The 72,089-nt window shown below is 33.6% G+C and overlaps 5 protein-coding genes and 1 long non-coding RNA gene across 14 annotated transcripts in view; 3 read left to right on the top strand and 3 right to left on the bottom strand.

Moving 5' to 3' along the window:
• LOC140183318 (uncharacterized) overlaps positions 1-2,978 on the bottom strand; it is a 3,443-nt gene extending 465 nt beyond the window's left edge. The window contains exons 1-3 of the mRNA XM_072231588.1: positions 1,500-2,978; positions 1,236-1,395; positions 1-371 (exon numbers count right to left, since the gene is read on the bottom strand). The exon at positions 1-371 is cut by the window's left edge and continues 465 nt beyond it. Of these exons, the coding sequence (XP_072087689.1) occupies positions 1-371; positions 1,236-1,395; positions 1,500-2,978 (2,010 nt within the window). The remainder of the gene's footprint in view (positions 372-1,235; positions 1,396-1,499) is intronic.
• A 16,435-nt stretch (positions 2,979-19,413) lies between these two features.
• LOC112789775 (lanC-like protein GCL2) lies at positions 19,414-22,107 on the top strand. The gene is made up of 6 exons (XM_025831816.2): positions 19,414-19,745; positions 19,840-20,018; positions 20,122-20,233; positions 20,743-20,859; positions 20,973-21,293; positions 21,671-22,107. Exons 1-6 carry the CDS (start codon positions 19,566-19,568, stop codon positions 22,007-22,009), a joined length of 1,248 nt encoding a protein of 415 aa, XP_025687601.1. The 5' UTR covers positions 19,414-19,565; the 3' UTR covers positions 22,010-22,107.
• A 1,772-nt stretch (positions 22,108-23,879) lies between these two features.
• Positions 23,880-31,245, top strand: LOC112789774 (amine oxidase [copper-containing] gamma 1-like). Its single transcript, XM_072232521.1, has 7 exons — positions 23,880-24,518; positions 26,162-26,581; positions 27,027-27,560; positions 28,498-28,815; positions 29,469-29,582; positions 29,656-30,203; positions 30,939-31,245. Exons 2-6 carry the CDS (start codon positions 26,195-26,197, stop codon positions 29,857-29,859), a joined length of 1,557 nt encoding a protein of 518 aa, XP_072088622.1. The 5' UTR covers positions 23,880-24,518; positions 26,162-26,194; the 3' UTR covers positions 29,860-30,203; positions 30,939-31,245.
• Positions 31,246-42,272: 11,027 nt separating this feature from the next.
• On the bottom strand, positions 42,273-44,767 carry LOC112789772 (epoxide hydrolase 2). The gene is made up of 5 exons (XM_025831815.3): positions 44,440-44,767; positions 44,145-44,359; positions 43,308-43,481; positions 42,995-43,230; positions 42,273-42,658 (listed from the first exon to the last, which is right to left on the bottom strand). Exons 1-5 carry the CDS (start codon positions 44,711-44,713, stop codon positions 42,409-42,411), a joined length of 1,149 nt encoding a protein of 382 aa, XP_025687600.2. The 5' UTR covers positions 44,714-44,767; the 3' UTR covers positions 42,273-42,408.
• Positions 44,768-49,822: 5,055 nt separating this feature from the next.
• On the bottom strand, positions 49,823-52,272 carry LOC112789771 (epoxide hydrolase 2). Its single transcript, XM_025831814.3, has 5 exons — positions 52,114-52,272; positions 51,825-52,039; positions 51,473-51,643; positions 51,132-51,367; positions 49,823-50,243 (listed from the first exon to the last, which is right to left on the bottom strand). Exons 1-5 carry the CDS (start codon positions 52,181-52,183, stop codon positions 49,994-49,996), a joined length of 942 nt encoding a protein of 313 aa, XP_025687599.1. The 5' UTR covers positions 52,184-52,272; the 3' UTR covers positions 49,823-49,993.
• Positions 52,273-53,395: 1,123 nt separating this feature from the next.
• Positions 53,396-67,998, top strand: LOC112789770 (uncharacterized). Of its 9 annotated transcripts, none has more exons than XR_011879600.1 (8): positions 53,396-54,353; positions 55,237-55,422; positions 56,206-56,285; positions 56,388-56,458; positions 56,631-56,743; positions 57,173-57,344; positions 59,656-62,946; positions 65,852-67,998. It is a non-coding gene; the product is annotated as an uncharacterized lncRNA (long non-coding RNA). The 9 variants fall into 9 exon arrangements; XR_011879594.1 differs by having other exon boundaries at positions 53,398-54,353; positions 59,656-61,299; positions 62,775-67,998; XR_011879597.1 differs by having other exon boundaries at positions 53,400-54,353; positions 59,656-65,759.
• Positions 67,999-72,089: the final 4,091 nt, after the last annotated feature.

Here is a 72,089-nt window from a genome sequence, read left to right as displayed (position 1 = left end):
TTGGGCCGCATTGATTGGATCTCTATGTGATGAAATATGGAAACAATGAAAATCTTTAAGATAAGAGGGTGTTTTTCTTTCTCGTTCAGACCTTCTCAAAACTGGTGCAGCAGATTGTGACTCAATATGAATGGATGAATGTTCCAATGGTGCCAATGCAGATGCTGATTCTAAGGTGGTGGGTGATGCAGAATCTATTATATCATGAAGAGATGCCATAGGTGATGTAGAAGTGGCAGATAAATCAGGTGTAGTGTGTATGGTGTGAGGTGCAATTATGCCATGAGTATGCTCATATGAAGAAGTATGTGCAGAGTTATTATAAAAGAATGCAAAAGGGTCAAAGTTGGATGATTCAATTGAAGGCTGATCTATAGAAAAATCAGTGCTTGGTATTTGTTTGAATGGAAAATAGTGTTCATAAAATTCAGTGTTTCTTGATATAAAAATTTCTTTGGATTTTAAATCAAACAAAATGGACCCTTTTGTTCCTGATTGATAACCAAGAAAAACACATTTTCTAGCTCTAGGATCTAATTTTCTTCTATTAGTCCTCAAAGTGGTAGCAAAAACAAGACAACCAAACACCTTGAGATGAGTCAAATCTGGTTTATTCTTGAAAAGTGCCTCATAAGGCGTTTGATGATTCAAGAAGGTGCTTGGTAGTCTATTTATTAAATGTACTGAATGTTGCATAGCATAGTGCCAAAAACATTTTGGCACATTAGAATGAAACAAAAGTGCTCTTGCAATATTCAGTATATGTTGATGCTTCCTCTCAACAATTTCATTTTGTTGAGGAGTTTCAACACAAGATGTTTGATGTAATATTCCTTTTGAGTTATAGAAGGAGTTCATTTTAAATTCCATCCCATTATCTGTTCTAATTTGTTTCACAACTTTATGAAATTGAGTTTGCACCATTTGAACAAAATTTTCTACTAACACTCTAGTTTCGGATTTTAGTTTCATGCAATAAATCCAAGTAAACCTCGTTTTATCTTCTACAATTGTAAGAAAATATTTATGGCCAACAGTAGATAAAAGTGAGAGTGGTCCCCAAATATCTATATGTAACAAATCAAAAATATATTCTGATTGTGTATTACTAATGGGAAAAGACAATTTCTTTTGTCTAGCCAAGTGGCAAGAATCACAAACATGAGATGATGAAATGCATTCAATAAATGGAAATGTATTTTTCATGATTGACATTCTTTTGGATGGTAAATGACCTAGTCTAGCATGCCATAGAGTTCTTAAATCTTGCTGCACTGTGACATTTACAGAATGTGTGTTAACTTCTGGTGTAGTTAGTTTCCAAGGTTGAGCATCCATCACATAAAGATCACCAATGACTTTAGCTTGTCCAATCATCTTCAATGATGGGAGTACCTGTATCTCACAAAAAAATCAGTAAATTTTAATTCACAATGTAATGACTTTGTGAGTTTAAACACTGAAATCAAATTATATTTAAAATGAGGTATGAATAAAACATTGGTAAGAATCAAATATTTAGAGAGTTGCACAGTGCCACAAATGTTTGTTGTAGTGGTAGAACCATCAGGTAGATTTACCAAAACTGGTCGCATATAATGAAAAGTTTTGAAAGACTCTTGAATATAGGATGCATGATCAGTAGCTCCACTGTCAAGTATCCAAGAAGTTTTAGTAAAATTTGATGATACACTCAAGCAATGCCTACCTTTTGGTTGAGTAAGGGTGGCCGAAGAAGTAATGTGGTTTACACTATTTGAAGTTGGCATGCGTGGCTGTTGAAGGAGTGCTAGTAAGGTTTCCTTCTGATCTGGAGTTAACACAAGTACTGTATCATCGCTCTTTTTATCCTGGTTAGAATCAGCAATCTCAGCACTAAAATTCTCAACTATCTCGTCAGTGCTAAGTTGATTGGCTACTCGCTGCTTTTGGTGAGTAGGAAAGCCGTTTTTCTTATAGCATGTCTCTGCTAAATGACCAATTCGATTACAGTAGCTACAAAACTTTGAAGTGTAGCCTCGACTATAAGATTTTTGATTTCCTCCTCTGCCTGAATTTCGTCCACGGCCTCTACCTCTTCCAGAAAATGAACCGCCTCCAGTTGAGGTTTGCACCTCTAAAGAGTTAGTCACTATGTTGCTATTTGACGGGTCACAATTCAATTCTTGCTCTTGTTGGGTTAACATAAATAGTACTGTGTTGATTTCAGGTAACGGCTTCATTAGCATGATTTGTGATTTAACATTTGAATATTGCTCATTCAATCCTTTTAAGAATTTGACAACATATTCCTCAGAAGCATAGTCTCGAACAATTCGTAATCCACATGAACATCCATTAACACAAGCAACACAACTAGGAATAGCACGTAAATTTTCTAATTCTTCCCAAATAGCTTTTAACATAGCAAAGTAAGAGGTAACAGTAATATCACCTTGTTTGAGTGCATAAAATTCTTCTTTTAACGCACCAACTCGAAAGACATCTCCCTGTGAGTAACGACGTTTTAAATCATTCCACAAGTCTGGAGCTGAGCTAATCCACATCACGCTCTTAGCGATTTCAGGGCTGAGAGAGAGGTTGATCCAAGAGAGGAGAAAATTGTTACACCTATCCCATGCTTCAAAATTAGGATCACCTTCACCTGGTTTTAGAATGAATCCATCGAGGAATTTCACCTTGTTCTTCGATCTGAGTGCTCTCCACATATCGTGCGACCACTGATAATAATTTTGAGGTGTCAATTTAAGTGGAATTAGAGCCAAACCAGGACTTTCTCCTGGATGAAGAAAATAAGGGCTAATCGGATCAGAAATTGCAGAAGAGGAACTAGATCTGCCAAGATGTGCCTGGAACTGAGAGAATTGACGCATGAAAGCGGTGAAATTCTCAAAATCTGCAGCGGAATTTGATGAAGGGCTTGCATTCGGATTAGCTAAATTATCTGCCATAGTTGGATCTTCTCGCTCTGATACCATGTAAAATGATACCAAGCTTAAAATTCAAGTGAATTACAAAAATAATTACAAGAAAAGAAGAAGGTTGGTGATGTACTCTCAGGTCATTGAAATTTAAAGTAATGAAAGAAGAATTGAAAAGAAGTGAAAAGAGAGAATAATTGATTAAAAGAACCACCACAGAGTACTAAGTACCAATTACAATATATATAGCAAAAGGGAAAATAAATTACTAACTAATAGTGCTATAATTATGTCTAACAAACTAACCAACTTGACAGCTATACAAAAAACAAACTCTATTATGTTACAGAAGGGATCAACTCCGCTATTCCCTTCCAGTAATGTTTATCAGCTTCTTTGTGAAACTTCGCTTGGTTTGCCAAGTATATCTGCACATATTGACATTCATTCTCTTCAATTTGGATATATTCTTTAAAAAACATGAGAAATGACACAAAATGAATAATGTTCCACAAAAAGGCAGAAGGGAACTTCACTATTTCTTCTACCTTCTCCGTTTCTTTGTTGGTAGCTTTGCTTGCCTCACAATTAACCTTTCTTTTTTCATAGAAAGCTTGAATATATTCTTCAGCTTCCTTGATAATTTGATTCAGTAACTCCTTTTTTTTTTTCATTTTCCCCAAGATGAATGGCATTTTCACTACAGCAGTGGAAGTCAAGAATAAAAATTGCACTTAGAGGAGTACACAATTATATTAACTTTTGGTTTATAACAAGAGAGAACTATACTTATTTCACTACTCAGATTTCATTATTTCATACACTTAAACAGGCCCCATAATTGTGATTGTAGGAATTTAGAACTCACAGATTTAATGAAGGGACAATAAGAAACAGCTAGCTTACAACCTACAATTAAAATCTTTATATCACAAGCTTTTGGTAGAAAAAAAATCCAAACAAACACAAGATCACTGATTCTACAATAATAATAATTAATTTATCTAATTTTCCATGTACGCCTTTTAGTAAGAATTTCTGTACATGGTGAAGAGAAAATAATAACAATCCAACAAGAATGATAGTTAAAAGTGAAAGAAACCATTCGGAATCAGTATTGCTTGTTTGTGGTCCATAGAACAGTTCAATTACCTCAACTCTTTCAAAATTAATAAGGAAAAAAAATATAAGACCATATTCAATGCATAAACCATATCCGCTCACTTTCCACGAAATCTTTAAAGATCATAGAGAGAGAGAGAGAGAGAGAGAGAGAGAGAGAGAGAGAGAGAGAGAGAGAGAGAGAGAGAGAGAGAGAGAGAGAGAGAGAGAGAGAGAGAGAGAGAGAGGGTTAGTCCCAATAGTAACTAATTTGATCAGCATTTTCAATTCCCAAGAACTACATTGAATATTTTTCATGTTGAGGTTTTGTCCAGGGACAATGTAGAAAACAAGAATGAAAGAAAGCAAGAAAGTGAATGAGATGGATAGTAGAAAATGAATCTAACCGTCGCCATTGGCGTCTGGCGAAACCTTGTTGTTCTTGTTGGTGCTGGGCGTCGTGATCAAAGAATGATTCGCATATCTGAGAAGGTTGGAGTTGATACACTGCATTGTTCTCCTTCAACGCCATATTTTCTGAGAAGTGCTTCCCTTTTTTACTTCTATCTGTTTATGGGTGTTTTCTGCTTCGTTCTGTGTCCTGGTCTTCGAGTTAAGCCCAAAGTGGTCTGACGCTGGCGTCGTGCCCCAAAATCGTGATTCTAATTGTAGCAATGGCAAAGGTGCACTAAGCCACTAAGTCCTGATTCATTTCTCATTAGCAGTATTGATGTTGCTTGATGACCAGTTAGACCATTAATGAATTGTGATGTTTAAACGAAGATTTTATAATTATTTTTATGTGAATTTTTTGTTTTGAATGATGAATTATAAAATTAAATTTTGATATTTTATAAAAGTGTTAATTTTATTTAAAATATAGTGCGAATAAGTTATAATTTAAATAATGTAGTTTTTTTTATATTCATCTAAAAAGTCATTAGTTCTAATTTTTTTATTTTTGATAAAAAAAAGCTAAATAAATAAATTATATTTTTATATAAAACATCTTTATAAAAAAAATATTTTTGACATCTTTATTTAAATAATTCGCCTAGTAAAATAAGATAAACGAATATATCATGTATACTAATATTATTTGATTATGTGTTAATTTGTGTTACATGGTACAATATTATTTGTCTATATATTATTTATTATGTCATTATTATATATATTAAATTTGTCCTTAACTTTATATTAAATATTTGGGTGAATATCTATATCAATTTTTAAAATTTTTTTGAAGGATTTTGAGATTTTTAATAAAAAAATATCTTTTTTGTCTTTTGATATTTAATTTTATGAGACTCATTAGTCTTTCTATCAATGATTTCTCTTTAAAACATAATTATATAACACTAATATATTTTTTATTTAATTTTTATAAGTAAAAATAATTTAAAATCTACTAATATTTTTTAATTTTACATAGTAAATTTAACTAATATATTTGAAAACGGTAACAAAAAAATAAAAAATAAATGACCTTGACAATTATTTTTAAAAAATAACGAGACTCCCAATAAAAAATTTATCAATATTAATTGATTCTTAATGGATAAATCAACAGTTTGATATGCCATGTAGGCTTATTCCATTAATACAGAGAGAAAATGTAGATAAAAAGACTAATTAGTCTCATAGAAGTAAATATCAGGGACCAAAAAAATTTTTTTGAGGACCTCCTTATCTTTCGAGGTAATTGTTAGGAGTTGTTTAGGGTTTTTTTTAAATAATTCATTTTAACCTTTAAAATTGAATGTTATAACACCCTACTACACAGAACTTTACGCCTAGGACGTAAATCAGAGGTGGTGAGGCGCTACGACTTCTAAAAGTAAAAATACATATATAATATAATTGAAGAAAATTGCAGCTAGGAGCTTTGAAAGAGAAGTTATCACTCACGAAAGATAAGTATAGATGGGTAAGTAAGATCGAAAGGAAAGTTAAAAACATATATAAATGGATCAGAATTCCAAAATACAGCTAACAAGCTCCGAACTCGACCTGTGAAGTTAAACCCAGCCAGAGTATACTTACATATATGAATATATAACCCAGAATACATTCTAAAATACAATGTGAATGTACCTGTTTTTCCAAGTCAACCTCTAAGAGGGACAACACACAATATATACAAGATGGGGAGTTCTATTTACATATACATACATAAAAAAAATACAACCCTAAACCCCAAACAGATTCTTCACTCCATGAGTCTCCAGAATGCTCAACGAGGTGCCTCTCGACTTGCATCTGAAAACACAATACATGTATGGAATGAGAATCGGAGGTTCTCAATATGGTAAAGATGCCAACATACATAATGTATAAGGTCCCAAAAAAAGTCAGAGGCATTCTTAAAACTCCGACACTTAAATTTAAACTTAAAGAAGTAAACTAAACTAAAAATTAGGAAGGTAGTCTAAAGTATTCAAACTTTACTCTACATTCCACTCTCCACCTGCTCCAACCCTCTAAACACCAGTAAAACTATCCTTAGCGTCACCTCCACCAACATGAAGAATTTCTCAGTTGCAAACACATACAATTTAGACGAAGAAAACACAAATAGAGGTAGTAGTTACAGTAAATAGAACAAGTAACAATTAATTATAGTTAAACAATTAGTCAAGTCAAAACAAAGCATACTCAAACAAATTAAATATGGCAAATTCTATGATGTAGATGGTATGAAATATCTACACCTATAGATTTTACGTGTACTGTGCTATTATGTGACACTTGCTCGATGGCAAGTCTCACAGATTCAGCAGTTGCAATAAGTACACTGACAGAAGCAGAGATTTTGACTTTTTTTTGGAAAATTGATTTTATGGGCTACATGATTTTTTTTGTGGCAGCAGACTTTAACAGTTGAAGGTATGATATTATGGGTTTGTTAAGGAAAATAAAATGGAAATTTTTTTTCAAACCTAAAAAATGAAAATGTTTTTGGGTTGTTATAGATCCAATGGAGGACACGACTTTCGGTGGAAGAACACTAGTAAAGAGGGAATGTGTTAACTTTAATAACAATAAAAATACTAATAATGAGAAAGTCTAAGGGTCGTCATTTTTATTAAAATGTGACCAACACTTAACCATTAAAAGAAAAATGAGTAATTTTACACAATCGGATGAAATCTTACACCATTAAAAATACTAGTAATAGCTAATTGATGACTACAAATCACAGAACTTACTAGCTCCTAGCACTCCTCTACTAATAATAACGGGATTTTTTATTTAAATAAATATTTTATTTACTGAAACAAATAATTTTAAAAATTATTACGAAAATACGTCATCTCTCTTATTTCGTTTAATATCTCGTTTATAGTATAAATATAAAATATATTTTTTAAAAATAATAAAAAATATTAATAATTTAAATTAGATTAAACTTTTAAAAATGGAACACTACTAATACGTTTACTTCTCCCAACTGTGAAATAAGTAAAAGCACATAACTAGATGCCCACTATTAATACGATTACCTTTTTTCTAATTACCCACTATTAACACTATTGCTTCTTCCACTACTTCCATTCATTAACGTTTTTTTATTAGGATGTACACTAAATCAATTCAAATAATACTTCAACTTTTTAATTGAGATATAATTTATTTATTAATATTTTTTATTATTTTTTTAAAAAATATTTTTATATTTACAAATACATATATCCCGTTTACATCGTTTACAGTGTAAACGAGATATATAAAAATTAAAAAAAAAACACATATTTCGTTAGTGTAAATGAGATACATTAAAAATAAATGAAATAATAGTAGATGTCATATTTTGGTAATAATTTTTAAAATTATTTATTTCAATAAATAAAATATTTATTTAATTTATTTAAATAAAAATCCTGTTATTATTAGTATTTTCATTGTTATTAAAGTTGACACATTCCCTCTTTACTACTATTCCTCCACTAAAAGTCGTGTCCTCCATTGGATCTATAACATCCCAAAAATATTTTCACTTTTTTTTTGGTTTGGAAAAAGATTTTCATTTTGTTTTCCTTAACAAACCCATAATATCATACCTTCAACCGTTAAGGCCTGCTACCACAAAAAAAAAAGAAAAACTATATAGCCCATAAAACCAATTTTCCAGAAAAAGATTACTGTAATAACATTATTATGCTAACCTCATTAAAGCTAAAATCATTCTCGTGGTAGACCATCAAATTCAAAATCTTTGTTTCTGTCAATGTACTTGTTGCAACTATTGAATCTGTCAGACTTGTCATCGAGCAAGTGTCACATAATTGCATAGTACACATAAAATCTATAGGTGTAGATATTTCATACCATCTACATCATAAAATTTGCCATCAAATAAATGCACATGATGCATGTCTGTTCTATGGCCAATGAGTCTCATCTGTCGGTTATAAAGCCAAATCCGACATGTTCGGTAGCTAACCTTGGATAGAACACTAAACATGGAGCAAGTAGGATCAATCCGCAATCCTTGCATCTTACCCGCGTACCCAGAGTAGGGGACAACCTCACTTTTGCCTCTTACCCAGACGGTGTTACAGTTTTCGACCTGGAGCAAGCGGCGACAGAACTCAACCCTTGTCTCTTATCCGAAGTCTTAAACTCTTATCCGGAGCAAGTGGATAACACCATTGTATCTTGCCCGGAGTCACATATATCTCATAATCATTCAATTCATTCAAATATCATACGTTAATATCATTCTTCATTATCCTTGACTCAAGTTCAAACATCATCAGTCCATCTCTCATTAAATTGCAATCCATCATTATCATAATCATATTTATCAATCACTTCTTATTTAACATCACCAACCCTTCATTAGTTCAGTTAACACTTTACAAAATTCTTCCAAATATCTCCTCAATTTATTTAACAGATTCATCCTCATTCTAAGGCTTAAAGGCTCACTAACGAACCTTAAACAAGTGTAAAGGAGGTTTGAAAAGTTAGAGATTTGGTTAAATATTCAAAAATATCATATTTGACCAAAACAGAAGTTCCTCGTACACATGCCATGTTTTACGTATGCGGGCGTGTAAATTTGCCTATCTTGCATATGCGACTCTCATCCGCGTACGCGAGCGCCTTAGACAGAGAAGCCTTCCCGCGTAGCGTGGTACTGCCCGCGTACGCGAGCTTGTAAATTTTTCCATTTCGCATATGCACGCACACGCCCGCGTACGCGGGATGTTGGTGTGGTATTTTACAACCCACAAACTAACCGGCAAGTGCACCGGGTCGTACCAAGTAATACCTTACGTGAGTAAGGGTTGATCCCATGAGGATTGATGGATTAAGCAATAATAGCGTTTGATAGGATTAGTTAGACAAGCAGAAAAGAGTGTTTCGGTATTCAAAAAGCATTAAACAGTAAATTAAGAATTTCAGAAAGCAAGCAACGATGAGTTGGGAATAAAATATGGAGAAAACAGTTAAGACTTCAGAGTTATCTATTTTTCCGGATTTACTCTTCTTACTAACTAATTTAATCATGTATGATTTAATTCATTGCAAACTATATGTGAGTAGACCCTAATTCCTTAGACCTTCCTAGTCTCTTCTAAAATTCATTAACTGCCAATTCCTTGGTCAATTAATTCCAGTTAGAGGGTGATGATCAATTTCTAGTTTATATGCCAAAAGTATCCTAATTATCCAAAAATAAGGGGATTATATGTCACATATCCCGTTAAATACAAACAATTAGAAATTCAGTATAATATGTTTTCAAGCTGTTGTTCAAGTAAAGAGTTTTTCCAAGTTTTACAAGAACTCAATTAGAACATGAGTCATACTTCCGTTCTACCCAAATTCATAAAATAAAGAACGAAAACAATTATTGAAATATAAATAAAAACATGAATTAAATTAGAAAGAGCAAATGAATCAATCCATACAAATAGACAGAACTCCTAACCTTAACAGTGGAGGTTTACTTGCTCATGATTGAGAGATGTAAATTTGTATAGAATTCCCTAATGAAATCCCCTTAATGGAACCTCTCCAATAGAAGAGAGATCTCTCCTTTTTATAACTAATCCTAATTAATTTAAAATCTAATATCTAAAATTAAGATAATATCTTTTCCTATTTTCAAATTCAAATTTGAATTTAAATTAGAATTAATTAACTACTCCGCATCTTGTAACGTGGGGACCACATGGCTTCACTAGATCCACGCCTAACTTGGGTGCTAAAATGGGGCCCAAAAATCACCCCCAACGTTTTCTGCGTTTTCTGCACGTGGCGCGTGTCACGCGTACGCGTCAGTCACGCATACGCGTCAATGGTCTCTTCTGCGAGTCACGCCGACGCGTTGGTCACACGTATGCATCGCTGTGCAATTCTTCAAATCACGCGTACGCGTCAGTCACGCGCACGCGTCGCCGTGGAAAACTCCAATTCACGCGCACGCGTCAGGCACACGTGCGCGTCGCTCCTCGCAGCCATCTCCTTTGATTCTTGTGCTGCAGAAACTCCATCAAATCTAGTTGAATGCTACCTAAATTAAATAAAATTGCACAAAACTCAAAATAGCATCCATAGTGGCTAAAATATAATTAATTCTTAATTAAACTCAACAAATTAGATGCAAATTCACTGGGAAAAGATAGAAAAGATGCTCACGCATCACAACACCAAACTTAAACTGTTGCTTGTCCTTAAGCAACCAAAACTATTATAAGCTTTGGATGTGAATTTGCATGAGAATGAGAGTTCGATTAAGCCCATGTCTCTTCTTATAGTGGGGTTTACAACTGCAATCCTGAATAGTTTTGGCATTTCACTTTATCCTTTGAAGTTCAGAATGATTGGCATCCATAGGAACTCAGAATTCAGATAGTGTTATTGATTCTCCTAGTTTAGTATGTTGATTCTTGAACACAGCTACTTTATGAATCTTGGCCGTGACCTTAAGCATTTTGTTTTTCAGTATTACCACCGGGTACATAAATGCCACAGACACATAACTGGGTGAACCTTTTCAGATTGTGACTCAGCTTTGCTAGAGTCCCCAGTTAGAGGTGCCCAGAGTTTTTTAGCACACTCTTTTTTACTTTTGATCACGAATTTAACCGCTCAGTCTCAAGCTTTTCACTTGACACCTTCACGCCACATGCACATGATTAGGGACAGCTTGATTTAGCCGCTTAGGCCAGGATTTTATTCCTTTGGGCCCTCCTATCCATTGGTGCTCAAAGCCTTGGATCCTTGTTACCCTTTACCTTTTAGTTTAAAGGGTTATTAGCTTTTTCTGCTTGTTTTTTCTTTTTTTTTTTTAATTTTTTTCGCAAGCTTTGTGTTTTTCACTACTTTTTCTTGCTTCAATAATCAATTTTATGATTTTTCAGATTATCAATAACATTTCTCTTCTTTCATCATTCTTTCAAGAGCCAAAAATTTTAACATTCATAAACTTCACTATAAAAAATATGCACTGTTCATGTCATGTATTCAGAGTTATAGAAAATACTACCACATTTAAGTAAATAAGACTACTCTTAAATTTAACTCAATTTCTCATGCAATACATCACTTCTGTATTTTTTTATTTGAATTCAAGCTTAGTGATTAACACATGAGACATCTTTTCATAATTAAAGCATTTAAGAGAAAACCAAACTAGACCTAGGATTCTCACTAATAAAGGATCATGCAACAGACAAAGCAAAATAGCAGAAAATCGGAACATAACATAGAAAAAGAGGGGAGGAATAAAAAATGAAAGGAACTCAACCACCCTAGTTATCCTAGTGGTCGTTTTATTCTTCAGGTTGTGCTCCTTCGTGAAGATGATTCGCCTCCCTTTTGGTGCTATAGGAATAAACAGAAAAGCTTTAAGCGAAGCGTCACCACCAAACTTAAATGTTTGCTTGTCCTCAAGTAAAGAAAATCTGAAAACAAAAACAAATGATAAGATGAAAGAAGAATAAAAGGATAAAGGAATAAGAGAGAATTAGGATTGGGAGAGAGAGAAAGAAAATTAAATCTGGGCGGTGAACTAGTGTAATTGTGCAGCGCAGGCGACGCGTACGCGTGGGTTGCAAATTTTCTTCAGGACGCGTAAGCGTCATGCATGCGTACGCGTGCCCTGGGTTTTGTGTGATTCGTGTGAAACCAGCCGCGCACACGCACAACTCTCTGTTCGCGTGGTTAGGGAACCAATATTGGCATACGATGTGTTTGCGTCATGCACGCGCACGCGTGGATGGCCGTTTGGTCAAATGACGCGCACGCGTCAGGGACGCGTACGCGTGTTCAATTTTGTGCGTCTAGCACACTTCCAACCCCAAGCTAGCATAAGTCTCTGCCCAAACACATATTTATGCCGTTTTTCTAGGTCATGTATTCACGTCAGTGACGCGCACGTGTGGAGTGCCAAAATCACCAGTGACGTGCACGAGTGGGGTACGCGTTCGCGTGGGCTTGTTTGTGCGAAAGGCATTATTCCTGCGCCATTCCCGCGCAACTCTCTGTTAAATTTTATTTTTCATGCACATGTATATGATGCGTACGCGTCAGCGATGCTTGCGCGTCATGTGCTCCTCTTCTTTTTTTTTTATCCGGTTCATGTTCTAAAATAGCTGCATGATCAGAAAATTAGTAAAAATTTAATAAAAATCAAATAAGTAAGAAAACTACTATTACGAAAAATAACTAAGAATGAAAAAGAACGATCATACCGCGGTGGGTTGTCTCCCACCAAGCACTTTTAGTTAAAGTCCTTAAGTTGGACATATGGTGAGCTCCTTGTCATGATGGCTTATGCTTGTATTGATCCAGGAATCTCCACCAATGTTTGTAATTTCAATGGCTACCGAGATCCCAAACTAGGCGCATAACGCCTTTGGGCAAGTTGAAGCAAGTGACAAAATCCCAAGAGTGTTGATTGTGGGAATGAATCCCAGGGTCCCAAACCTTGCTTTTACATCCGTCTTCTTGTGGATCACCATTGTTCCCATCGGGTGACAAGCTATCTGAATTCTCACAGAGACGTCCAAACAACCTTCTAGACCCATTCAATTGAGCTCTACACCAATTCTTGCACTTCAATTTGGAGCATGCAACCATATTGAACCTTGCTTGACAACTCTTGCCACTAACCATCTTCCTCTTACTTTTAATGTCACAAAGAGCTCTAAGTTGACCATCCGTCTCCAGTAGCCCATATTCAAGTGGGAAAGTAAAGGATAAGGATAGGAATTTTACCCATTTGAATGTTGTATTGGATGTTGATGGCTTTGGAAGAGGTCTTGCAAGCTCCACTCCCTTGTGCTCTCCTTTGAATTCTTTCACTTCTTTGCAAGCTTCCTCAATTTCAACTTCTTCCTCTTGGTAGATGTCTTCTAGTTCAATCTCTTCTTCATTGCTTACTAAAGGTATGGGAGGTTGTGCATCTTCCTCTTTTGTGGGTGCATCTTCCTCCTTTGCTTTTGCATCTTTCTTTTCTTCCATGTGTGAGGATGGAAAGTTCTCTAGTTCACTGGAGTATAAACTCCTTTGATTGATTTCCTCACTTTCTTTCATAGGATCTTGCATTATATCTCTTGGGAAGGAATTTGTTTGCTCCTCTTCCTGTGACTTAATAATTGATTGCACATGTTTCTCTATATTTTTGACACTCGTCTTTATATCATGTAAGAATTCTTTCATGAGAAGCTCAAGATCTGATGGTATTTGAGATGAATAAGGAGATGTTGGCTCTTGATATGAATAAGAAGGAGATGATGGTTCTTGATAAGTGTAAAAAAAGGATGACTCTTGGTATGAATAGGGAGATGGTGGCTCTTGATATGGGTAGAAAGATGATGGTTCTTGATATGGATAGAGAGATGGTGGTTCTTGGTATGGATATGGATATGGTGGTTCTTGATAGTTAGAACATGGAGCATTGAAGTTTCTTTGGTTTTGACTTTGCCAACCAAAATTTGGATAGTTCCTCCATCCACCATAATATGAATCACTACTTGGGTGTGAGTAGTAACCCATGTGATCTCTCTCCATTATTTTTCCTTAGCACAAAACACCAAAAAGGATTAAACGCACCATGTGGTAAATAGAAAAGCAAAGAATAAAGAACAGAATTCTAAGAATTAAAATAGGAAAAAAAATTAAAATAAAACTAACTAGGAAACACCAAACTTAATAGAAATTAAGAAAAATATTGGTGCTATTTATTTATTTAAATTTTTTTTTGAATTTTTTTAAAAAAATATAGATTTTAATAAAATTAAAAATAAAACGTCTAATCTAAGCAATCAAATAACTGGTAGTTGTTAATCACAGTCAATCCCCGACAACGGCGCCAAAAACTTGGTGTGGTATTTTACAACCCACAAACTAACCGGCAAGTGTACTGGGTCGTACCAAGTAATACCTTACGTGAGTAAGGGTTGATCCCACGAGGATTGATGGATTAAGCAACAATGGCGTTTGATAGGATTAGTTAGACAAGCAGAAAAGAGTGTTTTGGTATTCAAAAAGCATTAAACAGTAAATTAAGAATTTCAGAAAGCAAGCAGCGATGAGTTGGGAATAAAATATGGAGAAAACAGTTAAGACTTCAGAGTTATCTATTTTTCCAGATTTATTCTTCTTACTAACTAATTTAATCATGTATGATTTAATTCATGGCAAACTATATGTGACTAGACCCTAATTCCTTAGACCTTCCTAGTCTCCTCTAAAATTCATTAACTGCCAATTCCTTGGTCAATTAATTCCAATTAGAGGGTGATGATCAATTTCTAGTTTATATGCCAAAAAAATCATAATTATCAAAAAATAAGGGGATTATATGTTACGTATTCCGTTAAATACAAACAATTAGAAATTCAGTATAATATGTTTTCAAGTAAAGAGCTTTTTGAAGTTTTACAAGAACTCAATTAGAACATGGATCATACTTCCGTTCCACCCAAATTCATAAAATAAAGAACGAAAAAAATTATTGAAATATAAATCAAAACATGAATTAAATTAGAAAGAGCAAATGAATCAATCCATACAAATAAACAGAGTTCCTAACCTTAACAGTGGAGGTTTAGTTGCTTATGATTGAGAGATGTAAATTTGTATAGAATTCCCTAATGGAATCCCCCTAATGGAACCTCTCCAATAGAAGATAGGTCTCTCCTTTTTATAACTAATCCTAATTAATTTAAAATCTAATATCTAAAATTAAGATAATATTTTTTTCTATTTTCGAATTCAAATTTGAATTTAATCAGAAATAATTAACTACTCCGCCTCTTGTAACGTGGGGACCACTTGGCTTCACTAGATCCGCGCCTAACTTTGGTGCTAAAATGGGGCCCAGAAATCACCCCTCAACGTTTTCTGCATTTCCTGCACGTGGCGCATGTCACGCGTATGCGTTAGTCACGCGTACGCGTTGATAGTCTTTTCTGCGAGTCACACGGACGCGTCGGTCACGCGTACGCGTCGCTGTGCAATTCTTCAAATCGCGCGTACGCGTCAGTCACGCGCACGCGTCGCCGTGGAAAGCTCCAATTCACGTGCACGCGTCAGACACGCGTGCACGTCGCTCCTCGCAGCCATCTCCTTTGATTCTTGTGCTGCAGAAACTCCATCAAATCTAGCCGAATGCTACCTAAATTAAATAAAATTGCACAAAACTCAAAATAGCATCCATAGTGGCTAAAATATAATTAATTTTTAATTAAACTCAACAAATTAGATGCAAATTCACTAGGAAAATATAGAAAAGATACTCACGCATCAGATCTCTGGGCAAAGCCCAGGATACACGTCGCGTGTGTGCTTGCGGACGCATACCTAGCAAAAGTAGTAAAAAACTGCTAAGTTCTGTAACAATTATTTTAGCACACAAATATTCAAATGTGCATAACTTTTTCGTTACGTTCTTCGAACGGCATAAACTTCACGGACCCAATTTCTATTTGAAATAAGTTTGATAAAATTTTAGAGTCCGAAAACTAAATTGTGGCCTGCCGAAATTGGTCAAAAATCAAATTTTTACCAAAATCACCAAACTTCTATTTTTTCAAAAATCTCAATCCAAACCAATGTTTCACACCCCAAAATAATACTAAATATATTCAAAATAGTTACGTATCCCTTAAGATCTCTTTTACAACATACCAAATTTCACATTTATAAGTTTCATTCCAACAATCTACAATCAAAATATATATATATATATATATATATATATATATATATATATATATATATATATATATATATAAATATAACAATCAACATATTCTCATCATAAACTCAATCTCATCAACCAAAATCATTTAACTTCAACAAGTTCACATAGTTCAACTTATCTTATGGTCGTCTAACCTAAATTTTCACGTTACATTACACATTATCTATGAGAAACTAAAATCATACCTTGGCCGATTTCTCTCTTACAAAAAACATATCAAATTTTCTCTTCTTCACAAGCTCCAAGTTGCAATTTCCAATTCCACAAGCTCAATCACCCAAATTTCGTTCCGAACAGTCAAATTGAACTCCAAATCAACAAGAATACAATCTACTTCACACAACATCATTATAATCATTATAGGACTCTCTAATTTAATGATTCACTAGGGTTTAAAAAGTTTTTATCTTATCCATAAGTCACACAGGTAAAACTCAGTGATTACCCGCTACTAGAGTTCATATAAACCATCAAAATCATTCAATTTCTCAATACTAAAATCTAAGATTTTTGAAACTGAAAAGGGGAGATCTAGGTGAGAAATGTGATTTTCTTACCTCACTGTTTAGATGATTTCGTAGAGAATTTTGAGACGAACGCGTGGTCGTTGACGGCTCATCAATTGGAGTTTTAAATTGAAAGTTAGAAGGATTTGAAGGTTGAGAAAATTCGGGAATTAGGGTTCCACGTTTTTTCTCTTCCCTTCAGCGTGTGTGTGTGTTAAATGGGAGGAAGAAGGCTGAGTTTGGTTTTTTATATGTTAGGCCATAGGTTTGGTTTGGGCTCGATCCAACCGATTCGGTCCGTTAGTCCAATTTTGGACCAAAATATTTAAAATTAGTGTTAAAATTCATCTTTTAATTATTTTTATTTTTTTAAACTATAAAATTTAATTTTATAATTCCTTTAAATAATTATTAATTTATTCGCTATTTCTTTATTAATCCAGGGTTTTACATCCTATCCTTTAACAAAAATTTTCGCCCTCGAAAATATCGTTAACCATAAGAGTTCGCGAGAGTAGTTCTCTTTTTAATTCTCTGTATAATTTCCCGACCTCTTGCCAATCTTTGCAATAACTTATCCCCTACAACTTCTCCTCCTCATCCTAATAGTCATAATGTCTCCTCAATCTTCGATAATAACAAAAATAACATGTGATATTAGTTATTACGAGTGTTGCGATTCGATAATAACGCTTAGTTTATTTTAAATTTTTTTAATTACAAAACGTAAGTCTTTTCATAACATAAAAGTAACTTTAAATAAAAATTCATATACATTATATGGTTAGTATAAATTTCTAATTTTTTATAATTAAAAAATATCATATTTTGATGCGAATTTGTATCAAGAATAGAGAGAATTAGAGATAATCAGAGAGAATAGAAGAGACATTCCTAAAATTAGGGTCAAAGAAGAAAAGTGGAGTTTTCAATTACATCATGCATATTCCACATTATTACATCATACTCCTATTTATAGTATAATTCTCTAATTGGACTAGCCCAATGTTAATCCTATCATTACCCTACTCTTCAAAACAACCTTGTCTTCAAGGTTACGAACAAATATAAATCCTAATAAAAATTATAAATACTAATTACAAGTAATAAAAAAGATATTAGTAATCCTAAAATAATATTGTCTATGGTAGGATCCCATTATTTAAAAAATCCGAGACCCATTAGTTGATTAAAATAATTATCTAAATATTTTTATAAAATTTTAAATTAAATATATAAATAATTTGTCAAATACAAAAATTATTTTTCATTTATAAAAATATTATTTTAATTCTCTGTATAATTTTCCGACCTCTTGCCAATCTTTGCAATAACTTATCCCCTACAACTTCTCCTTCTCATCCTAATAGTCATAATGTCTCCTCAATCTTCGATAATAACAAAAATAACATGTGATATTAGTCATTACGAGTGTTGCGATTCGATAATAACACTTAGTCTATTTTAATTTTTTAATTACAAAACGTAAGTCTTTTCATAACATAAAAGTAACTTTAAATAAAAATTCATATACATTATATGGTTAGTATAAATTTTTAATTTTTTATAATTAAAAAATATCATATTTTGATACGAATTTGTATCAAGAATAGAGAGAATTAGAGATAATCAGAGAGAATAGAAGAGAAATTCCTAAAATTAGGGTCAAAGAAGAAAAGTGAAGTTTTCAATTACATCATGCATATTTCACATTATTACATCATACTCCTATTTATAGTATAATTCTCTAATTGGACTACTCCAATGTTAATCCTATCATTACCCTACTCTTCAAAACAACCTTGTCTTCAAAGGTTAGGAAAAAATATAAATCCTAATAAAAATTATAAATACTAATTACAAGTAATAAAAAAGATATTAGTAATCCTAAAATAATATTGTCTATGGTAGGATTCCATTGTTTAAAAAATCCGAGACCCATTAGTTGATTAAAATAATTATCTAAATATTTTTATAAAATTTTAGATTAAATATATAAATAATTTGTCAAATACAAAAATTATTTTTCATTTATAAAAATATTATTTTTATCATGTTTTTAAATTATTTAAAAATATTTTGTTGATAAAAAATTATTCGGACGCAATTTTTATAAAATGATCAAATATTTGTGTTTTCCAAAAATCACTAATATCTAAAAAATAGTCTTGCTAGGGAGTATGTGTATAATGGAATAACCATCGGGGTACTAGGGATAATAAATATCTCATATCATAAAATTACTTATCCTAAAGGATTCACTAAGGATCAAACTCTTAACCTTTCAGATCTAAAGCTCTAATACTATATCATGATACCACTCGTTTCAGAGGCTTATGCTAATAGAAGATTTCATACAAATTAATAATTTAATTCTATTAATTTTTTGAATCATTTGGTTGAAGTTGAAAAATTCAACCATTGCAATAGAGACAATACATTAAACAATTGAATTGTTTGGATGGTACAAATTAGAATATTAACTCCGATTTATTATTTTATTATTTTTAGCTGATAGAAAAAGATAACACTAATGGTTATATCTTTAATACTCTCTAAACCTTTATTGTATGCATTGTATAAATATTTTATTGGTTTCATCCTTTTTCATAAAAAATTTAACCTTAAAAAATACATTTATTAATTATGATCTTCTGGAAGTGGACGTGGGAAAGCCAATGCTGGACACCTCACAAAATCCAGAGTCCGGATCGTAAAATGAGCGAAAAGCCAAAGCCAACGGCCTGATTCATTCATTTGGAATCCCAAACACATCTTCTACCACCTTCCTCTTACTCAAAATCACCCATGGCGGACCGCTTCTTCCCCAACTCCATGCCCGAATTCGTACCCGAAACGGCGCCGTCTACCCCTCTTGAACAACAAGAAGCCGTTACTGTCGGCGACTCACTCCCGAAGCTGCTGGCCATGCCCCACGCCCCACTCTGGGAGCGTCTCAAACGCGCTGCCCTCGACCTCAAAGAAACCGTACCCACTACTAGTCTACTACCAATCTCCGCCATCACACGCACTCTCTTTCACTTCCACGCACGCTAACCTCTCGAATTTGTGTTTGTGTCAGATAGTGGTGGAGACTTGGGGGTTATCGGGCCAGCGCGCACGTGACTTCACTCTCTATTGCGGCCTCCTTGGCACAGCTTTTCTTCTCCTCAAATCGTACCACGTGACCGGAAACGCAAATGACCTTGCGCTGTGTTCCCAAGTTGTGAAGGCTTGCGACGCTGCTTCTGCCACCTCCAGGTTCTCATTTTCTAAATATCTTATTCTTAATTTCAGTTTCTTGGAAGTTAGTTAGTTAGAGGTTTGTTAAGTTTTAAAGGGTGAAACATGAATTGAATGGCAGGGATGTGAGTTTCCTTTGTGGGCGTGCTGGTGTGTGCGCCCTTGGGGCTGTGGCTGCGAAGCTCGCTGGGGATGATGAGTCCTTGAGGTACTACTTGGCTCAATTTGAAAAGGTATTCCACTACAATTTATTTTATTTCGAGTAAAAAATGGTAGGTTAAGTAACTGAGTTATGGAAATTATCATTCACTACTAAATTTAAGAAAACAATTTAGGGCTAAACATGGAGTGACGATTCAGGATTATTTATGAGGTCTGATGTTTTTGTTTACTTTTTTAAGGGAAGAACCTCAATTATAGCACCAAAAGGTTCAAAATTCTAACAAGTTAGTTCTTAAAAGAGACTTTATTATAGTGAGTTATGTTTACTAATGGCCTTTACTTGTGTTGCCAAAAGATGTTTTAGGGCTACTTTGCTAGCAAATCAAGCTTTTAGGTATTTATTTATTTGTTTGTTGGTATTTTAAGGACCAATTTGTTAGTACATTGATCATTGTGGTATCTAAAGAGCATATAATTATCTCCTTGTTTGGGATTAAATTTTGAACTTTGGGATTGTTTGAGGACCAAATTGGTGGTTCTCCCTTTTGTCGAGGTTACTAATGTGGGGGGTTTGATGCAGATTAAGCTACCAAGAAGTCTTCCTGACGAGTTGCTATATGGGAGGGTAGGTTTTCTTTGGGCATGTTTATTCTTAAACAAGCATCTTGGTCAGGGGACAGTTCCATCCACTTACACTGTGAGTTTAGTTTACCAACAAGTTTTGCCTTTTTTTTGGAATTTGATTTGCGTTGAATTGATCTCAAAGAAGGGTTAGGATACTGGAGATCTAAATTTTGATATTGTTGTCAGCGTGTGGTTGTGGATGAAATCATAAAGAACGGAAGGGCAATGGGTAGGAAATTGGGAAGATGCCCATTGATGTTCGAATGGTATGGAGAGAAGTATTGGGGTGCTGCACATGGACTGGCTGGGATTATGCATGTCTTGATGGATATGGATTTAAAGCCAGATGAGCTTGAGGACGTCAAGGGCACCCTTAAATATATGATACACAATCGCTTTCCAAGTGGAAACTATCCTGCTAGTGAAGATGATAGAAAGAGAGACGTCCTTGTGCACTGGTGTCATGGGGCTCCTGGAGTGGCCCTCACACTTGTCAAAGCAGCTAAGGTAAAAAGGATCCTTAAGACTGTTTAAAAGCTGCAAAATTTCTTATTTTGATTTATGAAACACTTAAGTACGTAATGTCATCATTGTTAAACACCATTTCCCTTTCTTGTTTGATTTCACTTTGCTGTTTTATGATATGCAATATTGTGGAAGCTGCTTATTTTTTTACCCGTAAAAATAATTCTTTGTGGAAGTGCCAGCGTCAATAATGCTGTTTGAATGTCCATGTCAATCATTTTTTATTAAATGTTGCCACAAACTAAGCAGTTAGGACAAATGCACAATTTTTTGTTTACCGTGTTTTAATTTCTATTTGTTACTTGTCTCATCTCACTATCATGGGACACTTGTAATAAACTTTCTCTTGAAAAACTCAGCTTTTTGGAGATAAGGAATTCTTGGATGCTGCTATAGAAGCTGCAGAGGTTGTTTGGAACCGTGGTCTACTTAAGCGAGTTGGGATTTGCCATGGTATTAGTGGGAATGCATATGTCTTCTTGTCACTATACCAACTAACCAGGGATGCAAAGTATTTATACAGGGCCAAAGCTTTTGCTTGCTTTTTGCTTGAGAGAGCTCATAAGCTGATATCACAAGGTGAAATGCATGCAGGTGATACACCATATTCCTTGTTTGAAGGGCAAGGAGGTATGGCTTATCTCTTCTTTGACATGATTGACCCTACTCAATCTAAATTCCCAGCTTATGAACTATGAGAAACAACATATTATGTAAGGGAGGCCTTTATGTATGATGTAAAATCAATGTAAATGGAAATGTGAATAAAATGACTAAACGAGAGTCTTAGACATGATATGTAGCTTTTGCTTCTTAGTGGTAGGATATCCTTGTTTATGCATGATTTTTCCCTCTTACAACTGACAAAACTCTTCATAACTTCTTTTGTGGTATGAGATGGCCCCGTATAATCTCATTCTTTGGTGTGAAATTAGTCGCCAATGCTGAATCTGGATAGAAGCCAGAAGGCCAAGTTTTGTCAAGGGCGTTTGAGAGTTGAGATATTAAAGTAGGGAATGACTTTGAAGTTTATTTAATCTTTAACTCTCCTCGTATTTTCTTTTCCTAGAAAATTCCAACTCATACGTATCCTTAGGTTCTTAGCAGAATGAAGGAGGAATGCAACCATAGGACGTTACAGTTTCAAATATAAAAAATGGTAGGAAAGCCGTGTTTGGTTATTTAGGATGAGGATTCTTTTTAAGTTAAAATTAAATCTGAAGTTTTGAACCATAATAATGAACTTGAGTTTACTGTGATGAGTATTGATTGGAATTGAGCAGCAGTCAATGTTTCAACTTTCAACAGCATTCATTGTTTTCACAACCACTCATAAGTTTCTAATAGAAGGCTTGCACGAGGAGAGAGCTAGACATTAAGCTAAATTCGCCACCTAGTCAAAAGGCCATTGAAATGAGTGGCATTTTTGCATAGTTGAATCGAACTTGTTACTTGTTGCTTTTCCCTCGGCTCCTGTCTCTAACCCCCGTGATTTTACCTCCCTAAATGGAACAAGATTAGATGTAGTCATGGGAAATGATTTCTTGATCTCTGGATGGTGTAAAGCCGCTAAGAAGTCGTCTTCATTTAAGACGAGGCGTAGGAAAACCGGCACACAGAAATCACTGGCCCTCTCCAAACGAACCTGTGAAGTCAAAATCCTCTCGGTGCATCCTCTGATATATGTAAGGGGATTTTGAACTAAGCTAGCGAAAGATAATCTGAACGGTGTGTTTGATTTAGCGTTTTAGCGTTTGAGTTGCAGAACGTATGTTCAATTGTCTGGAAAATTTTAATTTTTTGTTTGGCTTTTTTCTTTTCCCGTACTAAACGCATACCTGATTCTATGCTTCGACTCCTGTTTATTTGAAGCAATATATTGTGGTTTTTGTGTTCAATATGATGCAAAATTCTTTTTACAAACTTTAATCCAACTAGCTCTTCTGCCTTCAATGTAATAACAGGAAGTGATTACCATTTGGTTTTCTTTAAGGCAAATGTTTCAATTTGATTTATATCAGTGTTGGTAACCCTTTAAAATTCAGATTGATCGAACTGTAACGCGAGGAATCAAAAGTGGTTGGACTAAAAATAATAAAACTGTTGATCTGATACCTAGGTTAAATGGCATCAAGGGTAAAAAGGTACTAACTGGAAACTAAGCCTTATCAGTCCCGAATTCAAAAATCTTTCTTAATTTGTGGAAAGAATTTTGTTACACTTATGTTTGGGACTTCGTTATCATAAAAAGTAAAGAAAGACATGCTATGTTTGGCAATTTGCCAATTTGGGGGATCTTTAATTTGGGTAGTTACTAGTTAGTAGTTGCAAATGATAACAGGTGGTTGCAAATTGCAATGTCAAATCACATAAAAATAATACCATTCAAACAGTTGAAACTGTTCTATTTTTTTTTCCGTGGAAAAGAGTACACTTGGAACTAACACAAAATGGACGATAGATAACAAAGATACGACACATCTTATAGTGACCCCTAACCTCATGAGGAAACAAGTCACACAGAATTCAAAGGGTTATTAAATTTGAGCCTAGCTAAGACATTTTATTGCAGAGTTGAAATAAATTACGAAATGTGAAACATGTTTTAATGTCTATTTGTGAATGAAAAATCTAAATAAGGTTTGATGGAGAAAATAATGTTTAAACGCAGTTTTAAAAATATTTTATGAAATTGAATTATTAAAATACGAACTTGTTATACTTATGATTGAGTTAGATATAGTTGAATTTTAATTGTCATTAAAAAAAGAGATAGGAAAAAAAAAACTTCCTGCGGAATTATACTCCTTTCATAACAGTTGTAAAATCCAGATGTACGTTGATAATTCAACGGAAAAAAATAAAAAAAAAAGAAAAATAAGAAAAAGTTTGATTGCGGCATTCAACAAACAAGAAGAGCCTAAAATGCTTGTCACCATATATTTCCAATCCTTGCCACTCGCCAGACGCCAGTAGTAGTCGCCACGCATTATGCAAATAGAAGCCTGTGAAGTGTGAACAGAAGAAGTACACAACCCATAAACCTTACTCTCAGACTTCATAAAAAGCTTCACCTACCCCTGTTGCACATATTCTGTTATATTAGAAAACATTTAAAGGGCTCTGAAGATGAAAGAAAATTGTAGAACAGGAGAGTATCAAGTCAGGGTTTAGCTTTGCCTTTGGCCAATGAATCACTAATTGCAGGTAACTAACTAATATTTATATGCTAGTTTCCTTTACTTTGCTTAGGATTTTTCACTTCTATCTTGGCCACTGCATGCTAGTTCATGATTCATGTTGCAGCTGATAGGAAGTGTAGGGGAACAATTTTTTTTTAGAGTAAGGTGATAATTAGATTCTCAAAGATGTTGATCTTGGACTAATTAGTCCTTAAAGAAAAAAAGTACCCTTAAAGATAATAAACGATGGACATGTATGTTTTTTTTGTTACTAAATAGTGTAAAACAAAACCGAATTATTTATATATTTTGTTATTTATAGTAGTGTATGTCTCGTTATTGTCACATGAGCAGGACAACGATGTAGATTTGGATAGTGAATCATTTATTATCTTTTGAATTTTCATATACCTTTATTCCTTATTTATTACAAATCCTATCAAAATAAGTGAAGTTTTGTTCCAAAAATTGTTATCTATATAATTATATTTCATAGATAAACATGTAAGAATAATTAATAACACATATAAATATTACCGTTAAGTGTTGAATTGATAAAAGGACATCGTGTGTCTACTATTTGCTATTGTGAATGACTAAATTAGTACTTTTTTGTTTTTAAAAATTAATTAATTTGAAATCAAAATTTTCAAAGACTTAATAATCATTTACTCTTTTTCTTAAAAGGAAAAATACAGCGCTAGTCATGAAGTGATGAAGTCCCTGTTATTCATAGTTAAGTTTAAATGATATTGTTAGATACTTTTTTTTATTGTAAAACTTATCATTTCATTTGAAATTTATATATCATAGATCATGACTATGAATTTCATATTAATCCAAAATTATTTTGGCATATTTTTCATAAAACAAAGTAACAATAATATAAAAATTTAAAATGCATATTAATAGGAATGGTTAGATTATGATCTTATTGATGTTCAATTTTTTCTTTTTAAAATTTAGTACAAATAACTTTTAACTATGTTAGTTGTTTACTAAAATTAGCTATTAAAATTAATCACTAATATAGAATATACAATAAAATACAAAATACATATTAACAATAAATTAAATAATACATAGTTATTGTCTTACTGATTTTAGTATGCACATAATATTTTTGAATAATTTTTATAATAAATCATTGTTATTCAGTGGTTGAAGCAATAAAAATAATTTTCAAGACAAATATAATTTTGTTTAAATCTTAACTTTTTATGTAACCCTTTATATTAATAATGTTACAAATATTTTAGAACAATCAAATTTTTTTTACCGAAGTTAGGAAAACTTGAACCCATGATCTTTTAGATAAATATAAAAAGACCATGCCATTTGAGTTATAACTCGTTAGCTAGAACAATCAAATTAGATAACTAATTTTTTTAACTAATAATCAAATATATTATTATTTTCACTATTAAGAGTGCTAGGATAAAGAAAGAAGACAATAGAAAATTGGTTTATTTTCATTTCTTAGTCTAGAAACTAAACTAGTGTCACACATATTGTCTATAAAACAGGACAGCAAAAAAATATCAAGAATGTTACATACAATATATATATATATGATTAATTTAGTAATTAATTTTTTTCTGTACATATAATATTTTTGAAAAAACATTGTCTATAGAAGAGTGACACACTGAACTATTTCTATTTCAGGAACAGTCCTGCATAAAGTAACTAGCACACTCCATGGAGGGAAGAAAATTGAGAAGGTCTCTGGTTCTCTCAATATCTATATCACTCTTTCTACTCCTCACCTGGCTTCACCTTCCATCATCCCCTGAGAATTTCATCAAGAAACCGGGCCCCACACACCATGAATCGGATGTTCCTCACCACCCTTTAGACCCTTTAACCGTTCACGAATTCAACAAGGTCCGTGCCATTCTCGCCACGCACCCTCTCTTCGAGTCCTCATCCACGTACTCACTCAACGCCATTGCCCTTGAAGAGCCGGATAAAGAGCTCGTTCTCAAATGGAAGCGCGGAGATCCCCTTCTGCCAAGGAAGGCCTCCGTCACTGCTATGGTCAAGGGAAAATCTCATATCCTCTTAGTGGACCTCAATACTTCCGAGGTATACATAATCTTCTTTTGAACTAAAATTTGTCCGTACAGATTCACTACATTTTTTAACGTGAAAAATGTTATAAATACACCAAATTAATTTTTTCTGTATAAATACATACCTTATTAATTCATTTTCAACATATATTTTGTGTTTTAACATTTGAGGAATGTTAAAAAAAACTAATAGAATTTATTATTTTTGATTAATAATTTGTCAATAATATTTAATATACATAATTAAAAGTATATTGTTGAATTGTTAGACTAAAAAAAATAGACTAATAACTAAAAATGCAGATAAAAATAATAAATTTTATTAGTTCTTGAATTTTTTTTCTTTATGTGATACCAATGACTATTTTAATAGCTGATTTTTTATTTACATATAATATAATTGTTCTAATTTTATTCATCACAGCTCATTTAAATTATCTACTACTTATTCATGACAGGTATCCTATAATGAATTGGGTTCGACTTCGGGGTACCCAATATTAACGATAGAGGAGACGGCGAGAATACTCGAGGTTCCATTCAAGAACGTGGAGTTCAATAGCACCATCGCTCAGCGTGGGATCAACATGGGAGATGTTAAATGCGTGCCACTCTCTTCAGGGTGGTACAATATGCCAATAGAGAACAAAAGAAGGGTGATTAAGGTGCAGTGTTTTTCCATGAAGGACAGCGTGAACTTCTACATGAAACCAATTGAGGGGCTCACTGTGCTGATTGACATAGATAGGGAAGAGGTGTTGCACATTTTTGATAATGGCAGAGGCATCCCTGTTGCTAAGGGAATTGACACTGACTACCGTTACTCTGTTCAAAAACTGCGTGGTGAATTGCATCTCTTCAATCCAATATCAATGGAGCAGCCCAAAGGGCCAAGCTTCATAGTTGAAGATGGGCATTTGGTCAAATGGGCAAATTGGGAATTTCACTTGAAGGCAGATGCCAGAGCTGGGATCATAATTTCACAGGCCAAGGTAAGTTTCGATCATTAATTTCACTTGCAGCCTTGCAGGCATGCAGATAACAAGTTAATATCATTAAACTCATAAATTGCTACTGTACACCGGAGATTAAATTTGATGTTACAGTGTTCACAAAAAATAACATATTTCTTAAGCTTAAATAAGATTTTAGTTTTTATATTAAAAAATGCCTATATAGACAGAAAATTAATTACCAAATTAATCATTATATAAATATACGTATAATTTAACTTATTTTTAATATATATTCTATATAAATGAATAATTTAATAGTTAATTTTCTATGTATACCAAATAGGATTGAAAATATTATTTTTTATTTTAATTTATTAAAATTTTTAAAAAATATTTATTTTAATTTGTTTTTAAAATTTGAAAAATTTTAAATTAGATACTTCACTCTTTAATAATTTTTTGTTTATTAGAAACTTCTAAAAATTATTTTTTTGGATATGATTTCTTAGTTGCTTTTAATTAAATTTTTAATATCTATATTAAATAAATAAATTTTTAATAAATTTTATTATAAGAGAATCAAATTTTAAAATATATTACTATAAGACAAACAAAGGGATCAATATAAAAGTAATTCTAGAAAAGAATAATTTTTTTCTGATTAAAAGTTTTTTAAAGATCAGTTTCCATGTATATCTACGAATAAGTATTTGAGTGGAATTAAAAAAAATTCAAAATAATTTCTGATAATTACTTTAAAAAGACAATAATGTCTTTGATAAAAAAAAATACCAATTCAATTCTTAAGATTTATTTTTATGGAATTGATTAATTTCAGTATAAAAAAATTAATGTTATTTTTTTTTGGTACAAGAATTAATCAATCCCAAAAAAAATTATCAGGAACGAATGGGTATTCACTCAAATGTTCTTGGATGCCAAAATTGTGAACCACGTTTTACTTTTTTGAAAGGTTAGGGATCCAGACACGTCAGAGATGAGGAGCGTGATGTACAAAGGATTCACATCTGAATTGTTCGTACCGTATATGGATCCAACGGACGCGTGGTATTTTAAGACGTACATGGACGCGGGCGAATACGGGTTTGGGCTGCAAGCAATGCCTCTGGACCCACTCAACGACTGCCCAAGAAATGCTTACTACATGGATGCAGTCTTTGCAGCCGCTGATGCCACGCCCTACCTCCGACCCAACATCATCTGCGTCTTTGAGACTTATGCTGGGGACATTGCTTGGCGCCACGCTGAGACCCCCTTCAATAACTTCAAGGCAAACACCATCTTTCTTATTTCTTCACACAGAAATGCTAAATTAATAAACTATTTTAATAATTAAATTAGTTTAATAACTTAAAATTTGACAAATTGAAAGTTTTAATTAAAAAATTAAAAAAAAGAAAAAAAGACACAAGAAGAAAAAAATGATTCAATTTTTTCTATCAAAAATAGAGAAATTTAAACCCCGACTTTTTAAGTATGAAAAGACTATGTTATTTGAGTTATAATTTATTGACATAATATTTTTTAATTGATAAAATATTTTTACTACCATTTTACGGAAATTTATATTGTTATTTTCTAGTTGATAATAATATTCTTTTATTTATGTTACTACTAAATCATCTTCATTTAAAAAATAAATTCTTCAAACAGGGCAAAAAAAAAAAAGTGAAGGTAGAGAGTAAAAATTACACAAAAAATGTGAATATAATAATATATATTTAGGAATAATAATATGACTTATTTATCTTATTACAAATTTAGTAATACTACTAACCCCTCTTTGATCATTTTAATTGTTTGCATTGAATAATATGGTTGCAATTATTTTAACTTGCCTTTTAATGCGACCACTTTTAATTTTCTTTATAAAATAAATAAGATAAATAAATATTGTTACCGCCAATAAATAAATAATGTCAGGTTACAGAGGTGAGGCCAAAAGTGAATCTAGTGGTTCGGATGGCAGCCTCCGTGGGAAACTACGACTACATCGTTGACTGGGAATTCCAAACTGATGGGCTAATCAGATCAAAGGTTAGTGCATTTTTTCGCTTCAATATTTTATGTTATTAGTTGTTACTGCTTTTTACTTTTTTCAATTTCACAGGTTGGACTAAGTGGTATGTTGATGGTGAAAGGAACAATCTATGATCACATGAACCAAGTTCCAAGCGAAGAATATCTCTATGGCCCCCTTTTGAGCGAGAACTTAATCGGTGTAATTCATGACCATTACATCATCTATTACCTTGATTTGGACATAGATGGCACTGACAATTCATTTACCAAAGTAAATATTAAGAAACATTAGACCTCACCAGGAGAATCACCTAGAAAGAGCTACCTAAAAGCAATTAGAAATGTGGCAAAGACAGAGAAGGATGCACAAATAAGGCTCAGCCTCTATGACCCATCTGAATTTCACATGACAAACCCATCAAAAAAGACAAAGATAGGGAACCCAGTTGGGTACAAGGTGGTTCCAAGTGGCACAGCTGCTAGCCTTTTGGATCCTGAAGACCCACCACAGAAGAGGGCAGCATTTACAAATAACCAAATATGGGTCACTCCTTATAACAAGAGTGAACAATGGGCTGGTGGCTTATTTACTTACCAGAGCAAAGGTGATGACACACTTCAAGTATGGTCCAACAGGTTAGACATACACATACATTTGAATAAATTATTGACTATAAAAGATTTAAGTGTTTCATAATTCTAAGAAAAAATATAGAGAATCAATTTTTATTTAGTTAATTAGTCCATATTTTTTTTTAATTTTAAAAGTTTTTATTTTTTGGAGAATTTATGGTTTAGAATTCATAATTTAAAATTTAAGATTAAAAATTTATAATTTAAGATGTATAATTCAAGATAAATAAAATAATTTTAAAAAATTGATTAATGTTAGCTGAAAAAAAATTAGTTCCTTAATATTACTTTTTTGATAATGAAAGATCAAAGATGTAAATTAATTTGACACTCACTAAAAATTAAATTAGTTTGATAAAATAATCTATCGGACAACTCCTTATAAATAGTTTTGTTGAACTAATCCAATCTTTAATGAGTATCAAATTACTTCATAACATTTATGATTAGAATTTATAACTATTTAAATCTTTGATGATAAAATATAACATTTTATAACTTTTTGTTAAGAAAAATATTAGGTGATTAACACATTATTTTATTTTTATCTTATATTTAAATAATAAAATTTTTTAAAAAGCTAAAAGTATTGGTCTCCTATCAATCGTTTATTAATGAATATCTTCAAAATATTTATTAAGGTTTATGAAAAGAAAAGTTTTAATTAAAAAGACAAAAAACTGAAGTTATTAATGCACTCAATTAAAAGAAAAGAAAATAACAGAAGCTTACATACAGGGATCGGGCAATTGAGAAGAAGGACATTGTGGTGTGGTACACACTTGGGTTCCATCACATACCTTGTCAAGAGGACTATCCCATCATGCCTACGGTGTCATCCAGCTTCGATCTAAAGCCTGTCAATTTCTTTGAGAGGAATCCAATCTTAAGGCTTCCTCCCAATTTCAAACATGATTTACCTCTTTGTACCTCTCATGTTTTAGCTTGAACCTCAACCATTTTTTAGCTTACACTAGTGTAGTGCTCGTGCATGCGAATGCTAAACCAATCCACCAGTTAATATAATATAAGTCACATTTACATACATCACAATGACATATACACTATTTTTTATAATTTTATTACAAATATATCATACATAATTGTAATTTGTACACTTCACATTGAGTCACCAAATTAAATAAACCAAGATCTCTATTTATAAATAAAAATAATGAATTTCTTATGATTAATATTAAGATATCAACGTAAAGAATATCTGTTATACTAAAATTAATTCTCAACAATAGAAAAAAAATTTCGTAGAGCTCGTAGCTATAAGTTAAAATTAAGTAATAAATAAATAAAAATATTACAAAAACTTGAAAAAATCAAATTATTGTAAAAAATAAAAATAAACATTTAAACATACGCATTGTCGCATTATACATTATGAAAAAATTTTCCTGTACACCACATTCAAAGTAGAATCGTCGTTTAGTGAACCATTATTAAATGTATTACTACATACTTTAAAAGATATTGCATAGAATTTTTCATGACTTAGAATAATAGTATTTATCATTAAATAATAACAAAAAATGCACATACTTTAAGATAAATTGTAAATATAATCCAATGTGCAACACTTCTTAATCAATGGTGTAACTGAAAAATTTTCATTGAGTTGTTGTTTGAAATTTTTCAGGTTTTGCTCTACTTTTGTGAGACCATCAGAGTCCTAATAACAATTTAACAACACACAATTAAATAGATAATTACTTTACTTGGTAGTAAAATGAGGAGAGAATAAAAAAAGAGTATATAATAAATAATTGTTTTTGGTATTAAATTATTCATGGTATAAAATTTTAAATTATTATTCGACAAGTGAAGGTACTTACTGCTAGATAACATGCTTTCTCATGAGCTTGAAAATAATCCTGAATTTAAAAATTAGGAGAATAGAAAATGATAAGAAAACCAAATTGTCTAAAATATTGAAAACATGAAAATAACAAATTAGGAGAGAAATTAATATAACATCAAATTGTACATCCACTTAATATAATAGATGTTCTTTTCAAATTTAACAAAATAATGATCATGTTGCTTAGAATGAAATTTACCCCAATTTTTAACAAAAAAGAGCTCCGCTTCAACAATTAATTGGGAGGAACAATAAATAAAGAATTAAGAAAAAATTTCGAGAAGAGATTGAAAAAAACTGAAAGTAATGAATTTACAAAAAGAAAATAGTAATCTTATCCAGCTAACAATTTTTAAACGGTGAAGTTTTGAGATTTTTGAAAAATAAACTAAAATTGGTTTAGATCAACTACAACCCACAGAGACAGACATAAGAGACACAATACAATCATAATTAAACTCTTAACTAATTAATTTATTATCCAAGTGAAAAGAAAAAAATGAAAAATAAAAAAAAGCAGAAAAAGAAAAACAGAAAATATATCTTCACATAAATCTGAATAATATTCAAAGTAACTTTCTTGATTTTTTGAATAAGATCTGATCATATTTGTCAAAAAATTAAAATAAAATAAAATAACAAATCAAAACTTAGCATTGCAAATAATAATAATAATAATAATAATAATAATAATAATAATAATAATAATAATAATAAACTTAAACAACAATAACAGCAACAAAGCCTTGTCCCACTAAGTAGGGTCGGCTATATGAATCAAACGACGTTATTGTGTTCTGTCATGTATCATGTCTACAGAGAAACCGTTTACATGTAGATCTCGTTTGACCACCTCATGGATGGTCTTCTTAGGTCTTCCTCTACCTTTCGGCTTTTATCCATCTTCCATCTCATGATAAAAAACTTAAGAATTGTAAAAAATCTTAGAAAAAAATAAGAAATTTTAAGGAACCCATTTGAAAAATAAAGACCTCGTAAAAGTAAATTTTGAGCTAAGAGTATTTATAAATGGAGCCATTGATAGAAAATTATTCTTCTTTATCTGTCCATGGTAATAACTTTATAGTTATAGGACACTAAAGCATGAGCTTCAACAATTAATGAACATACTAATACCATCAAGATCAATACCACATTTTACATTTTTTTTGTTTCTTCATTTCATTATACATAAACGCTATCAAATTTAGAAAAAAAAAAAACCAAAGTATTTAAATTAGTAAAACTAAAAAACAAAAAGGAGAATTGTATTTGATGCAAGAGATTTAGTATTGCAGAGTCTAATATGCAAAAGACGCAATAATCTCAAATTGAATATTTATACCAAATCAACAATTTAAATAAATCAAATTCTCTCACTATTCTCCTAAAGGCTCTAGTTAAGTTACAAAGTTCTTTAGGCAAAAAATGACAACATTATCTGAAACTCAACATGTCTTTGGTTCTAGACATACTTTTCTAAATAAATTCCATCATTGCCAAATGCAGCAGCAACTTCACACTTAGCAAACTCTAAACAAATTAAATATAGTTTTTCTTTACCAAAATGGCCATTTGCACATGATATTGTTATAATGGCTAATGAAATACAGATTGATAAGTGAAGTTGTACTATAAATAATAAACCAATTCAAATAATAAGTCAAGAAGACTATTTCAACAAATTTACCTGTAACAAAATTTCGGGTGTCAGCTAATATAAAAATTCTAACACAACATTTTCATAAGATTTATAAATCATAAATCATAATAAAAATCAATTTCAAATGAGTGCATTACTCGTGCTTCACACGGACATGTTTAATATTCCAAATTATATAGACAAAATGAATTAAGAAATAATGAGAAAAAAATATGAATAAACACAAATGCAGAATATGTAATGGTTATTAAAGTGATACCACTGCGTAGAAAAATGTATAAATGAAAAAATATTATCCTAGAGTAGCATTTAATATCAGAAAATTGAAAACTAAATAGAAATGACTTAATAGAAACATAATCATAAAACAACTACAACATAACCTAAATCGATTGCTTACAAAAGGCTTTTATAAAACCCATATAGATAACATATATTAATTTTATCAAAGCAACCTTGCTTCATGGTAACATGAGGATTGCTCAATTGAATGAACTATTGTGCGAAAAATCATACATTGCATTAAGTCATACTTCAATGCTTCATTTATAAATTGAACTACCTAAAGAATGTGCAAAATTAAACATGCAAAATACTTAAAAATAATGAAACTACTTAAAAAAGTTAGACTGCATGTTATAATTTATCAGTTATCACTTTATCTGTTGTTACATCAATGAAAAACAGACTAAAAACTCTTAATCATTCATTTACCAAATCTGACAGCAAAATTCAAAGCAAACTACCAAAACCACAACATAAAAAAATGAATAACTATGAATCAATTAAACACCGAACATTAACATTAGATTAAACCAAAATTAAAGTTTAGTTATCAATTAAATTTTGTATTGTATCGATAGATGCATAGACACATGTATGTATGAACACATACAATGATAACAAAGAAAGAGAATTTCGTCCTCTTTTTTATTCTTTTTTATTAAAAAAAATAATTCTTTTGGCTCTCAATAATCAAAATAATAGTAGTATATCAATAATCATGCATTCTGTAAAAAGAAATAGAGTAACTAATTGTAAACTCTATATTTTAATTATTTTTTAATATTCACTAAAGAGGATTCAATATTAGTGAATATTAACGTTACTCTCATTTGTCATACGCATGAAGAAGCATGCACGTTGCCTTACCTATGTCAGTTGATAACAATAGTTAATGATAAGTATTACAAATTAGCAGCTAATGTGATTCCAACCAAAAAAACTACCATCTAACAGCATTCATTCCATTCCATTACATATTTTATAGATTTATTATTGCTCACCAAAAGCTAGTACTAAATAGCATAAGTATTATTTGTTCTTTCTTCTATTATGACTCCAACCAAAGAAACTATCATCTAATAGCAACCATTTCATTCTATTACACATTTCATACATTTACTATTGCTCACTAACAGCTAGTGCCTAGTAGCATAAGTATTATTTGTTCTTTCTTTTAAAGAAACTATAGTCTAATACAAACCAAGAATATTTTGAATCTTGGATGTGAGTACACATGTTATCCAAAGAAACAGATAGTTCACAATTTTAATTTTGACACGTTATGAAAAAATGTATCTGAAAAACTATAATGTGAGATATTTGGCTTAGCTAAACTACAAAAAATAACTAAAATAGGCAAATAGTAAACATACCAACAATAATTTAAAGAAAAATATAAAACTCAACCCAAGATTAACAAAACCACTATTATCCCTACAAAGCTTCAAGATGCTGGGATTAACAATCTCCCTTGTATTTCAACCTAAAAATTATAATAAAATTAGAAATTTAAAGTAAAACACACTTTTTTGATTTTATAATTAAGGACTTCAATTAAAGACTTCAATTTGCTTTTATTGCATGCTAATAATAAAATTTAACCTGAAAATTTCTCCTAGCAAGCTTGATGTCATAACTTACTTGGAATGCAAAATAGGTTGATACAATTTAGTAATCAGCCACTGAAATTTGAAGACAATCTACATTTAATTAAAGGTAAAGCTCTCACCAAAGGTGAGATGACAACTACAATAATCAAGTCCAAATTATTGTATGTAAAGTTTTAGTTAACAATATCAGTTTTGCATCAAAGTACTATGCAAATCCAATTTTTGTTTTGGAAAAATTGAGATCCACAGAGAGCACAATCTAGCATAACCAAAATCTAAATAAATTCTGTTTGGCCAATTAAAATTCACTTTGGAAGATTTCGGAGAGAAATCAAGTGAGATAACATAAGATAAGAAGACACCACATCCAACTCAAAACCTTAAAGTGTCAAGTTAATGGGTCTCTCATCTTATAAACTCCTCACTCTTCCTTGCTTTCTTTGATGTGAGACTAATTTCATGGACTCCTCATACTTGCACGTTAACATTTTCTATAACAGGGTATTAACTCAAAATATGGAGAAAACTTACATGAATTATTTGTTCAATTAACCCAAATAAACCCCAAAATACAAAAAACTCACTTCAACATTTAACAAAGAAAAAAAGAGAAAGAGAATGGCACAAATCAAAACCATCAACAGATTATCTTCCTTCACTAAGTAATTAATGTTGTCAACTTTTGTTCAAAACATGATTTAGTTTATATTACCATGCCGATGAAATTAGCAATCCTCGAGTCTTATCATTGGCCAAAAGTAAATACCAGAACCTTTGGTGAACTAAATCAAATGAGCCAAATGATCCATAAAACGTAGGTAGAAGGTGTCATATACAGAGTTTCTGAAATTTGTATATAAATTGGGAGCAAACTGGTTGACTATTTTAGTATAAATATCATTGTTAGAACCATGAACTATAGTATTGGATTAGCAAATGAGCAATACACAAAAATTGGCAACCATGAATTTTGATCGTAAACGAGAGGTGGATGCTAATAAATGCATAACAATATCCAGTAAAACTTACACAAAATAGTTGGTGAGAAGTGAGAACTAATCCTTAAACTTACTCATTACTTCATGAAGCTCCATAACATGACGTGATAAATGCTCTACTACTCTATCTAATGACATCCTACAGTAAAAATCAGAGGCCAAGAGGTATCTTATCAAAAGAGTTAATCCTGTGGACCGGAATTAATACTAAGTTCAGAATCAGAAGAAAATAATGAACAATAAAAACATGAAAAAAAAGAAAAACTACATAATCCAAACCCAATAATAATCTGTATTACTAATGCAATAACTCTAATCAAACCCAACAATAATCTCTATAAAATCATGACGCTCTTTAGATGTTGACATGCCTCCTGAAGAAATTTAGACTTGAATAATAATAAAGATGTAAAGGGACCCAAAATTTATAATCAAATATAGATCAAAGTTTAGAGTTAAAATTCTAAAAACTATAGGCAAATAAATGTAGAAGTAAAGAATGGTACCATATTGAGAAAAAATACACATGGTAAGAGACAAAAATTTGACCAAATAATAATTTCTTATCAATAAGATAATAGTAGAAAAAACTGTTTTAATACTTCATGCATAGAGATTCCCAAAAAAAATTGAAAAGCATTCTTTAAATGCATGATTTTTGCCAAACATTTAAATTTTATAAATTAAAGAGGCAAATTTGCCAAATGTATATGAAAATAATTTTGTACCAAGGTGTAGTTCTGTGCTTTTCTCTGAATTCTCTTAGCTTCTTTCTGCTCCTTGGGAAGGATGTCAAATTTTAGATATTCAATAAAGAGAGTCATCCATCTAAGGTTTAAGCCGGAGACAGGTAGAATGTCTGACTTGTTATTCGATTTGATAACTGAGGGCTCTTTGAGAGTTTCTTGTATCAAACTTCTGTTATTTCCTCCTTATTTGGTACTCGCCAATTTAAAAAGGGCATCTGCTCTGCTATTAAGTTCCCGAGTTATATGTCGGACCTCGGTATTAAGAAATTCTTGAAGTTGCTCAAGTGTTTTCTCCAAGTATATCTTCATATTGGGATTTTTTGCCGAATACTCTCCATTGATTTGAGAAGTTACTATCTGAGAATCACTGAAGACTACCACTTTGGTTGCTCTAACTTCTTTGACGAGTTTCAGGCCTGCAATCAGGGCTTCATATTCGGCTTGATTATTAGAAACAGGGAACTCAAACTTCGGGGAAAGCTCTATTTGAGTCCCTTCTTCATTGACCAGTATGATGTCCGCACCACTCCTGACCTTATTGGAGGATCCATCTACATAAAGATTTCAGGTCGTGGAGTTTTCATTCTTGTCACTTTTGTATTCTGCTATAAAGTCGGTGAGGCATTGAGCTTTAATGGTTGTCCGAGTTTCATACCTTAAGTCGAACTCAGATAGTTCTATGGCCCATTTTACCATCCGACCTGCTATGTCCATTTTCTGGAGAATCTGCTTCATGGGTTGGTTCGTCCGGACTCTTATGGTGTGCACCTGGAAATAAGGTCGGAGCCTCCTAGATGCCAGGATTAAAGCGTATGCAAATTTCTCTATTTTTTGATACCTTAACTCTGGCCCTTGTAAGACTTTACTAGTGAAATAAATAGGATGTTGTCTGACTTCATCTTCTCGTATTAGTGCTGAGGCTACTGCCTTATCAACGACAGCTAAGTATAATACAAGCTCTTCTCCCATTTCTGGCCGGGTGAGGATACGTGGTTGACTTAAGAATTTCTAGAATTCTTGAAAGGCTTCTTCACATTCTGCAGTCCACTTAAATTGGCATCCTTTCCTAAGTAGTGAGAAAAGTGGCAAGAATCTCAAGGCTGATTTTGCTAGAAATCTGGACAAGGCTACAAGTCGCCCATCAACTATTGGACTTCTTTTAAACAAGTCAGACTCTTCATCTCTAAGATTGCTCTACACTTGTCAGGGTTGGACTTAATTCCCCTATGTGTGAGCATAAATCCCAAAAATTTTTCTCCTTTTACTGCAAATGTGTATTTGGTGGGATTTAGTCTCATCCCATGTCTTCTTATGGTGTAGAATACTTGTGAGAGATCGGACAGGAGATTTGCCTCATCCTTAGTTTTTACCAACATGTCATCCACATATACCTCTATTAAATTTTTGAGGTGAGGTGCAAACATCTTGTTCATCAATCTTTGATATGTGGCCCCTGCATTTTTAATCCAAATGCATGACCACGTAGAAGTAATTCGCTCTGGGTGTGATGAATGATGTCTTCTCTCGATCTGACTTGTACATTGGAATTTGATTGTATCCTGAGTACGTGTCCATGAAGGATAGGTATTGATATCCCGAGGAGGAATCTACCAAAGCATCGATATTGGAAAGGGGTTACAAATTCTTTGGGCAGGCTTTGTTGAGGTCAGTATGATCGACACACATCCTCCATTTCTCATTTTGCTTTTTTACCAACACAACATTTGCTAACCATGTTAGATACTTGACTTCTCTAACGAATCTGGCTTCTAGTAGTGCTTGAACTTGCTCTTCGACCACTTGAGCTCGCTCTGGCCCGAGTTTGTGCCTTCTCTGTTGGACAGGTTAGGAATCGGGATATACCGCCAGCTTGTGCGTCATAAGTTTGGGGTCTCTTCCGGGCATGTCGACGGCCTTCCAGGCGAAGAGATCGAAGTTTTCCTGCAGGAGTTTCACGAGTTCTTTTTTTAAATTCACCCTATATTAAATCCTATCTTGGTATTTTTTCTAACTTCTTCTCTGATTTGGACTTCTTCCGGTTTTCCTTCAGGCTGTGGTCGTAGCTCGTCTCTTCCTTGGACTCTTCCGAGCTCAATAGAATTGACCTCTTTACCTTTACCTCGTAGATTCAAACTTTCATTATAACATTTTCTTGCTAGCTTCTGATCTCCCTTAATGGTAGCAATTTTGTCCTGTGTTGAGAATTTCATGCAGAGGTGGGGAGTGAAAACAACAGCTCTTAGTCAGTTAGAGTTGTCCTGCCAATTAGGCCATTGTAGGCTAAAGTTACATCCACGACAATGTAGTCGATGTTTAGGGTTTTTTACTTCAATCCCTTTCCAAAGGTAGTATGTAAGGAGATAAACCATAATGGTCTAATCGGCGTACTGAAAAGAGGATATGGGTAGGATTTCAATTCCTTTTTTTCCAATCCTAACTTGTCGAATTCAGGCTTAAACAGTATGTCGGCTGAGCTTCCTTGATCCACCAAAGTCCTATGTAAGTTTGCGTTAGCAAGTATCATAGTAATTACCACGGGATCATCGTGCCCAGATGCAATTCCCTGCGTATCTTCTTTTTGTGAAAGAGATGGTTCGAAAGTCAGGGGTCTCTTCTCCGACGTAATAGACCTCTTTCAGATATCTAGTTCGAACTGACTTGGTTACTCCTCCGCCGGCGAAGCCTCTTGTTATCATGTGGACATGTCGCTCGGAAGTTGGTGGGGGCTTCCCTCTTCGACTCACTTCTTCGTCATCTCTCTTCCTCTTTCCACGACAGTCTGACCTTTCTATGAGATATCTATCTGACCGACTTTCTCTAGCTAGTTTTTCTATCACATTTTTTTAGGTCATAATAGTCATTTGTAGAATTTCCATACAGCTTGTGGTACTCACAATACTCATTGCGGCTTCCCTCCTTTTTATTTTTGATCAGACGTGGGTGGGGGAGAGCTTCTCGGTATGACAAAATTGTCTGTAGACATTCACGAGAGAAACTCGCAGCGGGGTGTAGTTGTGATACCTCCTAGGTTTCTCCAAGCCATATTCTTCTTTCTTCTTGGGCTCTTTTTCCTTTTCCCGTGTCTGATAAGGATGTCCTAGTCGCCAGTTTGATTCTTGTAGCCTGGCGTTTTCTTCCATATTAATGTATTTTTCATCTCATTCTTGTACATCACTCAATGAGGTCGGGTGTCTTTTTAAGATAGACTGAAAAAAGGGACCTTCCCAGAGACCATTGACCAATTCCATTATTACTGCTTCAATGGGTAAGTCTTGGATTTCTAAACATACCTTGTTGAATCTCTCCATGTAGTCTCTAAGGGATTCGCCGACTTCCTATTTGACTCTGACTAGACTAGGTACGTTCTTGACCTTGTCCTTTTGAATTGAAAACTGTGTAAGAAATTTTCGCGCGAGGTCGTCGAAACTAGTAACTGACCTAGGTGGCAGGCTGTCAAACTATTTCATGGCCGACTTTGTTAAGGTTGTTGGGAAGGCCTTGCAGCGACTAGCATTTGAGGCATCAGCCAAGTACATCCGACTTTTGAAGTTACTTAAGTGGTGCCTCGAGTCGGTCATCCCATCATATAGATTCATGTCTGGGCTTTTGAAATTTCTAGGAACTTTGGCCTGCATGATGTCTTCGGTGAAAGGATTTTCTCCTCCCAATGGGGTATTTTCTCGAGTTGTACGCGAATTCCTTCCTCGGAGGTTGGATTCTAACTTTGAGAGTTTTTCTTCCAGCTCTTTTCGCCGTTTAATTTCTCTTCTCAGATTTCTCTCTGCCTCCCGCCGTCGCTCTAACTCCTATTCTAGCTGTTCGAGTCGGCCATGATATCCATATAGGAGCCCCATGAGATCGGTGCAATGGGGTTGGTTTTCTCCTTCACCATGCGGTTCCTCCGTCCATGAACCTCGGAAGGGATTCTTCTATGGTGATGCTCGCCCGACGTACCTTCACCATGCGGTTCCTCTGTCCTTGGAGGAGGTACCACAAGGGCTTGGTTGTTATTGCCATGTCTTGGTATTCTGGATCCGATTGAGATGTTGTGCGTCTGTTTTCAAGGTGATCGCCCGCCATAGAGTGTTGATTCCCAGGTCCCCGACAATGGCTCTGATGTTTCGAGGGTTACCTGAAATTGAATCGTGTTTGAGTTTGAACGTGTGATCCAAGCTCTGAGTGAAATGGTTTCTGCCTTAGCCTGCGTCAAGCAGTCGTCGTCCGAGTTGTTTGTGAGAAGATGGGGTAGTACCTGCAAAACACTCCGATGCCTAAGTCAGCAAGGGTCTTAGCAGGTTTAAGTGTATTGGAGTGGAGCTTAAGTATACCTGAGAGTGTCAGTGTATTTATAGATGATAAACCAATAACCACCGTTGGAGTAGTTCCACTAAAAAATATAAATTAATAACTACAAAAATAATAGTTATACTCCTCATGTTGCAAATATCTAAAGCACCTATCAAATATAAAATAAGGAAAATTATTTTAGAAAAAAGCACACAAATTCTTTTGTGAGCTTGAAACTTGTTTTTGTACTTTGTTAAGTGACTCTTGTATTGCGGGAATTATGATTCAACAAGAATGATTGACTTTGTAGTTCAATTTTCCTCGTATCTAAGTTGATTTGAATTGTTTGCTCAGTATTGTGATATGTTAACCTCACTGGACTAGTTTTTTCATATTTTTTAGTAGAATAGTGAAGTGAATTATTATTTTAGCAATGGATTTGGATTCTTTCTATTTGATGTGAACATGACCTTGCCATGTTTACAAACTAAAATGACAAACAGTTGACAATGGAGATATAAGCATGACAAGATCATGTTCAAAATAACACAAGTGAATCCAAACCAATTGGGAGAATATATATGCTTTTTGACTAACAGCACTATCACACTTGTTTAGGAAGCTTCAGACGATTATTAGTGAGTTTATGCTCAAAACGGAAGTTTAAAGTCTGAAAATAACATGCTTCTATTGTCTGTCATACTAAGGAGCTTAGAAATAACAAACTCTCAGCATAAGAACAATAATCAAACGCTTTGTTTGTCAAGGAAGTCAATGATGAGCTGGTTGATCTTCTCTGGAAACTGTTCATGCACAAAATGGCTTCCTTCTGGAATGTATGTGATTTCCAAGTCTGGCACAAATTGTTTCACTGCCCCACTTCGGATATAGTCCTCAATGCCTGGGAACTTGATCACATAATCTTTTTCACCCATTATCAGAAGTGCAGGAACACTCACTTTTGGGTCACTTAAGCCGCCATCTGCATTGGTACTCCTGCATGGATCATAAACAGTCCAAATCTGAAATGTTAGTAAGTCTATACTCCAAAAGCTATTTTATGACATCTGATCATTTTACTTCACTACTAAAATGCAAGGCTTCACATATTAAACAACAAACATTTGGAGTAGCATTTCACTCCATAAATGGCAAAAGATTTAAGGATTTGGATTTTGTTAGAAACAGTTAGAGAGGAATAGTGGCATTAACTGAATTAGTTCAATTAGTTGAGCAAAGGGCTGATAGGATTTTGGGCGGGAAAATTGGTTAGAAAAATGACTTGCACTTTTTGGTGTTTGAAAATAAGGGAAAGTTAAATTCTGATTTCACCTGTAAGGAACCTGCAATGGATATCTGAATCCAGATTTTTCATAGAGTGATGCATAGGTTTGAAGGTCTTCTTCAGAGAACCATGGTGGAAGCGGTTTAGAAGGATCAAACAAGTCCATAATTTCTTGATCATCAGCTGCTATTGGTATCTCACTGCTAGAGAACAGAGTGTAGATGTTCCTTATAACTGACTTCACATCGAAGCGGCCGAAATCTGCTTCAGCTCTCCCAGGTTCCTGAATTAGTCAAGAAATAATTAACATTAACACATGGGGAGGAGTGCAAAAGTTATAGTAGGAGATGGAATTCATACCTTCCACCTAGTAATATAGAATCCATTGGGGAGTTCATCGTGGGATCTGCTACCAGATTTCCCCGGAATCATGAAGGGAATGCCTAGTGTTATAATAGCAGCTACTCTTTCTGGGTGCGCAGCAGCTGTGAAATATCCTGGGAAGGCACCAAAATCCTTGCCAACAAGGAATGCCTGATATCAACAATAGAATTTGCAGTTAGTCAAAATTTCCACCTGAATTAGAAGGTCTTTTCTTTACTCGTCCTCTCTCACTATGAATTTAATTTTGATGTACAAAGCAGTTTTATATGTACATCTAATCATATCACGCTACTTCAGCAAAAATAAATATTTTTTACATTGACCGTTGAATAATTATCTAAAAAAATGGATATGATTATATAATTGTTTAAAATATTTTACACTGTCAGTACATCAAAATTAAGATAAGAAAGCCAGATTACTTAGCCATGGATCAATACAATACATTGTGTGTGGATCTCATCAAATGATCCAAACATAAATGATCTCTCATTTTAATCAGAATCCCCATCCCCCTTTAGAGGATTCAAATTGTGCAAGTTAATAGATCAACTTTCAGCTTCTAATTATAAGAGCCCTTTTTTCTGGAAGACATGAACCGAAGTTCAAAACTTAGATATCAATGTTTGGAATGAACTTCATAACTCTTAAACAAAGAATATGGATTTGCCCATGTTCGACATGAACATGACCTTGTTCAAATATGTACCATTGATTTGATGGTCCAGAAAAAAAAATAAATAATAAACAATCAATAATAAACACAAAATATCTAGACAAATTGATATATACTATAGCAGAAACCTTAGTTACCTTTGTGATGTTTAATGCATCCAGAAGGCCCAAGATTTCATCAACCAAATCAAACATAGTTTCTTTCTCTGGCTGAGGTGGCTGCTCAGAAAGTCCATAGCCTCTGAAATCAAAGGCAATAGCCCTGTAGCCAGAATTGGCTACAGCAATCATCTGGTGCCTCCATGTGTACCAAATTTCTGGGAATCCATGCAAGAATACCACTGCCTTTGACCCTGCAACGCACCAAAAGAATCATTCAATAAAGAGGGAGAAAGAAAACAGTTTCTTTCTGTTGAAGGATGAAGGAAGTTACCAGTTCCAATCTCTGCCACATGGAGCTTCAGACCCTTCACTTGTATATGACTGTGTTTGATGTTCTCCATGAGAGAAGAACGGGTTCTAAAGTGTAGAATGAAGACTGAAGAGAGTGTGGGAAGGGAGATAAAAACAAGGACAAGAGGGGGACCGGTAACGGGTAAGTCAACATCATGGTTGGGATGAGATGATGTGAGTACACCAATCCTTTTGTTAGGAAATTGAGGTGGAAAAACCAATAGCTCAAGGAAAAAAAAAGGATGACCATCCATGAATGCTTTTAAGTTTTAGTGAACGTTTTAATGGAGGCTAAAAATTTTTATTATGGAAGATAAATGTATGCAATTCAATTTTATTGGTGATGCATATATTTTTATTTTGATATGGGAATCAGAAATTGGTAGGTCTGATTACTTTGTAAGTTGATTTTTAAATTTTTTAAATATTAAATTTGTTGTGATTTTTTTAAAAAAAAAATCCTAAATAGGAGGATCCGATTTTTATTCTTAATAAATCGGATGGTCTGATTTTTTTTAAATAAAAAAGTTTTACATTGGAGAATAACACTCTTATCATTTATAATCCTAAAAAACACCATTTTTACTCCAATATTAAAAATAATTTGCGTTTAATATAGTAATGCTAGGTTTAGGTAGGTAAAATATTATAGACAATAAATAAACATTGACTATGTTACGTGTATACTAAAATCGGCCATTAAAATGAACTATCAATATAAAATACATATTGCTATTGAAATACAAATATATATTAAAAATAAATTACATCTACACATGTATTTATACACAAATACATTAGTAGCTGATTTTAGTCGTTAATTTTGGTGTACGAATAATATTTTTGAATAAAAATACATTGCATTTATAAGAGAGTGTGATTCTCCTAACTTAATTGACACAATTAATTTCTTTTTGTAATTATTTTCTCTCATTTAATTATACCAAAAGTCAATTCTAAATTTAACGTGAATTAAATCTTAATAAGTTCTTTTTTATTATTACATTCACAATTTTAGAATTTTTTTTAAATAAAAGTTCTAAATTTTGATATTTTTAATCTTTACAAAATTTTAAATCACCTCAATACATTTTATAAAAAATAAAAACATCTTAAATTTGATTAGTCTCTATTTATTGAAAATCAAAAACGTCTAAAATTATTAGTTTTTCACCTATAAAATAAAATAATAAATAATAAATTAACACCAATTCATTAATTATAGATATTATATGTTTAAAATTAAAGATATTATACGTATAAAATTATGGATGCTAAATTAAAAAATTTTAACAACTTCTATTATACAACTCATATTTTACATATAGACTATTAAAAAAAATAAAAAATAAAATATAAATAAAAATTAAAAAATAAATTTTTAAAAATAATTATTAATTCATCATTTTAAAATTAATAAATAAATATACATATAAATATTAAATAAAAATATTAAAATAATTAAAATCATAATTTATTAGTATACATAAAAATAATTTAAAAAATATAATAAAATATATAATTTAAAATTTAAAAATATTAATTATAAAAATTTATTAATTATACCATCATAAATATAAAATTATAAATATCATAATTATAAAATTATAAATAATATTAATATAAAATTATAAATGTTATGAATAAATTTATTAATTAAATAAATTAATTTAAGTATTAGACATTTTTAATTGCACGTGATTTTTGTCTCTGAACATAAACGGCCTTTACGTTATTTTGACGGCGTCCAATAATAATGAGATGAATCAATAAATTAATTATCTTATATGAATCAATTACTATTAATATTACTTAAGAAGTATTATTATTAGAATTTTTTATTATTATTAGTTTTTATTGTAATCCTAAATATGAATATCAAATTATAAAAAAAATATTAATATATAATTTAGTTGATACTAATAATTATGAATATTTTATTATAATTAATATGATTAATATGTAGGAACCATTAAAAATGTGATAAATAGAGTAATAAGAGAATATAATAAAAAATTAAAATATAAATAAATTATATAAATAAAGTCAATTTTAAAAAATTTTAACGACCGAAATATTTTAATTCTCAAATTTGTTTGTTTGGAAAAATATCTATAGTTATCCATTCCGAAATTCTTTTTGCTATTTTATTAGTAATTTAGTATCCCCAGTTTGTATTAAAAGTTAAAACTACTCTCATTTTGTCCAATAGTGGAATATAGTTGACACCTATGTTGTTGATGATATTGATTAGGGGTGTTCATAGATCAGATCGTATTTATAGATTTGTGGTAAATATCTGTATTCGATTTATAAATTGTAGATCGGATAGGATCTTTGCGGATCAGATCACGGATATTTACTCTATATCCGCGTATTCGATTCGTAGATCCGCACAATAATAATTAAAAAATAAATAAATATATATATTTGGTATTATATTTACTTATTTGTATATTTTAGTTAGTAATTATTATTCATATATTGTCTTATTTTATTTTTGTTATTTAGAAAGAGTTTGATTAAAAATATTTTAGAAATAAATAAGTTTAAAAGTATGAAAAAAATATTTTTATTGAATTTTTTTACATAGAAATATGATTAAAAAGAGAAGGTTTAATTATACGGATATATCCGATATCCGATCTGATCCGGCACTAAAAAATATGGATATCATATCCGATTCGATTTGATGGAAAGTGTGCGAATCGAATCGAATTTTCGGCCATTTCCGATCCGATCCGCGTACACCTCTAACATTGATGGAAACGACTACAAATTGAGGTTTCTACTTATTTGCGTTTATTCTTTGTTTTAAAAAAAATGTTATTCTATACGTACACCAAAATCAACCACTAATGTCAGTCATTAGTATAAAATATATGTTGGAATATAAATACACATTAAAAATAAATTAAATTACACATGTATTTATACACAAATATATTGGTAGCTGATTTTAATGGTTGATTTTGGTGTACAAATAACATTTATAAACAAAAAAACTACTCTCATTTGTAAGGTTCGGACAATCCAATAGATTATTAAACTAATAGAATTAGATATTCAAAGGTTTAAAATTCAATTGAAGTTTAATTAAAGTTGAATTAGATATAATAAAATAATATATTTATATATAAATTATAGAGAAATTCTTCGCATACAAGCGATTAAGGTTTGTAAGCCTTACAAGTCCAATTAAAACTAACGCTTAAAACGTATTTCGAACCGTTCTTCTTTCTCTTCGTCTTCTTCTTTTTCTTTTCTTTCATTTCTTACCTTCTCTTTCTTCTTCTTCTTCTTCTTCTTCTTGCTGTAGGTTCTTCTTCCTCTTACTCTTCTTCTTCTCATTTTCTTTCGTTTCTTGCCTTCTCTTTCTCCTCCTTCTTCTTCTTCTTGCTGCACGTTCTTCTTCCTCGTCTTCCTCCTCTTCTTCTTCTTCTTCTTCGTGCTTTTTTCTTTATTTTCTTTTTTCGTTATTCTTGATTTACATTGTTTTTTGACATCAAGCTCTGAAATCGTTTTTGAAGAAGAAGAAACAGCAGAAGATGAAGAGGAGAAAGAGAAAGAGTTCTGAATTATGCATAAGGTGTACTTCAACGAATTTTGGGTGTATTTCTTAAATCCTTTGGGTGTAGTTTTGTAATCTTTTGGGTGTATTTCTATAATTTTTTGGGTGTATTTCTATAATCGTTTGGGTGAATTCCTGTAACTATTTAAGTGTACTTCTGTAATCGTTTGGGTGTATTTCTGTAATCGTTTGGGTATATTTTTGAAGTTCCATTATTTTCAAAACGATTTCAAAAATTGATTTCAGAAACCATGAAAATAAAAAAAAAAAACCGAAGAAGAAGAGGAGGAGGAGGAGGAGGAGGAGGAGGAGGAGGAAGAAGAGGGGGAAGAAAAAGAGTCGTTCATAATACATGGTGAGTGTAGCGCTTTGAAAATAGGAAATGGTTGAATAACGCATTAAAAGACCCGTATATGTAGCAACTTGTAAGACTTGTAAGTAAAAAAAACTTGTATGTGTAGCAGACCTCTAAATTATATACTTTTAAAAAAAATTTATAATTTATTATTTTAAACCGATTAAGTATCGAAATACCGTATTGATTCGACTGATTAATTAATTTGTTAATTGATTCGTTATCAATCAATTTTTTACTTTAATTGAATTGAACTAGTAACCGATTTTTTATTAATCCAATTAAATCTATCAGTTTTATTGATTCTTGAGACCATGCTATTTTGTCCCATTTTTTATGCAAAATATTTTTTGGGGGGTGGACAATGGGATTTGAATTTAAAACCTTTTTTTCCCTGAAATTAACTATATTTTTATAAGTTTTTGTGTATAATTATTAAATTATATTGAATATATATAAATTTAATGGAAAAGACCAAAATATTTGTTATTAATCCCAATACATTTTCCCTTTCCATAATTATAATTTTTATTAATATTGTTTTCTAATAAATACTTAAAAATATATAATAAATATAAATTTGATATAAAATATAATTAAAAAAGACATTTATCATAAAAAAAATAAATACTGAGGTAAATTATCTAAACCTCTTATTACTAGACAATTGCTAATAGCCTTTTATATACGATTAATGGGAGCTACACTGTAATTAGATATTGGAATCATAGGTAAAAGTTAATTTTTAAATTTTTTTATTACAATTACTGGGAAGTGGGAATCAATTTTTCTGTCAAATTATTCTTTTAAAATTAAATATTATATTTTTAATTTCATTAATAACTGTAAAATTATTTTTTTTTTATCGTACATAACAATTCATGTAAACTAGCACACTTGTTTATGAAGATTCTCAGACTATTATTATTGAATAAAATATTATTTTGATCTCTAGCGTTTAAGCCAAATTTTAATCAAACGTCTTATTTTAATTTTAAAAATATTTAAACGTCTTATTTTAATATCAAAAGAATTTTAAGTGGTTTAATATTGTTCTACTACTAAATTTGACACAAATAATTTACATATTAAAAAAATAATAGCATTTAATTTTTATATGTAAATAAAATTGATTCACCGACTAATATAAAAATTTCTTTGATTTTGGAACATTGATAATTGATAGTTAAGATTTGGAGTTTTGTATAAAAAAAAATGAGAAGAAGAAGTGTTAGAAAAATGTTTTGATTTGAGCTTTTTAACACATAGAAAAAAATATGACTTAATTAGTAATGTTACTAACGTTTACGTTACTCATTTTATTAACTATTAGTGTTAAATTTAGCGGTAAAACAACATTAAACCTATTTAAATTTTTTGGGACAGAAATAAAATATTTAAAATATTAAAAATTAAATTAGAATTTAGCCTAAACGATTGGAGAAAAAAATAGTACTTTACCACATTATTATATTTATACAATATACTCCATTGGACAATGGTCATGCATAAACTGAAAATTCAAAGTCTGAATATAACATACTTCTATTAATGGTAACATTAAGCGGCAAAGAAATGGCATCTCCAATGAAGAAGCAGAAGAAACAGTCAAACATTTTGTTTGTCAAGGAAGTCAATAATGAGCTGGTTGACCTTGTCTGGAACTTGTTCATGCACAAAATGGCTTCCTTCTGGAATATATGTGATTTCCATGTCTGGCACAAATTGTTTCACTGCTCCACTTCTGATGTAGTCCTCCATTCCTGGAAACTTGATCACATAATCTTTCTCACCCATTATTAAAAGTGCAGGAACACTCACTTTTGGGTCACTTAAGCCACAATCTTTATTGAGACTCCTGCATGGATAATAACCAAAAACAGTTATTGAAGCCTGAACAATGTGTGTCCAAATACAATGATTTTTTAACATACCACATTAGTCCAAGCAATATTTATTTAGGAACGAGGCAATTGTATTTTAACATTGAAATTCCACACCTTATAAACTTAGTTGAGGACAAATTGTAGTAACATTTCACTCCATGAACATTTAAGAAGCAAAATCTAGTGGTATTGTGAAGTATACACACCACTATCTAGAGTATTTGGCTAAAGTCCAATATGCACACTTTTAATGATAGACTTATAGATAAACAAGTTTTATGGGATGGTGTTAAGCGTTTGGCCTCAGATCATTCCTGAGTAGGGAGGACCGGTAGAGTATGTTTGTTTGTTTGAGCTTTTATGTTGTTTTGTTGTTTAGCTTATCATAAGCTCCACTTCAAAAAGAAGAAAAAAAAATCTTTTGGCATTTATACAATGTAAAACTCATGATTGACTTGCCGACATGTTAGAAAGATTGAAAAGTTATATGTAATGAGTAAAAAGTGGAACCAAGGTCCAATTACGATAGTCTTACTACTAATTGATTTACTATAAATAGATATAATAAAAATGTAAATGACCATGAATGATTTTAGATTGTTTTTTTTTCTTTGGTCCTTATTAGAATTCTCTCTACTCTCTCTTATGTCTAATTGTCTATTGGTCCTTAATTGAGAAATTTATTTTTTCTTATTCTATCTTTATCTCTTAAATTATTCTCCCTTACATTATGTTTCACTAGTCTTTTGTTCTATTTTCTGTTGGAAGAATCTCTTTTCCTCTTCTTCCTTGTATCATTATTCTCCCCATCTTAATATTATACAATAAGACAGATGAGGGAAAGTGGAAGGTGTAATTACCTGTAAGGAACCTGCAATGGATATCTGAATCCAGAATTTTCATAGAGTGATGCATAGGTTTGAAGGTCTTCCTCAGAGAACCATGGTGGAAGCGGTTTAGAGGGATCAAACAAGTCCATGATTTCTTGATCATCAGCTGCTATTGGTATCTCGCTGCTAGAGAACAGAGTGTAGATGTTCCTTATAACTGACTTCACATCGAAACGGCCGAAATCTGCTTCTGCCCTCCCAGGTTCCTGAAATTAGTACAAAGTAACTACCAAAATGAACTGATAAAAATAACCTAAAAAAAGATACAAACAACAAATAAGTTGAGAGAGAGGAATGCAAGGATCTTGTACCTGCCACCTGGTAATATAGAAGCCTTTGGGGAGAAGGTCGTTCCGGACGGCGGATTCACCCGGAAGAATGAAAGGGATGCCCAAATTTATAACTGCAGCTACTCTTTCTGGGTGCAGAGCTGCTGTAAGATACCCTGGGATGGAACCAAAATCCTTACCCACAAGGAAAGCCTGTCATATATAATAAACAATGGTTAGTTTAGTTTCTGTTTTGTGTGATCTTGAGGCCTCATATTGAAACTGAATTCAGCAAATGAAATTACATGACTCTAGAGGATCCAAATCCTTCATGTTAACAGATCCAGTTTCAGCTTCTCAAGTTTTCTCTTAGAAAGTGTAGTTACCTACTTACCTTGGTGATGTTTAAAGCATCCAAGAGACCCAAGATTTCATCAATCAAATCAAACATGGTTTCTTTCTCAGGCTGAGGTGGCTGCTCAGAAAGTCCATAGCCTCTGAAATCGAAGGCAATAGCCCTGTAGCCAGAGTTGGCCACAGCAACCATCTGGTGCCTCCATGTGTACCAGATTTCTGGGAATCCATGCAAGAATACCACTGCCTTTGACCCTGCACAAAACAAGATCTCTCAAATGGAAATGAATTAACAAACAAACATGATTGTGCTTGATGAAGGGAAATACCGGTTCCAATCTCTGCCACATGCAGCTTGAGCCCCTTCACTTGGACATCACTGTGTTTGATGTTCTCCATCACAGTGTGTAGTATGCTCTCAAGAGTCAAGTGTGTGTGAGAAAATTGGTTATCATTCCTTATTAGTTTTGGACCCACCTGCAGATAAAAGATTAGATACAAACAAAATTCAAGAAAGAAAAAATAATGATCACATTATTCACATGGACCAAGTCAGGGTGAGTGTGAATCTGTACAAAAAAAATTATATTTTAAACATCATATATGTGAAGATGTAAAATTATTATTCAGAAAGAGAGAGAAAATTATTACCAATTTGTTTGGATGTTTGATAGAAAATGAGAGAAAAGAAAATGGGAGAAAAGAAAACGAAAGAAAAATTAGATTTCTTTAGATATTGTTTGGATGGAGAGAAAATGGATGGAAAGGGAATAAGAATTTTTTTTTGTTTGGATAGAAAAAAAATAGAAAGAAAAAAATTATAATAATATAAAATTATTTTATTATCCTTACCTATATTATATATAAATGATACTTTATTAATGTATTTAAATTATTTTTCTAATAAAAAAATTTTTCAAATTATTTTTTAGAATTTTAAATGTCATAAAAAAAGATATATATTTGTTTTCCAAACAAATACATATAAATAATTGTGTAAAAAAATTTCTTTATACCAAACAAATACATATAAATATGAAAGGGTATATATGTACTTTTGTTCATCTTTACACTTTCATCTCAGTTTTCTTCGCAATCTTGGGCCAAATCTTCGCAGAAAAAATTAAACTGGCCCCACATAGATTTTTTTGTTTTCCATGTAATTTTCCTGGCGATCCAAACAAAGAAAATTAGTTTTTCATCCATTTTCATCTTCTCACTTTTCTTTCCTCACAAATTCCTTTATACTAAACAAAGTGTACATGATAGGCCAAATCGAAGTGGTTTGGAGTTTGGACCAAAGATATTTTTTTATTTAATAAAATAATAATAAATATCAAATGCATGATCAATAAAATAATAGTATGTCATGCATAATGTATTAAAAAGTAGAATAAAATAATAAACATGAAATGCAAGCAATCCCAATGTATCATCTTTGTGAATATATATATATATATATATATATATATATATATATATATATATATATATATATAGGTTCTAAATGTTGCATTTGTTTTGTAGTGAGGGATTGAATGACTATTATATCTCCTGATACAATTTGAAAAAGACAGTAATGAATACTTTGAAAAAGGAAGACAAAAATGGTGAATTGCTCATTGAAGACTAAGAGAGAAAAGCAGCTTGACTCTAATGTTCAAATAAAAGAAAATGATCAATAAATTATATTTGTAGATAATATAGAGATGAGACTTTATCATCACTATTCGTATTCACAGTACCATTCTCCTTGCAACTTCCAGATTTAAGTGTCTTTCTAAGAAATGAGAATATCACACATTACTCCAAATATTTACAATAAAAAGAACAAATCAAAGTAGATATACTACAAGAAAAGCGGAGGATAGCGGCTAGAAATTAGCGTATGTGTTCGAATTCGCCGCAAATTGGTAGAATCGCGTCGGTTCTGAGCTGCGGTTTGGCTTCAGCTGCGATACTATGTTGGATAGCAGTTGTTCAGTAAAAATCGCTACAATTCAATCGTTTTAGGTATATATAGTGAAGAATCAGCAGATTTTCTTCTTTTGTTCCTTGGGCAAACACAAATGGGAGCAGAGGCGCAGAACACACCTCTGTGCACGAATCCTTGCCACTGTGCACCTCCGCTCATCAGTACCAATTGCATTGCGTTTCCCCTTGCTGGTGGGTCCATCACCAGTCTGCTCCCTGCTTCCTCTGGTCCCATCCTTAGGTCTACTCAGCTTCTTGGTTTAGATTATTAGTAACCAAAAAATCCGTCTTTCAATTTTGTTTTGTTTTCTTTTTGGTTTTCTCGATTTGATTTTAGAATTGTTCACTAAACCGAGAATTTTCGAGATTACAAGCATAAAGGTGCTCCATGAGCACCCTAAATCTTGTTAACCCAAACCCTTACTCCATGAGCTTCTGCTGGCCCCTGACCCCAAAACGGTGCTCCCCTGCTTCATCTCTTCAGCCAAATATGTTCTATCCGTGGTTCAAATTTGCTGCAGCTGCACGAGTTTCTTGCAACAGTCGCCTTCGGCCTCCGTCGCTGCTATCCTCATCGCCCCTACCACAATCTCAGGTTCTTCTCCTTCCTTCTTTTTCTTTATTCGGGTCTTCGTTTCTTATTCACCTTTTTATTTGGATTCTTGTATTTGTCAATTCATTGAACACCGAAAGTTACATTTCAATTAACTTAAAGCAATTAAAGGTGATTTGAGGAGTAATTTTTCTCTCCATATTTTATATTCAATAGATTATATATCTTGAATTTGCCACTTGATTTGAATGCTGATTTTGAAGAGTTAGATGAAAATGATGAAGTCCTTATTTTTTTATGAGATTTTGGGTGCTAAAAATTTTTTTCTTATTAATCTCTATTTGGAAAGTGCTTAAAGCTATACTTGAAAAAGAAAAGAGTAGTTCTCCTGATATCTGTAATGACTCATTATTTTTTATGAAGGTGTGTGATTATGGGTAAGTTCAGTAACATAAATGATTTAGATGATATTTTATTTTTGTTTTGGTTAAATGAGAATCTATGATTGTGCTTATTTTTTAGCATGTACAAAGTTTTTTTTTCATTACTTTGATGATCCAAGGTTATCAGTGGTTATTTTTGTGCTAAAATAATTGTTTTGATAATCTAGGATTTTTCTTTTATTTTTTTTATTTAAAATACACCGAGTTTCATCTTTCTTAGTAGTCATTAAGCATAGGAGAAAACTATAATTTTCTCAAATGCCTCAAGATGAATGGTTGTTCTAACCTGGGTGGCTTTGTCCTCTATTCGGCTAATCTTACTACCCTTTAGTTGTCAGATCTGTACTCTCTTTCTAAAAGGGTGATTGTTACCTTTTCTTTCTCCTCTTGATATTGTATGGTGTGATCAAACTTTACATTGTTAGAACTGAGCAGGCATTGAGAGGGAACTTTAGTTACTAACAGTTGCTTTGAAATGTTAGGTATTTAACTGTCCCCAGTTAAGAGAGATTTCGTTGGAGTTTTCTCGACAAGAAAATGATAGTATTGATCTAATAACTATGATTAAAGGATTGGGCAGAAATCTTTCAAGATTGAAGAATATACATATAAGCTGCTTTGAGGCTTTCTCATGATGTTGTGCTTGCTCTTACAACTGCTCGATTGAGGTTTGTAATCTTGAACTCCATTTTTCGACTATGATTAACAAATTTTGTTCACATAGAAGTTTTAATCACAATATTTCAAATTTTTTACATCTACTTGTTCATACATATTGTGCAAGCATCAAACATCTACAAGTTTCGGATGGAAGACCTCCTACTTCCAATTTATGTGGCATGTCAAAAGATGTATATGAAATGAAACTGAATCATATAATAACTATAAAAGCGTAACCTGTATGTAACATTCACACACAAAGATCATGAAATTTGCAATGAAGACTTTGGAATCAAACCTTAATTTATTCCCAACCTCAATTTACATATCTGAAATCCCAGGCTCTTGTCCGACATGATAAACATGCTATGTCAGGCCTATTTGTCATAAATTCAATGAACATTTCAGTTTTGTTTTTCTTCTATTTTGTTATGATAAGTTGATGTGTGATACAAAATCCATTTGATTGGTGAACTTATTAGAATTCATTAAATGTGGAATCATTAGGGGCTGCGAATGCTTTCTCTTATTCTCAGATCTGAAATTACTGATGCATCGGTTGTTGCTATTGCTTCTAGCTACACTAATTTAGAATTGCTTGATCTCAGTGGATATGTATCGTACCTACTTTAGTTCATTCACCTTGTTAACAAGTTTCGGATGAAACTCAATGTATACAAAAATATACAGTAAAACTCAATACAATATTTAATTGTAGTTTTCCTTCCCCCCTCCCCCTTCAATTTTCTTACACTTCTGGATCATATTCTAATGATTATCCTTCATCACAGATCTGGCATAAGTGACAGTGGCATAGGAATAATTTGCAATGTGCTCCCTAAAACATTGTCAAGACTCCTTCTTGTCCTTTGTATGTGACTTCAATTAATTTCCTCTTATAAGTTCATTTACTTCACAAAACTCTAGTACTTGCTCGAGTTTCTGCTTCCTAATCTACTCTAACATTTTTCAGGTGGCATTTAAAAGTGATGTGATCTCACTTTTCCATGATACTAAGATGGTTGATGGATGAAGAATAACAAGGTAGGAGACTACCAAACAAGAATCCAGTTTTTTATTGTTAAAATGTCACATGAGTGTCTCTATTCTCTACCTTGGATTTTGTCTAATTTTTATGTCTAGCAAGAACATATTGTTCTAGTTTGTTAGTTTTCTATAAGCATTAACTAACTTATAATTTATGTTCTTTGTGCAGCCGTTATTGACATAGACACCAGTGGCATCCATGCCCTTGAAAAGTTAGATAAAAGTCTTGAGAAGAGAGATGTTGAAGTAACCAAAGTCTATATTATGGTTGCTATATGAAATGTAAGAACCCGCGTTTTCGTGTAAAACCGTTTTAATAAAATAATTTTAGTGCCCGGAATAAATTCAAAATTTAGAAGTTTTAATTTGAAAATAAAAATGTGACATTTGATTTTAGTGAATTTTTTTGAGTTGGAAAATGTATCTTTTTTAGAAAGTTTTTGTAAAAATGCGTATTGTCACTTGAGCCAGCAGTACCGGCTCTAGTCTGTCCAGTATTGTGTCTTTTGGAAAATAATATTTAGAAAATTGATTTATTATTTTGAAAGGAGAAAAATAATTTAGAATTGAAAACCAGACACTAATCTTAAAGGTTTTGGCCCAAAGTGGATAAAACGGACAAAAAATGCTAACGGGTTGGACCGGGGCCAAACTGGGTCCAAGGTCCAACATATATGAACTCATTTAATGAGATTTGAACTCATTTTTCAGCCCTAAAGAGAGGGAGACACGCGGTTTTGAGAGAAGGGAGAAGGAAGGGGGTGACACTATTCACCTCTACATTCCGGGAGCCATAACTTGAGCTACGGATCCGCGATTGACGAGCCGTTTGCGGCCACGCGAAGCTCTTATCAAGCTCTACGTTTCTATCTAAGTAAACCTGGTAAGAACTCGAAGCTCAACTCCCAGTTTGCTGCCCTAGTTTTCTGCACGTTTTGGGTTTAGTTCTTGAGCAAGTTTTGTGGTTTTGCTTATTTAAGTGATCTCTAGTAGCAGGTAAATGTTAGATTTTATCCCTAATTATGTTGGGTAAGATAAGGTTTTACTAAACTCTTGTGTTTAGTTATTTTGTATATCTTAGGTTTTAATTTTGATGATATATGTGTTGTTAGTGTGAGCCTTGGTGTTTGTTGGTGTTGGTTGAGGCTTTGGATCAAGATTGGTGGCTTCGTTTTGGTATTTGGTGTATTTGGGAATCGGCCAAGATATGATTTCGATTTTCTTTATGTAATATGTAATGTTCATGGACACTTAGGCTAGTTGACCCTAAGATAGGATGGAATGCTGTTGGTGTACGAATTTTTTATTTGTGAATTGATGATAATTGTGGGTTGTATTGGATTATTAGGGTTGAGGATGATTATTGGGAATAATGGTGTTAATGAGTATTGATGATTAGTGTTGTTGATGAGGTTGTTGGTATATAAGGATTGATGATGAGTAATGATGTTGTTGGTATTTAATGATTATAAAGGTTCATGAGTAATATTGATGTTGTTGGTGCTAATAATAAATTGTGATATTGATTGATATTGGTGAGTGTGTATGTTGAGTATGGTAATATGAATGTGAACAATGATTGATAATGTTGAGGTTAAGTGATGAGGATTTCAAGTAGTTGTTGATGTTTGATGTTGGTTAGAGATTATTTATCATGGTTTTTGATGTTGATGAGTAAGGAATTTGATGGTATTGAGTAGTGTAATTGGAATTATGAATGGTTGAGTTGGAAAAGGAAGGGTAGGGACTTTTATGTTGTTTTGGTAATGCTTGGGTTGTGGCTGGTTTGGTTTTGAATTGTGAATTTTGGAAAAATTGGAGTTTTGAGGCTCTGGTAAAAGTGGATTTTCGTGAACTTTGTCTGATGATAACTTTTGCCTCGACTTTCAAAATCTGATGAAATTTATCTAGAATTAAAGATCTTTGGAAACCCTTTAAATCGATATAAAGTTTGTAAAATTTAGAATTTTGTAGAGGAAGTTATGATCATTCAAAGTTGGTATTAAAAATTTGAAATTATGCAAAGTTGCAGAATTTCAGGATTTTCTGATATTTGCGGACGCACAGCCTTGTGCGTACACACAACCCTGCAAAAATGTTATTCTGTACGGACGCACAGACCTGTGTGTACGCACAGGCAGGGGAGAGGGCTCTGGTGGCAGTGCCAGCATAGGTTGTGCGCGCGCACACCAATGAAGCATTACGACCTGTGCACACACACAAGTCGGGAAGGGTCATTTGTTGGGGCCGCTCGCACAGCTTGTGCGAGTGAACAGACTTTATAAATTTTAGTACCTGTGCGTATGCACACTTTCAAAATCTTCCTGGGCGTGCGCACGCACACCCCTGTGCGGGCGCACACGCCCTGTTTCACAATTTTAAACTTTACTTTCAACTATTTCACCTTCCCAACAAGGTTGTAAGCTTCTATAACACCATTTTAAAGCTTTCGGGCCTACTTTCGAGTATGGGAATATGAAAAATAAGATAAGGTCTTTAGTTGTGTTTATTATGAAAAGTTAGAGAATGGAGGCTTAGGTTTTTGGGTGTATTGCGGATGAGTTAGTTGAGAGAGAAGGAAAAGTGGTGCATAGGGTGACTGTTGACAGTGAATTGAGAAGTCGATGAACTAATGAGCCCGGAAGGGAAGTAATGAATTGATGATGGTTATGATGAGTTGATGATTCCAAGAGGAATGATGATCTTGTTGAATAATGAGAGTGTGTCAGGCACTGTATCCTTGGGTTAAGTATGAGAATGAGCCGGGTATTATGTCCCTGGGATTGAACTATGATTGATAATCTTTTCTGCTGCAAGAGTGTGCCATGCACTATATCCTTGGGTTATGCATGCAAGTGTGCCCGGTACTATATCCGTGGGTGAATAGAGAGTGCCCGGTACTGTATCCATTGGTCAATAGAGTGTGCCCGACACTGTATTCGTGGGTGCGGTAGAAAAGCGACATCCGAAAGGATGTGTCGGGTTGGCATTTATGGACCGACAAGTGATATCACGAGACAATAGGATAGGCATTCATCATATGCATCTTTTATGTGCTTGTTTGTTTTGATTACGTGAGTTTGTCTAATTGTATAACATGCCTATTTGCTTACTTGAACTACTTGCTTTATATGCTTCTACTTATGTTTTACTTGCTTGCATTAACTGTGTTTGTCTGGTGCTGAGGAGGTTAGGTAGACGGTGACGATGGATCGCATGGAGGTAAGGTTGGCGAAGGCTGTGGGATACATCACTGTGCTTCTACTTATTGTTTTGGTCCTATTTAAGTCCCTAACGTTTCAAAATCGTCTCAATTTTGTCCTGCCGTCAATTTCGTTAATAGATTCCTAACGGCAGGACAACATTGAGTCAATTTTGAAACGTTAGGGACTTAAATAGGACGATTCAAACGTTAGGGACAACTTTGAGACTTATCCCAAACGTTGGAGACAAAAATAATACTTTACTCTATTTTTAATTATTCATAATTAGTAATATAAATATTATTAAATATGTATAAATAAAAATATTAAATATTTTTATTAATTACAATATAATTATTCTTTTATAATTATATGATATTTATTAATATTATTTTTAATAAATATATATAGTATATAACAATATAATAAATATAAAAATAAAATTAAAAAATTTTATCATAAAAAAATATTAGAATTTTATATACTTATTTAATAATAACTGAATTATAATTTGTTGAAACTTAATTGTTTTTAAAATATTAGTTAAGATATGTATTTTAAATTTTAATATTAGGTTTTTGAATATTTATATTTTTTATTTACATAGTGTTTTGTCGATTTTTAGCAAATCGATAGTGGTTCGATATCTAGTGATTTGGGAGCGAAACTGTTCCGAGGGTTACCTGAAACTGTAGGTCGATCTCGGTAGAGATCTTCTGTGTTGGTCGGAGCCGACGTATCCGGCAGGTGTATAGCGGCCGGAACTGGTGTGTCCGACTTGTTGGACCTGGTAATGGTGTTGATCCTTCGTTCCCGGAGGGTGGGGGATACCTGCAAGGGACTCCGATGCTTAAGTTAGCAAGGGTATTAAGCAGGTATTGAGTAGAATCAGAGTATGAGTTATACTTGGGTACTCCAGCGTATTTATAATGGTGAGATGTGGCCTCCTGTGGATAAGATAAGTTAGTTATCTTATATTTATCTTTTATCTTATCTTTAAATGAGGTCATCTTTAAAGGAACCGCCTTTATCTCTATGGGCTTGGGCTTCCCTTGGATTTGGGACGTGTTCTTCTATTTGGGCCCTTTGTTTGGGCTTTCCTGTGACTAGGCCGAGCTCTTTGAGAAGAGGTCGGGTTGTTCTGACCTGAAGAGGTCGGTCTGTAGAACATCCCGAGTCGGACAACTCGACCCAGGGTATGAACAGTGCCCCTGCTTGAGCTCGGTCTTCTTGTTTGAGGCCGAGTCCTTGACTTCGGTCTTTCTTTGGTGAAGCCGAACTCAAGCATTTTGTTGATTCTTTTTGTAGCAGCTTTGAATGTAGAACGTTTCCTCTAAAAGATGCGCGCTTTTATATCGGTGCTTTTTTGGGAACGTGCGAGGGTTTAATGCCTTCTTTAATTTGAGCATTAATTGCCCCGTTTTCCCTAGGCTCTTTGCTTTTGATTTTGAAAACTCAGAAAACGGTTTCTCTCCTTTTATTTTCCTTATAACCTCTTTGCAACTTTTTCCTCTTCTCTCTTCGCTCTCTGTCTTTCGCTTGTGCTTCTGCTTCCTGGCGTTTGCGGTGTCGCTTGGCGGTTTCCTGGGCAACTTCCGTTCCTGCACTTTTTTTCGAAGCTCCTTCCGTCTCCAGGTTAGTCCCATTTCGTGCTTTCTCTTTGATTTTGGATTTGTGATGAGGTTTTGATTTTGATCCTCCCTACCAAAAAAGTTTGGATCTTTCTGTTTTCATTGTGCTTTCTGAGAGTTTCTCTATCTTCTGCATGGTCCTTTTTGCTTTTGCTGGATGCCTTTAGGGCTTTGCATATTTTTTTGTTGTTTCTGTTCTTGATACTGCTTGTCCACGTCTGTTCCTCATTTATTTGAAGGTTGCTTTTGTCTGATCTTGAAAAAAGGTTGCATCTTTAATAGTCTCTGCTTGGCGTGCTTTGATGTTCGGGAATGCTTTTTGCTTGGTAGACTGTAATGGCTTATGCTTTCTGAAAATGTTTGCTTTATTTGAAGTCTTTTTCTTGCTTGAGAAATGCTGGGGTAGGAGCTGTAGATTTTCCTAGAAACCTTACTTAATTATTGCCTCCAAAGGATGCCCCAAGACTTTTGGTTTGAGTCTTGGGGTTTTCCTTTTCTGTTTGTTTCGCCTGTATCGTATTGAGTTATTTTCTCCCTTGTCCGAGATGTTTTTAGTAACCCCATATTCTTTTCTTACTTGTAGGATTAGTTGGCCTCATGTCTACTCGCAATAACATTGTAGAGATGTCTTCCAGAGTTTCCGAGGGGATGTCCGATTGGCTGGACTCCCTTGTTTTGTTGTGTGTTTCTGTTGTGGATGCTGAGTTTTGCACAGACTAAGGAAGCGCCATAGGATTTGTGGTAACAATGCCCGTGAGGAGGATTATGAGCTTGTTGCTCCTGATTCTCATGAGAGAGTCTGCTTTCCGACTTCTGTTAAGGGAGAGCGTCCCTTCTTTTATGCTTATGAATACTTCTTCAATCAGTTGAATGTTCCTTTCTTTTACTGCTTTTGAGACCGACCTGTTGTGTTCGTGTAACATTGCTCCATCCCAACTTCACCCAAATTCTTGGGGTTTTATTAAAACTTTTCAGCTTCTCTGCCGAGAATTAAATGTAACACCCTCTCAAACTCTTTTCCTTTACGTGTTTGTTTCCGCCAAGCCTGGCGGTTCTTCGAAAAAGAAAGCTTCCTGGGTTTCCTTCAGGTCTGCCCAAGGCCATAAGGTTTTTGCTATGTATGACGAGTCTTTTAAGGACTTCAAGAACTACTTTTTTAAGGTTCGTGCTGTTGAGGGGGCCCGACCCTTTTTTCTTGATGAAAATGATGAGCCCTCTTTCCCTCTAGAGTGGCAGAAGGATGTAAGAGTGTCTCGCTATACTTGGGAGATGCTTGATGATGTCGAGCACGCTTTTGTAGTTGTTCTTGAGGATCTCTGGGGGAAACCACCCCATCTTGACACACAGAGATTTTTGAATGACCCGTCCTTGGTTCGGGCTGTTTTGGATATTTGTCTGACTTGTTTCCATACTTGTTTTCCTTTTTCTTCCTCTTATCGGATTTGTAATTCTTTGTTGTGGCTGGTTTTGTATTTGCAGAGATGTCAAAGAATAGTGACTCCATAAAGGCCTTCAAAAGGGCAAAGAAGGCAACTGCTACTCTGAACATCTCGGTCAAGGTGGCCGGTGAGGGATCGTCACAGGTCCCAGTTAAATCTCCTGTACCTAGTTCTCCCGGGCCGAGGAAAGCAATTCCTACTCCTCTTTGCAGGTACCAGTTTTCTAAAAGTGCATCAAAGCGTCTTCGATTAGATAGGAATTGGGAATAAAGACAAAAGTAAAGTTTTCAAAAAAGAAACAAACTGAAAATGAAAAGGTTTGCATTGAAATTAAAATAAAACAGTAAAATACCTTCGATTGTGTCAAAGGACTTTGGCATGAAAATCTTAAATGCAGAAATGTAAATTAGACAATAAAGATAAAGAACACTTGGAAAATAAATTTACTTGAAAGATAAAGTTTACAGAAAAGGTAAATTGAATAGATAAAAACATGGAAGGAACCCTACAGAAAATAAACTCGATTGCAGACTCAAAAATTCGTTGGGATATGAGTGTGCTTGAGTATTTTTCTGAAGCAAAGTTTTAACCCTTATTCCTTCATACTTCCTAATATTTATAATATGCATTAAGTAACTAACAATTAATTACAATTAATTACAAAAATCACGGCCTTGAATACCTTCTCCTTGGTAACCGTTCCTACCTCTTGGCTGCGCACGTTTTCCATAAATTCCTCGCGTGATAAATGCCTTTAACTTCTCTGTTACCATAACTGTTCGATCACTCATTCGAATGTCTTATTCGATTACCCATTTCGAATGTCCTATTTGATTAAGTCCATCCGATTAATAAATCAATCATAATCGAATTCGCGTCGATCACCTTCAACCCCATGCTCACGCATACATTCTTTCGAGAAACTGTCTCTACCGTTCTCCGAATTAACTTACTTCTATCGAAAACATTTTTCGATCAACAAATTGTCCCCTTGGATTAATGTGTTTACATTTGACAACTCTTTTAGAAGATGAAACACTTAATCCAAACTTAAATCTCAAATTCATAAATCAGTAATAATTATCATTTTAAGTCCCCATTAATACTGACCCACTCGACACGTCTCTCGAAATTTACGCTTTCTTTCTCTACTACTTCATTTTTCTTGCGAAGTTACCTCTATTCGCATTCCTTCCAAAGTAACGGCTATAGCAACACTTTAAATTCATTGACCTCACCCTTATTCAAATCTTTCAGAACTCATTGCTCTTTGAATCCTCTTTTCATAAAAATAAAAACTTCTTTACAAAAATGTCAACCTTTCGTTTTCTTCCTCTTTGTTCAACAATGGATGGTTCCTCTTCTCACACTGCTACCCAAGACAAGGACAAAGGCCCTGCAGTGGCACCTCCATCACCACTAGCCCTTCGCATTTTGAATCAAGTTAATGATGAAGTCATTGACGATCCTCAACTTCAAACTAAGGAAACTAGAATCTTGATCCCTTTTACAGTGGGAGCAGATACTCATTGTTTCTTAGGGCCAATTGGATCCCTAGAAAAGGCGAACAAGAGACTTCTTTTCTTCCCTAGTATTGAAGGGGAAGATCTATTAATCAACCAAGCTTTCAACATTTCCTATTTCATTAACCAAAAACCTTCAGGAATAATCCAAAACTTAACCTTCGAGGGTTTGATTTCATAGCCTGGTACCAACGTCTCGAGCCCATAAAAACTACTGACTGGGGATTTTTGAGAATACAAGAACTACTAAAACTTTTCCATTTCTCACCTGCAACATTTTCTTGGATGATTGGCGCTGTGACATGTTTCTGGAATAGGACAACCAACAACTTCCACCTTCCTTGTGGAATGATTGGAATGTCTTTTTTAGACATAGCTGCTATCACAGGGCTTCCAATAAGTTCTCCTGACTGTATCCCTGACTTGCAACCTGAGCGCCAGTACAGTGTTATCCTAACCAATTCTTATAGTGATTTTATTGCCCACAGCATGGGTGCAGAAGGCACTGAGGTTACAGATAATGAACATGTAGCCTTCTTATTTTTTTGGTTGAACGTAATCCTCTTCTGTTCTCGAAGCGTTCAAATGTCAAAACTTTTTCTTCCTTTGGTTGCTCTGCTTCATAAAGGAAAGGTTCTTAATTTGGCCAAGCTCCTTCTAGGGCACATTTATGAAGAACTTGGTCAATTTTTCCATTACCTTTGGGATAACAGTATAATCAGTACAGGTGGCCCCCTATGGCTTCTCCAATTGTGGCTTAATGCCATTTTCGAAAAGTTTATGATAACACCTGGAAGTGGTGGTACTGACAAGCAATACATCGAAGGCTTACGATTGGCTTAGTATAAACCCAATTTCCCGGACACCCAATCGGATGAGGACCGATTCTGGGCAGTTTTCTCTCTCTTTCAGTCTTGCAAAGACTTTGACAACAAAAATCTCAAATGTTCCCCTTTTCTGCGCCAAAATCATGGTCTGGCCTTGCTTGATCGACTACTCTTCCCCAACAACAACGAAGAAAATGAGCTTGCAAATCGGAATTGGGCAAACTTGTTAGCTATCCAAGTAATTCCTACAGGGCTGCCCCAACACAAAAAAGAAAGATTCAAAGTAACCCTGTATGCTCCTCATTTAATAGCAGGCAACTGGGATTTTCTCAAGCAATCCTAACACCATTACCTCGAAATGGTGACCCATTCTGCCACCTCACTTTAACTTCTCAAGAAGACTTCAACACTTGCCTCTTAAAGAACCAACGACGCAGGGAACATTTCAACTTCTTGGTTTATAACTGAAGTTTTTACATCACCAAATCTTACTTCAAATGGTGGACTGCTTACTATTCAAGGTATACTCGTACCTTAGAAGATATTCAACAAACTGTTATTCGAACAACCTCTACTGCAGAAAGCTCCCTAAAAAGAACTCACAAGAGAAAAGCTAACATTACCCGACAGCCACCACACAAAATTCGAAGGACTCCAACCAAGACTTCCAGAAGGGTAATCACCTCCATTCATATCTACATATCATAACTCAAAACATTCTGAAAATTGTATTTACCTAACCATCTTTTAACTTTGAATTTTATCAGCTACGATTACCACCATCAAGTGAGAGTTCTGATGGAAGTGAGCAAACCACAAAAGACATCCCTGCTATCTCCTCTCACTCAGAAGATACTGCTTATTCAGATCCCGGGTCCGCAATTAATTAAAAAGCCAACATACATCTAGGTAACACTCTCAATTCCATACATTTCTTTATAATTAAATCAAATCATAACTCATAATTGTGTACCTTTCATACCAGTCTACCGCTGCTGCTCATTCAGTTCCATCTCTTTTGACATCTAATCAACCAACCTTGCAACAGCATTATGATCAAAGACACCCACATCCCATGATTCTATCCAAGCCATAGAGTCTACTCAACCACTTCAGACTATTTTTCCACGTCCCCATGTAACACAAGTGGTTGATCTGACGAAAGATCCTTCACAACATTCTCCAATAGAGACTCAGATACTCGAGTCAATTCTCCAAACAATCAGGTTGCACATTCTGTTAATGGCCGAGCAGCCCCTGACTCTGACTCTGTTTCTAGAGTTGTTGAGACTAGTAATTCAGACTCTCCTTGATCCAGAGTCTTGGAAACACCTCAAGGTTTCTCCAGTCCTGCTCCACAAACTGGATTTCAAACTCCTCCCGGACCAGGATCCGGAAATTCGGGCGCCTCTACCACACCTCCAAGTGCCACATTGGCTAACTTGATTTCTGTACTCAATCAAGTTATTCAAGAGGATGAAGTACCTGTACCTGTTCCAACACTCCCACAGTCTTCGACATCCAGGCTTTCATTCGAATTGAGTGCTGATACTCGAGAACATCTTCGATCACTCATAAAGCTTTTGGATCATCCACCTGCCACATGGGTTAATGATACAATTCTCAATCAACTCCTATCTGATCTTTTAAATTATACTCTGGAACTCCCAGCTAAAATCCCATATTTTGCCTCAATTCAAGAATTCAAACAACTTCTCTACGAAAGCGTAGCTTTTCAATTTCAATACCAGGAAAATGAAACTGAAGAAGCCAAGGTTAAATCTAATATAAAAAGTTGTATTGCAGCCCTTCAACCAATCCAGGCTTCTCGTGAGGAATTTGATTTGAGAATTTCTCATGCTATTCTCATCCAAGCTTTTTATGACAAAGAAGAAGTGAAACTCGAAGCGGAACTAGCTCTAATTAATGAAAAGCTTGCCAAAGTGCGTCAGAGACGAGCTACTATAGCCAAACCTCTAGCAACTGCTCAACAAAAAACAACAACACCTTATTCAAGAGATTGTTTCCATTGAGACCAAACGAGAAGAATATGAGAAACAACTCGAGAAAGTCTAGTTTGACAAATTCAAACAAGTTGAAGAGCTTTCAACTCTGGACAACAAAAGGGCAAAGCTACGCTCGGATTTAGCAAAACTAGTAGCATTGATAAACCCCTCTTTTATGATTCATCTTGTGCTTAAATTGAGTGTTCTTATCAAATCTTTACCTACTTATTCATGTAAATTGCATGGTTTTACTATTCCTCCCTTGTTTTATGATATATGAGAAAACATGTTTCCTATGCTTTAAAAATATTAAATTTAATTATCCTTTATTACCATTCGATGCCGTGATTTGTGTGTTGAGTACTTTCAGGCTTTATAGGGCATGAATGACTTAGAGGATGGAAAGAAAACATATAAAAATGGAAGGAAAGCACAAAATGGAGTTTTTGAAGAAACTGGCAGCGACGCGAACGCGTGGACGACGCGGACGCGTGCTTAGCACAAAGAGCATCGACGCGAGCGCATGGATGACGCAAACGCGTGACTCTCGCAAAACACAACTGACGTGGACGCGACCGCGTGGAAGAGCAAAACTCCAAATGACGCGACCGCGTGGAAGAGCAAAACTCCATTTCATGACCCACGCGGACGCGTGACCTGGGCGATCTGTAGAAATTACAGAATGCGCTGAAGATGATTTTGGGCCTGATGATTAGATTTTTGACGGTTTAGAATTTCACAACTGAATTCTCGTCGAAGTATAGTCTCTAAACCAACAATAATCCTTTCATACAAAAAGTTGTTTGTCACTAGTACAAACCCCTAAAATTTATAAACCGAAGTATTCAAACCTCGGGTCGTTCTCCCTAGGAATTACAATAAAGTGTCTTGTTATTGGTTGTGAGTTATTTTGGGGTTTTGATTAGAAGCATGAAAAGTAAATGGCAATGAAAATAAACTAACAACTATAAAAGGCTCTTGGCAAGGTGTGAGAACTAGAAGTCCTATCCTAGTTATCCTTCTCAATTGTGATGAGAATTGTTCATTGCTACCACTTAGTTAACCCTTACTAAATAAAGAAAATTCAAGTGGATGAATTGACTTGAGCCACAAGTCCTAGCCAACTCCCAAGGAAAGACTAGCTTTAGTGCACTCCAAACCAATTAGCAATCTCTCCAATTACCAATCAACAAAGGAATTAGATAACTCAAGTGTCACTAATTACTCTACCTAGACCAAGAGGAACAAAATCTATACTATATCTAGAAGAGGCATTTCAACAAACACATAAAAGGCAATAAAAGTAAACAACATAAATTGCAAGAATTAAAGAGAGATCTAACTACAAAGGCAAGAGATCAACAATAGAAAAGCAAAGAAGAACAATTATTATGAATTACCTCTTATTGAATTGAAAGAAAATGGAAAGAACAATAGTAGATCTACAATAAAGTATAAGAACAACATAAAGGAAATTACAATAAAAGAATGGAAGAAGAATGAATGTAACAACAAGGAATTGAGAAGATAGAAGTAGAAGAAAGTAAAGATTAAAACCTAGATCTAAGAACTAATCCTAATCCTAATCCTAGAGAAGTGAGAGCTTCTCTCTCTAGAAACTACTTCTAAAACTAAACTATGACTAATGGTCAAAAGTATGATGATTCCTCTTCAATCCTTGGCTTAAATAGCATCAGAAATGAGTTGGATTGGGCCCACAAGGCTTCTAAAATCGCTGGCCACGTTTTGCTTTAAGTGAACCAGGTGGCAGCAACGGCGCATGCGCGTACTATGCGTGTACGCGTCACCATGCGCGGTTCAAACATAGCAAATCTTATATCGTTTCGAATCCCCGGATGTTAGCTTTCCAACCCAACTGGAACCGCATCATTTGGACCTCTGTAGCTCAAGTTATGGTCGTTTAAGTGCGAAGAGGTCGGCTTGACAGCTTTCCGGTTCTTTCATTTCTTCATGAGTTCTCCAACTTTTCATGCTTTCTTTCTTCATTCCCTTGATCCAATCTTTGCCTCCTAAACCTTAAATCACTTAACAAACATATCAAGGCATCTAATGGAATCAAGGAGAATTATATTTAGCTATTTTAAGTCCTAAAAAGCATGTTTTCACTCTTAAGCACAATTAAAGGAGAATATACAAAACCATGCTATTTCATTTAATAAATGTGGGTAAAAGGTGATAAAATCCCCTAAAATCAATACAAGATAAACCCTACAAATGGGGTTTATCAGGGCCGCATTTTGATCCAGATCCAAGCCCAGAGAATACAGATTAAAGGCTATAAATTGGGGAATCCATCCATTAATCAGGGACATCATCAGAACATACATTCATACACAGTTTTAGGATTTAGATGTAGTTTTTATAGAGAAAGGTTCTCTCCTCTCTCTTAGGATTAGGATTAGGATTAGAATTTCATCTTCTTCAATCATAGGTTCAATATTCCTTTTTTTATTTTCTCAATTTAGCTTATGAACTTTTCTATGTTAGGATTGATTTTCTTAATTAATACACATTGAGGTATTTCAGACTTATGATTGTTTTCTCTAATTTATGTTATTGATGCTTTCGCTTTATCCAAATTATTTTCATTCGAGTAGATTTTCTTCCCTTTTGGCTTTGGTTAAGTAATTGGTAATACTTGAGTTATCAAACTCAGCAGTGGTTGAAATTGGTAATTGCTAACTGATTTGGATCGCTCTAAAAGTTGACTAGGACTTAAGGATCAATTCAATTAGTCCAATTGACTTTCCTTTATTTAATAAGGGATAACTAAGTGGGATTAAAAACCCAATTCTCATCACATCTGATAAGGATAACTAGGATAGGAATTCCAATTCTCATACCTTGCCAAGAGCTTTATTAGTTATTATTTTAATGACTTGTTATTTTACATTACTTGTTTCCTATTTCAAAAACCCAGAATAAAATATATCTTTTTCCATAACCAATAATAAACACACCTCCCTGCAATTCCTTGAGAAGACGACCCGAGGTTTGAATACTCGGTTATCAATTTTATTGGGTTTGCTTAAGTGACAAACAAAACTTTTGTAAGAAAGAAATTCTTGTCAGTCTAGAAGCTATACTTACAACGAGAATTTATATGTGAAAATTCAAGATCGCGCGAGAGTTTCATTCTTCAAAATGGCGACGTTGCCGGGAAATTGCAAACGTGTGCCTTATTATTGGTTATTGTAAATATTTTTCTTTCACGTGTTTATTTGTTTTTGTTTTCCCTTCTTATTTCTAATAGCTACTATGAGTTCTCACCCCTCTCGCTTTGAGTTTGGTTTTAATTTTGTTGAAAGGAATGGAAGCTATAATAGGAATATGCATTACGGTCTAAGCAATCAAAGATGGATGGAGCCAAGAGGATGTGATTAACCCTTTAGGCAATAACACCTTCCTAGATATCATGGACAAGGACCATTCTACAATGCATGCCAAACTGATAGATATGGTGGACCCACTTGTAATTATCAACAAATCCCACCCTGTGCTTATAGACCATCCTCTCAACATAGCTTCGAACCACCACACGCACAAGCTCATTTTCACCATTCACCGCCATATGATCCTTATCCACCCCAATTCCAATCCAATCACTCCCAAGAACCACCACTTCCCTATGTACCATGTCCACATCCATCAAGCCAAGAATCACAGGTTCGCTTCGAAGAATTAGTAGATCAATTTCATGCAACCCTTCATCAACTGGAGCAAGCAATAAATCAATTATCTTCCAGACGTTCGGACACTCAAGGAATCCCTATGACTTCATATGGAGAATCTAATGAAGAACGTAGCATGAAGGAGATACTAGAAACTCTAGTAGACAATACAGAACATGACTTCATACTGGAACAAGTAGAGGAAGCTGTCATTATAGATGAAGAAGAGTTGATTGAAGACTTAGGAGACACTGAACCCCTATGAAAATCCAGAGTGGTGGAAAATTCCGTCGAGGATGTTACAATTGATGCTAAGGAGAATAGTGCACAACCCCCAAAGCAGGTATCTTATGAAGAACTGGACGGAATAACCCAAGACGCATGTTTCCTTGATGATGATAATCACAAGTCAGGTTCCCCTAGTAATGAACTTGCATCCGCAAGTGAATTCTTTGAAACAGAAGAATCTTCCCCAAGTGAATACGAAGATAATGCAAAGGTAGACTTTTCTCAACCTCCCAATTATGACTCAAGTGATGAGGAAGATATCGAAGACTTTGATCAAGACATGGTTAAAATTGAAGAAGTTTGCAAAGAAGTAGAGGAATTCGCGAAAGACCACAAGGGAGTAGAGCTTGCAAAACCACTGGAAACACCTATCCCAAGGCCGTTACCGCCCAATACAAACTTCAAGTGGGTAAAATCCTTAGCTTTTATCTTTACTTTTCCACTTGAATATGGTTTACTTGAAACAGATGGCCAGCTTAGAGCTCTTTGCGGCTTCAAGTGTAAAAGGGAAATGACTCGCACTCAGAACTAGTATGCGAGATTCAATGAGGTTTCACACTTCAAATTGAGGTGTAAGGATTGGTGTCAAGCTCAATTGTATGGGTCTCGGAAGTTGTTTGGTCACTGCAGTGAGAATTCAAATTGCTCATCACCCGGTTGGACAAATGCAGATCAAGACAAAGACGGGTGTAGAAGAAAAGTTTGGGATCCTGGAGTCTGTTCCGACATTGAACACCCCGGGAGCCTTGAAGCCTGTTTGAACTCACCTAAGGGCTTTACGTACCTTGTTTAGGACCCCAGAGGATGCTGGCATTCTAAACATTGGTGGAGATTCCTGGATGAATTCAAGCACAAGCCACCATAACAGGAGGCTCATCAAATGTCCAACTTAAGGACTTTAACTAAAAGTGCTAGGTGGGAGACAACCCACCATGGTATGATCGTTCCTCTTCCATTTTAGTCTATTTTTGAATTCTGATTGAACCTGGAATTGTGCATAACATTCATTGTATTCTGCA

This window comes from Arachis hypogaea, chromosome 3, assembly GCF_003086295.3.
Source record: "Arachis hypogaea cultivar Tifrunner chromosome 3, arahy.Tifrunner.gnm2.J5K5, whole genome shotgun sequence".
Lineage (NCBI taxonomy): Eukaryota > Viridiplantae > Streptophyta > Magnoliopsida > Fabales > Fabaceae > Arachis > Arachis hypogaea.
This window is presented reverse-complemented; position numbering and strand designations above follow the sequence as displayed.

What these genes read in the sequence shown, in the direction of transcription:
- LOC112789774 (XM_072232521.1), top strand. Translation starts at nt 26,195, where the DNA reads ATGGAGGGAAGAAAATTGAGAAGGTCTCTGGTTCTCTCAATATCTATA. An exon ending in TGGACCTCAATACTTCCGAG is followed by an intron (nt 26,582 to 27,026) that starts GTATACATAATC and finishes TATTCATGACAG; the next exon opens with GTATCCTATAATGAATTGGG. An exon ending in TCATAATTTCACAGGCCAAG is followed by an intron (nt 27,561 to 28,497) that starts GTAAGTTTCGAT and finishes CTTTTTTGAAAG; the next exon opens with GTTAGGGATCCAGACACGTC.
- LOC112789775 (XM_025831816.2), top strand. Translation starts at nt 19,566, where the DNA reads ATGGCGGACCGCTTCTTCCCCAACTCCATGCCCGAATTCGTACCCGAA. An exon ending in CAGTTCCATCCACTTACACT is followed by an intron (nt 20,860 to 20,972) that starts GTGAGTTTAGTT and finishes TATTGTTGTCAG; the next exon opens with CGTGTGGTTGTGGATGAAAT. An exon ending in CACTTGTCAAAGCAGCTAAG is followed by an intron (nt 21,294 to 21,670) that starts GTAAAAAGGATC and finishes TGAAAAACTCAG; the next exon opens with CTTTTTGGAGATAAGGAATT.
- LOC112789771 (XM_025831814.3), bottom strand. Translation starts at nt 52,183, where the DNA reads ATGGAGAACATCAAACACAGTGATGTCCAAGTGAAGGGGCTCAAGCTG. An exon ending in TCTATATTACCAGGTGGCAG is followed by an intron (nt 51,368 to 51,472) that starts GTACAAGATCCT and finishes TACTAATTTCAG; the next exon opens with GAACCTGGGAGGGCAGAAGC. An exon ending in CCATTGCAGGTTCCTTACAG is followed by an intron (nt 50,244 to 51,131) that starts GTAATTACACCT and finishes TTATCCATGCAG; the next exon opens with GAGTCTCAATAAAGATTGTG.
- LOC112789772 (XM_025831815.3), bottom strand. Translation starts at nt 44,713, where the DNA reads ATGGATGGTCATCCTTTTTTTTTCCTTGAGCTATTGGTTTTTCCACCT. An exon ending in TGTGGCAGAGATTGGAACTG is followed by an intron (nt 44,360 to 44,439) that starts GTAACTTCCTTC and finishes GGTGCGTTGCAG; the next exon opens with GGTCAAAGGCAGTGGTATTC. An exon ending in CCATTGCAGGTTCCTTACAG is followed by an intron (nt 42,659 to 42,994) that starts GTGAAATCAGAA and finishes TGATCCATGCAG; the next exon opens with GAGTACCAATGCAGATGGCG.